Genomic DNA, 60,948 nt, shown 5'->3' on the forward strand with positions numbered 1-60,948 from the left:
CCCTCCGAGCAACCCGGAAGTCACTTCCGGTTTGCTCGGAGGGTCATTTTAAGCGTTCCGAAGGCTTCAGGGATGGTCCCTGAAGCCTCCGGGGTGGCGGGGGAGGCTCTTTTCGCCCTCCCCAGGCTCCTATAAAGCCTTTGGAGCCTGGGGAAGGCGAAAAATAGCTTTTAAAAAGGTGAACTCAGTTGGCGAGCGCGCGCATGTGCGCTGGCCAGCTGACAGGGCAGCGCCTCGCGTGCCCTGACAAATGGCTCCGCGTGCCACTTGTGGCACGCTTGCCATAGGTTCACCATCACGGGTATAGGGTTTCCTGCCTAGGCAGGGGCTTGGACTAGAAGACCTCCAAGGTCCCTTCCAACTCTGCTATTCAATGTCTATGTCTAAACCTGTATGCCATAAGGCATGAATCACTGAAATTATTTCTTTTATTTCTTTTTAGTCTTATTATAATCCTTTTATTTTATTTAAAACAAAGATGTATTTTTGAAGAAAAATCTATGAATAAACACCCTACAATTTATACAGATTATACAATTATAACTTTAGTAAAATATACCCGAGTATATGAAATTGTTTTATGTTATAAAAAGTATACATTTTTAACAGTGCTAAAATCCCCACTGCAGGTAGTCCTCGACTTACAACAGTTCACTTAGTAACCATTCAAAATTACAACACCACTGTATGACCATTTTCCACCCTTATTGCAGTTGCAGCAACCCCATGGTCATGTTATTTACATTCAGATGATTGACAACTGACTCACATTTACGATGATTGCAGTGTCCCAAGGTCAGGGGATCACCTTTTGCGACCTTCTGCCAAGCAAAGCCAATGGGAAAGCCAGATTCATTTAACAACCATGTTACTAATTTAACAACTGCTCTGAGTCACTTAACAACTGATGTAAAATGAGGCAAAACATCACTTAACAAATTTCTCACTTAGCAATATAAATGTGGGGCTCAATTGTGGTTGTATGTTGGGGTCTACCTGTATATTATTGTTTATAAATGTTAGACAAAAAACAAAAGAAAAAGAAAAAAGAAAAAGATGCCAAACACCTTAAAATTAATATAGATAAATATTTAATTCTGACTTCCCTCTTCTTTGTGCTCCAACTGATTCGCAGTACCTTTTGGCATAAGCTTTAGAAACCATATTTGTTTCTACCTTGCTATATAAATTATAATATATGTGGAAGACATTCTTGCTTAAATGTAATCAAACATTAATATTGTTAGTTCCACTATAGCAGCATATATTTCACGTACTATATCTTGTTGATACTTTTATCTTTGTAATCCAAAGTGTATTCTTATAGCTGTAAGCATGTATTTTAATAAATTATGATATTTTTTATTTGGCATGGTCTGGAATTGCATATGGAAATGCATTGTGGTTTTCTTTCAAACATGATAAATGATATGTCTTGTATTAAAATATTCTTGAGGAATGTACAAGAAAGACATACCATTAAGTCAGAGACTGATGTGCACAATGACTGTTCCTTCCAACTCCCTTGCTTTTTCCGCATAGGAAGCCCAGCTCCAAACTCTACTCCCTTGAGGCCACATCTTGTGACTCTCCTCCCGCTTAACAGGCTTGACCTGGTCAGCCCCATCATGGTCCCTGACAACAAAGCAGAGGTTCTACAAAGGTGACTAAGGCTTCACCCACCTTTTCTCTTATGCTCCATGCCCAAGATGGTGTCCTGTTGCGTTTGAGGAGAGCTTCAGGGAGATGATTGTCCTTCTTGGGGCTTGCAGGGGGTACCCTATCCCATCGTTGGTTCCAGGTCCAGCTATGAGAACTTCCTGGGACCTCGGGGATACCCTTAAGCTGCGATGTCCTGCCTTGTAGCCAGAACATCGTGAGTGAAATGGGGTGGTTGGCGGTGAAAGGAGAATGGAGAGCGTCAGCAGCTGCAGGCGTGGGTGTGGTCAGCGGCGTGGTGGGATGCCCGGCCTGGAGTCTCTGCAGCCGGTGTGGGAGTGGGCGGCAGCACTGGCAGCAGGATGCCCGGCCTGGGGTCTCTGCAGCTGCCTCTCCCGCTCCCCACGCCGTGGTATTATCCCGGTTACTCCTCCCTCCACCTTGCTTATGGACATGATAGATTGGATCAGCGGGGAGTGGCTGAGGCAGCTGGCATGGATATTGATGCCAGCAGAAGATGGCTTCGGTAGTTGGCATGGGCGTGGTTGGAGTGGGAGGGTCCTTCATTGTGGCCCCCTCCGGTATCACCGCCGTTGCCTGGGCCACCGTACTGTGCCATTTGGCCATTTGGCCTCTCCTCCTGTGATACTATGGACTGGGTCAACGGAGTGCAGCCCTGGCGATGGATATGAGCGCGGCTGGCGTGGACGGAGCTTGGCTGTTGGAGTCGTTGAAGTTGGAGCAGCCACCACTGCCACCACTGTCCTCAATGCTGCCATCACTGGCCGCTTCTCCATCTCGCAATCTATCATCTGCTGCGATTTTGACAGCTGGCCGTTACTCTTACATACTGTCCTTAACACCGACCATTTCTATGATGGACATAAGCTTCCTGCTACCCCCTTGAACACTGTTAGCTGCCCCCCCCATGGACATATCATCTCCTCATTCCATCTCCCCATGTTGTCATCCTGTTTGGTTGATGCCACATTCTCCTCTATGTTATACTGCGACAGAACTTTATTCCCTCTGGGAACTCCCCCTTTCCCGGGGATGGCCTTCTGACCTATCAAGACGCTTCCCTAATGACGGATCTTGGGATCCCGAGAGGTGGCATGCGAAGAAGAGATTTCTTAGGGGTTTTTTACAGGGGTTTTTAAATCAAATTTTAAGGGGGGCAGGGGGGATTGATTCGGATGGCTCAGACAGGCTTGGGGGAGAGTCTGCCAGGGCACAGGCCAGAGCTAACTAATGTGTGCAGGTCGGGAGTGCTGGGAAGGGTCGGGATTCCAGGGGAGACATTAAGCCATTCCATGGGGAGTTTACCATCTCTACTGTTTGTGGGAGAGGCAGATATGGTGGGGGCCGAGGGCCAAATTATGTTCGGGGGGTGCGGGTTCGCTGTTTAAGAGCGATCGCACGTTCCAACCCTCATCGCCCTTCTTGCACCCCCGGGTGCTCTGGATTACAGGACCCTGGTCTCCAGATGGTGTCGCTTAATGCCAGGTCCGTGGTGCATAAGGCTCCCCTCATTTATGACTTCATACAAGAGGGTACAGCGGACCTGGCATGTATTACGGAGACCTGGTTGGGCCATGAGAGGGGGTGTTCCCCTTAGTGAGCTATGCCCATCAGGCTTCTGGGCGTTTCACCAGCCGAGAGCCCAGGGCAGGGGCGGGGGGGGGGATGGCAGTGGTTATTAGGGAAAATCTCAAACCTCAGGAGGTCACTGTGCCTCAGATAGGCGGGTGTGAGTCCCTCTTTGTGAAGTGGGGCCTTGGAGTTCAGGTGGGCCTTTTTGTTACGTACCTGTGTCCCTGCTACGTTTCATCGGCCCTGCCAGAGCTGCTGGATGTATTAGCTGGATTGACGGTTGATTTCCCCAGGTTTATGATCCTGGGGAATTTCAACCTGCCTTCCATTGGCGAGACATCCAAGTCAGCTTGGGAGTTCATGGCTTCCATGACGGCTATGGACCTAACTCAGTTAATTCAAGACCCTACCCATAATAGGGGACACATGCTCGACCTGATTTTTGTCTCTGGGCAGTGGATGAATGATCTAGATTTAGGGGATATTTCTATTCAACCCTTGTCATGGTCTGATCATTTCCTCATCAGGCTTGACTTCCATACTGCTACCCCTCGCCGCAGGGAGGTGGAACTTACTAGATGGTTCCGCCCGAGGCGCCTGATGGACCCTGATAGGTTCCTGATGGAGCTTGGAACCTTTCCTGAATCCCTTGCTCACAGCTCGACTGAAGCCCTAGTGGAAGCCTGGGATAGGGCGGGCACTGGGGCCTTGGATCGCGTTGTGCCTTTGTGGCCTCTAACCAGGGGTCGATCCCGGGTGGCTCCCTGGTTTACCGAGGAGCTCCGGGAGATGAAATGCCGGAAAAGAAGCCTAGAGAGTGGTTGGAGGGCCAGCTGGTCCGAATCTGATCGAACACTAGTAAGAATTCATATTAAATCCTACTTAGTGGCGATAAAAGCAGCAAACCGGCAACATTTTTCCACTCTTATCGCGTCCGCAGATAACTGGCCAGCCACCCTGTTTAGGGTGACCCGTTCCTTACTTAACCAAGGAACTGGGAAAGACCCCTTGCAGGGTAGGGCTGAAGAATTTGTTCAGTATCTGCAGGATAAAATCGCTCAGATCCGGACAGGCTTGGACTCTGACTGGGTAGATTCATGCGAGTCGACGGGGATGAATCTTGTGGAGACAATCTGGGATGAATTTGACCCTGTGCCCCCCAAGGGCATGGACAGGATTATGGGGAGACTCAGTGCTACCACTTGTGTCCTGGAGCCGTGTCCCTCTTGGTGACGAGGCTGGATCCAGGCGATTATCAATGCTTCATTGAGAGAGGGGTTCTTTCCCACTGCCTTGAAGGAGGCGGTGGTGAGGCCCCTCCTCAAGAAGCCTTCCCTGGACCCAGCTTCTTTAGCCAACTATCGTCCGGTCTCCAACCTTCGCTTTGTAGCAAAGGTTGTCAAGAGTGTGGTAGCATATCAGCTTCCCCAGTACCTGGATGAAGCTGTCTACCTGGATCCGTTTCAGTCAGGTTTCAGGCCCGGGTACAGCACGGAGACAGCATTGGTCGCGTTGGTCGATGATCTCTGATGGGCCCGGGACAGGGGCTGCTCCTCTGTCCTGGTCCTATTAGACCTCTCGGCGGCTTTCGATACCATCGACCATGGTATCCTACTGCGATGACTCAGGGGGTTGGGAGTTGGGGGGCACCATTTTATGGTGGTTCTCCTCCTACCTGTCAGATCAGTCGCAGTTTGTGTTGACTGGAGGGCAGAGATCGACCCCCAGGCACGTAACTTGTGGGGTGCCCCAGGGGTCAGTTCTCTCACCTCTTCTGTTGAACATATACATGAAACCGCTGGGTGAGATCATCCGTGGTTTTGGGGTACGGTATCATCAATATGCTGATGATACCCAACTTTTCATCTCTACCCCAAACCACCCAAATGATGCCCTCGATGTGATGTCCTGATGCCTGAAGGCTGTGCGGATCTGGATGGGGAGGAACAGGCTCAAGCTCAATCCCTCCAAGACTGAGTGGCTGTGGTTTCCATCATCCCGATTTGTGCATCTTGTTCCATCTTTGATGATAGGGGGAGAAATTTTAGCCCCCTCAGAGAGGGCCCACAATCTGGGAGTCCTCCTGGACATGCGGCTTAGTTTCGAAGATCACCTGATGGCCGTGACCAGGGGGGCCTTTTACCAGGTTCGCCTGGTACGTCAGTTGCACCCCTTCCTGGATCGGGATGCTCTATGCACAGTCACTCATGCCCTCGTCCTTTCTCGCCTGGAGTACTGTGACGCTCTCTACATGGGGCTGCCCTTGAAGAGCACCCGGAGGCTTCAGCTGGTCCAGAATGCGGCCGCGCGGGTTATCATGGGGATACCTAGGTGCTCCCATGTTACACCCCTTTTAGGCGGCCTGCACTGGTTGCCAGTTGTTTTCCAGGTGCGATTCAAGGTACTAATTATGACCTTTAAAGCGCTCCATGGCTTAAGCCCAGGGTACCTGCGAGACCACCTACTGCCACCGGTAGCCTCCCACCGTCCAGTGGGATCCCACAGAGTTGGCCTCCTCAGGGTGCCGTCGGCCAAACAGTGTTGGCTAGTGACCCCCAGGGGGAGAGCCTTCTCTGTGGGAGCACCTTCCCTCTGGAATGAGCTACCCCCGGAGCTTCGCATAATCCCTGACCTCCGGTCCTTCCGACATGCCCTAAAAAGTTGGCTTTTCCAGCAAGCTGGCCTGGCCTGTTAATTTTATCTAATTTTTAAAATGTTAGTGCTATATTTATTGGGTTTGTTTTTTGGATTGTTTCTAATTTCCTTTTAACTTTTGTAATATGTGTTTTTTAATGCTGAATGCCGCCCTGAGTCCTTTGGGAAAAGGGCAGCATATAAATCCAATAAAACAACAAACAAACAAACCAGGGAGGAGAGAGCAGAAATGGTGTTATCCGTAAAGATTGATAGACTCCACGGATAAATAACCATATTAAAGAATCTTATCTGAGTTCCTCCTTCACTACTACCCACATGCCAGAGGTGGGTTCCTACCGGTTCGGTCCGGTTCTCCCGAACTGGTAGTGCTGCCTTCAAACAGAGAGCGAACCGGTTCTCTGCTTTTGTTAAAAGAGGGCACGCCCACCCCCCAACCCCCCGTAGGTCATTCTTACCTTTATTCAAGCTTCCAAAGTTCAGCTGATCCAGGGTGGCAGCTTGAATTGCTGTTCCTCAGCTGTTTTCCCTTTTTTCTGACCAATTTTCATTCAATTGCGCACGAACACGCTCAGCGAACCAATAGTAAACCGGTTAGGAACCCAACACTGCCCCACCCCCCATCAAGATGCTCTTAACAAGTATTTGTTATTGTCCAATTTTCTTCCAAGACATAGATTATCAACAGGATCCTTCAAATTGTTTTCATATGAGGAACAGGAACTGACAAAGATTTCACACAGTTATTTCATTACCTGCCAAGAGATGGAGATATTGTACTAGTTTGAGTGCAAGGAGATATGGAGTGAACAGAGCAGCATCAAATGCAATGCTGCCAGTCAAACTTGCACCGTATTTTGTAGAAAATTGTTTCCATGTCTATGGGACACCTTCTCCGTAATGTTCACAGGACTATTTATTATTGTTCTCTATGTCTGAGAATGGTAAAAAAGAAAAATGTTGGCATTACGAATTTCAACCGCTGGAGAAAATAACAAGCTCTAGGGTAAGACTGAGCAGCCACTCAGAAAGCATAGTTCAAATTTTGCTTCCATCTTAAATGTCTTAGTTGCCTTTAAGGAAGATATAATGATATTGAGAAGGATAAACATACTGATGTACTTTGCATATCTAAAATGTACTACATTATGATTCCAACAGAGGAAAGGCTTTTCCTTACTTTTCATGAAATGGTCTCTTTCCTTTGCAGGCAACAGTTATGGTTTTCCAGGCAATAGCTCAGTACCAGATGTCTGCATTAAACAGCAAGCACAATCTTGACATCTTAGATACTACAATTATGCTGCCAGCCCACAGTGATTTGGTCCCCTGATGGATCCATGAAAATGCTATGTTAACCCAAATGGAGCAGGTAATGACATCTGGGACTATGACAAGTCTGAAGATTCCCCTTTCCCATGATATCTATAGGGCATCATGATCCATTCTTTCCTTCAAGCTGCATAGCTCATAAAGACAGAGAAGAAGTAAAGAGAAGAACTAAAGGCAAATCTCTGCCAAGTAAACAATGCTATATTATCCAGAATCAGTGCAAGAACAGTAGAGCTCCAACAAGATGTTAACACTGGCGTTCTCTTGGCATCCTTCTGGCAACCACCCTCTACCTGCATGCCAGCAGTGCCTTGCCACAAGCTTTGTACAGGACAAGGTGGCAGCTGATATATTTAAATGATTTTCTAGTAGTATTATTGTGCATAGACTGAAATTGCTTGACTGTGATACTACAAGTGCTTAAACCTCATGGTTTAATACAAGACAGATACAGTGTAATACTGCAATGACAGGACTGAATAATATGATGGCTTAGTGGTGAAGACGCTTGCCTGCCACTCAGAAGCTTGATAGCTCAATCCTAGGTCATGGCAGATGTTTTTCTCCTAGGATGCAAAGAAAAAATATCTACTGCAAACTCAATGTAGGCGTCAGGAATGGCATCCAGCCAGTAAATGCTCAGCTCCATCCAGTCGTCCCCTCCCCTGACTCTACCCCAAATTAAGAGATTACAGAATCATAAAAAAGGAATGGAATGACAGGACCATTCCCTGCTCTTACTTGCCTCCTTTTAGAACCCAGAAGGATTTGAAAACTGGAATTTGTGGCTTAAATAAAGTAAAGAAAGGAAGGAAAGGCAGTTCCTAAATAAAATTCTGCTTGTGGCCAATTCCTTCTGATTCTAATCCAAAGTTTTAAAGTTGCTTCAGCTTGGCTATTAATGACAGAATGGGCAGCATCCAGGAAGGAGCCTAGAGATGATGGACAGAGTCCTGCAGTCAGATCCACCCTTTTCTGCTACAATGTCATAAATGGCTGGTGTCTTTCCTACCAGCTGGTGATGTGTTGAAGAGAGAGGGCAGCAAGGAGAAGGAGCACATCCCTCGCTTGTCTATCATGGGCTGCTCTTAAATAACCAGAACAACACAGTTCAACTTCTGCCATGGTGTTGAAATGCAGTGTGGCATTTGCAGCAAACTGTCTGGACAATTGAGTTATTCAAATATAAACTATGGGCTGCTAAGTGGGACCAAAAGTTACAGTCTTATGTTGCTGGTGCTTAAATGGTTTCTGTTTTATTTTGGAGGACAACTAAAAGTGCTACTGCCTTCCTTCAAAGCTCTGTCCAGCTTAGGAACAGGTATCTGCCTCTGTCATAGTCTGCCATGAAAGAAGATCTTGGACATCTGTCTTCAAAGCACCCCAACACCTGAAGCAAATTGAGTGCACATTCACAGCAGCAGCAGCAACCTACATGTGGATCATCACTTTTGGAAGTTTCCTGGGCCTAAACATCCTACTGTTTTCTTCTTCTTTTTAATATTCTCAGTTCTTTAGGAGTTTTGTCCTCTATCAAATGGATGTTATGCTGCTTTTCAGACACCGTATCTTTACAATGATGTATATTAGGCATGGAGTTTTATCATAGTATGGTAAAAATCACTCTGGGAAACAGCTTGTAAAAGATGGGTTATATTGTATGTGTAACACTAAATTGTTCTTAATTTTTCTCTGACCTGCTAGGGAATCATTGCACAAAATTTTATTATCCAAGCAAGGAGGATGGGCTCCTGAGTACACTGTGTCAGAAAAATACCTGTTGTTGCATGGAAGGTAAAGTGTTAACCTGACAAGCAGGTGTTTTCTCCTGGGATAGAAATTCCCCAGGTCAAGAGCTTGTTTGCAGTCTTTGCATCATCCTCATATTTACTTGGGAAGTTCTTACCTCCCTGCTTGGTTAGATAGTAATAAAAAAAACCTTCAGAGGAAGGGATTTCTTTCAGTAACCCCAATCTGTCCATTAGATTGTTCATCTACATGTCCTACACGAAGGACACGCTATCATGCCCAATAGACAGGAAGAGCAATGCTAGCTGTGTGTAAGGATTTGTAGGCATTCTAACAGCTTTTTATAATACAAGCCATGCTAGGGATTCACAAATATTGTCCAAAGCTGACTTACGAACACTAGATTCTTGGCAATGCCCTTGTGTCTTAATTGAAGCTGAAACAAAGATGACATCACCACCCCACCCCACCCCCAGCCCCAGCCCCGGTTGGTTTAAATGACAGGTCAGCAGTGAATGCCTGAAGTAAACAGGAGAGACACAAGAGCACGGTAGTCTCTTTCAGTCAGAAAACATGTTTGGCTGAGTTTACGCATTATGCTAAGGCAAAAGCTGCTAGTGAACCCAGTCTTTGGCACTAGTACACCATGAACCCAGTCCCAGAGGATATTTTTATAAGACTCTGCTGCTTTGTTTCCAGAAAAATGTAGCTCAATGAAAAAGATTGCAACTATGCCCAACAATGCAATGAAGATGGAAGCTGTCTGTAAATCTGAAGTAGATTATGGCATTGCACAGGGTTACCAGCAACATGGCTAAACCCTAAGACATCTTTGTTTCTGACTGTGAAATACACATTGCTTGTATTTCACAGAGTCTGCTGCTTTTCTGCCCTCAAAACACAAAGTGCCTATTTATCCAGAGAGTTTCTTGTGACACTTGAGGCCAAAGGGAAGCACCTCACCTGATGATTTATATTAGGAAGGAACCCAGGAGGCTAATACAGCTTCTCAGCTCAGTATTGTCCCCTCTAGAATCAGTGTCTAACAGAAATATGGGTTTAGTTACATGTATTAAGAGCTATATATACTAAATAGGCACAGTAAGTTGCAAACAAATCTTCACTTCCCAAGAAGTGCTCCTCCCGAGTCTGTCACCAAGGGAATGTAATTTAACACATACTTAGCTAAAACATTTAATACTTTGTTGGCACAGCCCCAAGGTCAGTATCTTCAGCAGTTTCAGACTCCCTGAAATTCTAAGCTCCTGTGTCACTCTCATGCAGCATGGCAATGCAAAACATCTGGAGGGCAACAGAATGGAGAAGGCTTCTAGTCAATGCCACATAACTGTGAAAGGGATCTTGGAGTCCTAGTGGACAACCATTTAAATATGAGCCAGCAGTGTGCAGCAGCTGCCAAAAAAGCCAACACAGTCCTAGGCTGCATCAACAGAGGGATAGAATCAAGATCACGTGAAGTGTTAATACCACTTTATAATGCCTTGGTAAGGCCACACTTGGAATACTGCATTCAGTTCTGGTCGCCACGATGTAAAAAAGATGTGGAGACTCTAGAAAGAGTGCAGAGAAGAGCAACAAAGATGATTAGGGGACTGGGGGCTAAAACATATGAAGAACGGTTGCAGGAACTGGGTATGTTTAGCTTAAGAGAAAGAAGGACTAGGGGAGACATGATAGCAGTGTTCCAATATCTCAGGGGTTGCAACAAAGAAGAGGGAGTCAAACTATTCTCCAAAGCACCTCAGAGTAGAACAAGAAGCAATGGGTGGAAACTAATCAAGGAGAGAAGCAACTTAGAACTGAGGAGAAATTTCCTGACAGTTAGAACAATTAATCAGTGGAACATCTTGCCTCCAGAAGTTGTGAATGCCCCAACACTGGAAGCCTTTAAGAAGATGTTGGATAGCTATTTGTCTGAAACAGTATAGGGTTTCCTGTCTAGGCAGGGGGTTGGACTAGAAGACCTCCAAGGTCCCTTCCAACTCTACTATTGTATTGTATTGTATTATAAAATGAACCAATAGCTTGACTCAATAGATAACAGTCAATTGTTAGGTTCCAGCCCCACCCAAAATACTCTATTCCAGTGGTCACCAACTGGTGATCCATGAGAAAATTGTGGTGGTCGGCAGAAAAATTATTTGCATTTTTTATATTGCACCAAATCAGGGGTCCTCAAACTACGGCCCCTGGGTCGGATACGTGCAATGAACATTTGTGTTCCTGCAGAGAGTCTCCCCCTTCGAGGTCTTTTTATGTGGGGCAGAGGGGGGGCAGAAATTCCAACTTGAGGTCTGCTTCAGTTCTTATCTTTTTCTTTGAACAAAGGGTATGTCATAATTTTACTGTACTGGATGCAAAATTCGGGACATGGCAAAATGCTATGGCCACTGCAAGAAATGGATTCTACTTATAGCCAGGGAGAAAGGCCCATTGCCACTAGAATTCTAGATAGGGAGTGGACTTCCAGAGGAAAAAATGGTGAGCTGAAGACAGCTCTGTGAAAAGCACAGCTGATGACCATAGCACAGAATGAAGAACAGATGAGTAGACTGGCTCTTCGGAACTCATCCAGCCAGGACAAGGAAATCACCCACATGTACTCCAAATAGCTTCTCCTCGTGTGGGTGATCTCCCATCCTGGCTGGAGAAGCCAGGATGGGAGAGGGTGCTACTCATCAGATGACTCTACTCATCTGTTCTTCATTCTGTGCCATGTCATCAGCTGTGCTTTTCACAGAGCTGTCTTTAGCCCACCATTTTTTCTTCTGGAAGTCCACTCCCTATCTAGAATTCCAGTGGTAATGGGCCTTTCTCCTTAGCTATAATTTTTTTAAATTGGATTTATGAAAGAGTCTCATTAAAGTCTTAAAGAACTTTGTGCAATGGAACAAAAAAGAAACAGAGAAATCCAATCCTATAACATTTGAATGAATTAAAGATTAAGTCTGTTAGGAATAACAGGGAGGAATAAGAAGTAAACAGGAGGAATACAAACAGAGGTGGGTTGCTCCCGGTTCAGCCCAAATTGGGCAAAATGGTAGTGGCAGCGGCGGGAGCCTCCACCCACCCAGATGCTTCTCTGTATGCGCAGAAGCATTGTGCATGCACGCGATCATGCGCGCAAGCAAGTTGTTTTATTTGATCAAGGTTAAGATACTGTATGTTGTTATTCCTGGTAATCCTTACTGGGTTTTCTGCTGACCTAGGACTAAAAAGATGATGCTTTATGGATTTGTCTATAGATAAGAGATAGGACGTTGGATGAGGGGATTATTGGTTTTAAACTATGAAGAGGTGTCTTGCTTAGCAAAGGAAATTTTGCCTTCCATTGTCATCATAACTCAAGGACTACCTGTGTACTTATTGCAATGAAGGTTGGAAGGCCCTTCTTTATAAATTTCCTCTTTCTTTAGTATATAGTTACTTTTCTTTTTTCTTTTTTACTTATTTTTCTTCTCCTTTTCACCCTTTTTATTCTTTTTTCTTTTAGTTTTTATTAGACTTTATCATTGTAATTAGAATTCCTAATAAAATTATATATTTTTTAAAAAAGGAATCCTAGAGAGGGAGGGGAGAGCAACACACATAAAGCACATCACAACTGAGAGACGACTTCCGGCAGCCAAAGGAGATGGACGCCCGCGTCTGCCTTCTCGCTGCTCCGGTGGGCTCCCCCCGAAGTCTAGGGGGAGCACAGGGTGCCTGGGAAAGGCGCCCTGCCATAGGGGCGGCTTGCTGGGACCGCCTGAAATGGCAGCGGCCGCGGGGGGGGTCTCCAGTTTTGCCCCAGGAGCCGGGGAGCATAGGGAGTGCGCGGAATGCCACCGCCCGCTTCTCCGAATGCAGCCTGAAGGAAATAATCAATTAGAACGAAGCAGCTGAAGAGCGGTGAGCCGAGGGGTCTCCCCAGGTCTTTTACTATTTTTATATTTTTGACGGTTTTGCAGTTTTCCTGCCTTGCTTGTTTCAACCTCTGGAGAAGTTTAGATTGGAGGGGGGGGAATTCCACCCCCCTCAGAAAAGCGGCGCTTGAAAAATCCCTCCCCTTCATGGGGGAGAGAGAAAGTTTGAAAACCACTTTCACTTCCCTTAAATAATGGGGAAAAAATCTTTTCTTTGGCTGCAATTGCGAGAGAAAGTATGGCTGAACTGATTCTTTTTTAAACTACTTATGGAAATTTTGACTTTGTTGTTTTCCTGATCACCTATACTGGCTGACCCAAGATGGCCAACTTCCTCCTTCTTCTTTGTCTTTATGAATGAGACTCCTCCCTTGGAAAACTTTATGGCTTTCAACTAACTTCCACCCCAGAGACCTCCAGGGGCCTCTTCAAACACGTTATTCCCCTGGACTTGGAATATTTTGACCCACCTATCTGCTTTAATTTCTCTGCTAGAGGACTTGTTCTCCTTTGGACCTGCTTGTTTGGTGATCCCTGCCGGCTGTGCTCTCCCACAGATGCCATTTCTTTGTGCAGAATAACAATTAACTCTGAGCCTCATGATGGGTCCTAAGAAATTGCTACCTGGTAAGGCCTCATCGGCCCCAACATCTTCAATGTCCAGCCCTGCACACCAGCCACAAATGGGATCTTTCCTACAACCTAAAGCCTCTGAAGAGAGTGCAAAAGACCTATCTACTCAGCAGATGCTTCAAAACATCTTAAAGGAACAGGACAAAATTAAAAAACAATTGCAGGACTTAAAGGAAGAGCTCAAAGAGATGAACCAGCAAACCACACGGAATGAACAGAGGATTGGTGTGCTGGAGGAGGGGGCGGTTGGGATTAGAGATGAGATGAAGACAATCCAGAGGGAGAATACAAAATTTGGGAATCAGATGTTAAAAATGGAATTTAAAAGGATGTCTTTCTTTCTTAGGTTCCAAAATTTGCCAAAAGCTGAGAATGAAGATCTCAAGGAGACTATGACCACAATACTAGCAGAGTATATTAATAGAGATAAGCAACAGCTCTGGTGGGACATTGACCTGATTTATAGGATTAATTCGGCCTATGCAAGAACACACAATGTTCCAAGGGAAGTTCATATCAAATTTCTTAGAAAAACTACAAGAGATGAGGTTCTAGGAGCTCAAAGGGGAGGACCACTAAAATATAAAGATAAAGAGATAACCATTCTTAAACAGATCCCCAAAAAAGTAAGAGATAATAGAAGGAAATATTCCTTCTTAGCAAAAAAAAATATATAATAATGGGGTCTGGTTTAGATGGCTATTTCCAGAAGGCATGCTGATTTTTGGGAGGGCAGCAGAAATAGAATTCACACACCAGTGGAAGCAGAGGCCTTCGCTAAAAAACACAGTGCTCTTTTAGGTGAAATGGGAGATGTTACACAAGAAACAAGGGAGGGAGGGGCTGAGGCTCAGCCGGTGGATGGGAGAGAGGATGCAACAGCTAGAAGACTCAGATCACAAAAGTGACTTGGAACACTATTGCAATTGTTGCTACAATGTATTTTTATGGAAGTGATACAAAACAAATGATTGAAACATACTGATGATTTTGTGTCAAATTTTAAACTGCTAATACTTAGGTAAATGCTGATATTTTTCTATCATTGTTTGTAAAAGTTGCAAGACCTGGGGGGGCTTCCCCCCCCCCGCACAATGTAGCTGTCAAAATGTTTTATAACTCTATAACCCTTTTTCCTTGAAAATTTTTAAAAACCAATAAAAATTTGAATATAATAAAATGAGAATACAAAACAAAAATAAATAAATAAATAAATAAAGCACATCACAACTGAATTGCACCCAAATTAAATGGAGCTCATCAATGATACCCCTCTTTTCCTTTCTGCAAGAACACAGGGTGAGGGGAGGAAATTAAGAGATGAAGAAAAGCTAGAGAAAAAGAATATTACACTTGGTCAAATAAGTTAAAAACATTACCCAGGGAACAAATATGTTATGGTAACTCCTCAGGTTCCATTAACCTGCTCAGCATCAGTCTGCCATAATCCCACTTTAACTTTAACTTTAACTTTTATTTGATTTCTAGACCGCCCCTCTCCCAGATGGGACTCGGGGCGGTGTACAGTCATATTAAAAACAGTAAATATACATAATATAAATATAAAATAAATATAGATGTGGCAGGAGGAGGTAGCAATAGTTTATTGTACAATAGTTAAAGTTAGATCTAAAATTTTAAGAAATTTAAAATACATTAAAAAACACCCTTAAAAACTATCCCAGGGTAAAATATTTGCCAGGAGGTATAAATGGGACTATAAATGGGCCAGGCCAGCTAATTGGAACAGGTGAGTCTTAAGTTTTTGTCGGAAGGAGCGGAGGTCGGTAGTAGTTCTGATATCGGGAGGGAGGTCATTCCAGAGGGTTGGGCCCATCACAGAGAAGGCTCTACTCCTAGGCGCCTCCCATTGGCATTGCTTGGTGGACGGCACCCGGAGGAGTCCCTCTCTGTGAGAGCGAATTGGTCGCAGGGATGTATGCGGTAGGATGCGATCCCGCAGGTAACTAGGTCCTGTGCCATGGAGCGCTTTGAAGATGGTAATCAACACCTTGAAACGCACCCGAAAAACCACAGGCAGCCAGTGCAGCTCGCGCAGAAGAGGTGTTATGTGGGAGAACCTAGTCCTCCCCATAATCACCCGCGCGGCCGCATTCTGGACCAGCTGCAGTCTCCGAGTGCATCTCAAGGGAAGCCCCATGTAGAGAGCATTGCAGTAGTCCAGACGAGACATCACCAGCGCATGAGTGACTGTGCGTAAGGCGTCCCGGTCCAATGGGGGCGCAATTGGCGCACCAGGCGAACCTGGTGGAACGCCCCCCTTACCACGGCTGCCACATGGTCATCCATCGACAGCCGGGCATCTAGGAGGATGCCCAAATTGTGCACCCGTTCCACAGGGGGCAGTTGCTCACCCCCTATGGCCAGCGATGGAGTCCACTGGTTGAACTGAGGCGCCGGTAACCACAGCCACTCTGTCTTGGAGGGGTTGAACCTGAGTCTGTTGTCCCCCATCCAGACCCGAACAGCTTTCAAACAACGGGACATCATTTCGACAGCCTCGTTGGGGTGGTCTGGGGTGGAAATGTACAGCTGAGTGTCATCAGCGTACAGATGGTAACCAACCCCAAAACCACGGATGATCTCACCCAGTGGCTTCACATATGTGTTGAACAGAAGGGGCGAGAGGACCGATCCCTGCGGCACCCCACAAGTGAGCAACCTTAGGGTCGACCTCTGCTCCCCTGCCAACACACATTGCGTCCGGTCGGAGAGGTAGGAGCCGAACCACCGTAAAACGGTGCCCCTTACTCCCATCCCCTCCAGCCGGTGCAATAGGATACCATGGTCGATGGTATCAAAAGCCGCTGATAGATCTAATAGGACCAGGATAGAGGAACAACCCCTATCTCTGGCCCTCCAGAGATCATCAACCAATGCGACCAAGGCCATCTCCCTGCTGTGACCGGGTCGGAAACCGGACTGGGGCGGGTCTAGATAATCGGTTTCCTCCAGGTGCCATGGGAATTGCTGTGCCACCACATTCTCTACAACCTTCGCTAAAAAGGGAAGGTTGGAGACAGGACGATAATTAGCTAGTTCCATCGGGTCCAGGGAAGGCTTCTTGAGTAAGGGCCTCACCACCGCCTCTTTCAAGGTGGCCGGTAAGGACCTCTCGCCCAATGAAGCGTTCACTAGACCCAGGAGCCAGCCTCGTGTCACCTCCCAGGATGCCAGTACCAGCCAGGAGGGGCACGGATCCAATAAACATGTAGTGGCTCGCAGCCACCCACATAACCTGTCCAAATCCTCGGGGGCAACAGAGTCAAACTCCTCCCAGTATGGTCCCTCAAGACTCGCTGCTGACGACTCCTCCGGTCCACTGAAGGGGGCCCATCCACTCCGGATCTGAGCGATTTTGTCCTGCAGATATTCCCCAAACTCCTCTGCTCTGCCCTGTAAAGGGGCTTCCCGCGGCCTCTGTGATAAGAGGGAGCGGGTCACCCGAAACAGGGCAGCAGGGCGGTTATCGGCGGACGCAATAAGAGCGGCACAATGTCTACATTTGGCTGCTCTCAATGCCACAAGGTAGGTCCGTGAATAGGCTCTTACCTGTGTTCGATCAGATTCGGAGCGCGAGGACCTCCATCTGTTCTCTAGGCGTCTCCTGTGGCATTTCATCACCCTTAGGTCCTCGGTAAACCAAGGAGCCAGGGTGGTTCGTTGCCGTAGGAGAGGCCGCAAAGGCGCAACCCGGTCCAAGGCTCCAGCAGCCGCCCTATTCCAGGCGGCCACTAGGTCCTCCGTCCGAGAGCGGGTCAGGGCTACAGGAAGTGGCCCAAGCTCCGTCTGGAACCTATCCGGTTCCATCAGGCGCCTGGGACGGAACCATCTTGGACAGTCTGGTTCCGCCTCCCCGCGGTGGGGGGTAGCGCCAGGGAAGTCGAGCTGAAGAGATGAGTGATCTGACCATGACAGGGGGGTAACAACCAAATCCCCTATTCCCAGATCACTCGTCCACTGCCCAGATACAAAAACAAGGTCCAGCGTGTGACCGCCCTCGTGTGTGGGGCCCTGAATTAATTGGGTCAGGTCCATGGCTGTCATGGAAGCCATGAACTCCCGAGCCACCTCGGACGCTTTCCCCGTCGACGGCAGGTTGAAGTCCCCCATAACCATGAGTTTGGGGGGTCTCAACTGCCGTTTCTGAGATCAGCTCGAGGAGCTCGGGCAGGACTGCTGATGCATAGCGAGGAGCCAAGTATACAATCAGCAAGCCCCACTGCCTCCCTGAGCCCCATTTCACACCAAGGGACTCACACCCGGTTATCTGTGGATAATCCCAGCACTGGGAATGGTTTTATTCCCATTGTTTTCTTTCCACATTCCACTGATTTTGTTGCAGGAACAGAACCAGCTGTTCAAGGGAAGATCCAGCAATTCATTAGTCCTTTACTGTGACAGGGCCCTGGGTAGGCAAGTGGGCAAGATTATTTGCTCAGGAGCCACCACAGGTACATATGTTACCTCAAAAAAGAGTGAGTACTCCATTGGAAGGTAGACTTTCTCATTATATTGCCTGCCATTCAAAACAGTTCCTTATTTTGAGTATCCTCTGAATTTTATAACCAAAGATCTGCAATCTGGCGTCTTGGAAAAGTGATGCATTCCATTGTAGCAAAATGCTTTTATATGTGCTTTTCCTCCCCTCCCATTGCCTACTGTTTCTGCTCTGTTCTTATTATGCTGATCATACAGTCATACTGTCTGTAACTCAAACATCCCTCCAAACATTCCTTAAAATTCTATCACTTTGCAGGTCTAGATAACTAAATTTATGTAATTAGCGTAAGGCATCTATAGAGGCATTGTAATCACCAATATACAAATATAAGTTTAAATAAAGTGTGTGTGTGTGTATTATGCAAACAATTCAATATACAAAAGGAAATATTAAATTACCATAAGATATAATCATAATAAAATCACTATAATATGGCTCTATAGAGTCGCAATGTGATAGATGTTATATAACTCAATGTCTAAGGAAGCTAGCCATCTAACTGCTTCTGGTGTGGTTGTAATGAGCCCATTCCAGTTATCTTGAAATTTCTTGAGGAGCCATTTTTGAATTATGTGTGTTATCATTTGTTCTGAAGCACCACAGTCACATTGCAGGCCATTCTCAGCCATTCCCCACTTACAAAGTTTTGTCCTAGTTCTGGCATGGCCCTTCCTGATCCTATTCAGATGGCTCCATTTGGGGGGGGGGGCAATTTCATTCCTGGATGTGGTTTTATTAGAGCTGCTGCATGATCTGTTTGATTATGATTATTACAAGTTGCCCATTTTAATCACCAGTTTTCATCTAAATCATAAGACTGTGATAGGTTATCCCAAATTGGTTTCCTAGACTTAAGGCTGGTGGCAGGTAGAGTCTAATATTTTATGTATCTGTAGAAACTAAATTACTCAAATAAATGAATTAAATAAATTAAATTACTTTATTTATTTATTTATTTTATTTCTTAGATTTTTAGACCGCCCCTCTCCCAAAAAGGGACTCGGGGCGGTGTACAGTCAATAATAAAAACATTCATAATAATTAAATACATTTAAACTACATTAAGATACATTTGGAGGGGGAAATAGGCTGTACTAAGAAAAATAAAATACTGGTGTTCTTTAGGAAATGCATTAATGCCCCAATTAGATGGACAATATTTTTAATAGCTATTGTTTTCCTGCACCATACTATATTGGAATTTTTTTGTGTTTGGTCATAAATAAATTTTGATTGATTGTATTTTTAATCAGGACTGTGTTTGTTTTGATTAATATTGACTTATAATACAAATTCAAATAGCATTAAATATACAATATAATTGAATTACATTATAATCAAATCTAAATTAAAATAATAAAATGAAAAATAATCTTTAGTGTTTTAAAACACAACTTCTCTCCAATGCTTACAGTAGCAGGAATTTGACACATATTTTTTTAGAAAGTCCATTTATGTGGAAATAGGACCTAACAGGTTTGTGAATAAATGTGTTAGATATTAACACAAGTTACTGTGGTTTCCATTCCAGTCCTCTGTTCAGGCGGGAACAGAGGTTTAATCTGATTGGTTGAGAGGTCTGACAGCTCCCTATAAAAGGAGAGCTGTCAGACCTAACTGTTGCTGGATTGTACATACTTGACTGTTGTAATAAAGAGCTGTTGTTGCGTTAAACCTGAGTCTGCCTTCTCATTGCCCTATCTAACAAAATGCACACTGAAACTGAAACAGATTGGAGAAGCTCTGAAGTGAAATGCACACTTCATACGATAACGTAAAATTGCTTTGTACTGTCCTAATTCACTTCACAAATCTACAGGTGGAGAGGACAAACAGAGCAATAAAGTCCCATGTTGTAGAGTGCCTTCACACAATAGGTGTGCAAAGACAGGTGGTGGCTCTAAGGTTCTTGTCCAAGATGCTGTGCCAACTTGTACAGCCAGATTGCCATTTGTGTTAAGGTTTGTTGAGTGCCCCAAGTGTATCACTAAAAGAGAGTTAGATATAAAACAGCAGGAATACAAGAAGGCTTTTGTGTCCCTCCCTAGATGTCCTTTTTTTTACTATTCTGTATACTTGCAGAGGGTTCATAACATAGTCAAGAGCTGCAGAATCAGTTTATTGTCCCTACTACTGCATCCCATCTCTATAGGCTCTGCCACATAACCACTGATTTTGAGTATGCAACACTTTGACAATCACACTATAAGCAGGTGTGAACGGAAGATGTCACTCTTCACTCCTCTCTTTTTCAGCACAGAGGAAGCCTACAATCATGCCTCCCTGCTCTGCTTCAAACGTGGCATCTCTCAAATTGCCCTGGCACAACCCTGACTGTGCAGTTTCTCTGCCAAGTTTTAATTTGATCTGGGCAATATCTGGGCTGCTATTGGTTACTGTACAGAGCTGCTTATACGCTCTCGCTCTCTCTTCCAGGCACTGTTTCCAGAGTCATTTTCAAGATGTCTGCATTTGTGGAGGGGAACACACCATGTGAAGGCTGAAACCTGCTGTGCTTTCTAAGGCAAATCTCAGGAATTAAAGTCCATGCATCTTAAAGCTTCCTGAAGTTGAGAAACACTGGATTAGAGCAAACAATGGTTGGTCAGAGACTTCTTATAAACCACTGCCCTTTTCTTTCTCACATCAGTTGACTCATAAATTACTTGAACTTTTTTTCTTTTTCTATCCCTCTTCCTCTTCTTTGAAACCTGTTCTTCTTTTAGCCCAAGCACTGGAAATAATCAACTATCAAAGTAGTGTTAAGGTGCAGGAAAAACTATTCCAAACTTTTGTGGGAAACTGAGGCTAATAGTTGGAACACATAAAAAGAGTAGCTTTTATATAAATGCGTTTGTGATAATTCAAGATAATTAACAAATTTCTTTTAAAAAAACCAACACAGTAGCAATTAAATCATATAGAGTGACTAGCAGGATGAAATCTCTTCACAGACATTCTGAGCTGCTAAGTGCTCCTCGGATATAGGGCTTTACACTATTGTTGAATGATTAAGCATTTCAGTACCCATGTGATTATTATCTGCTATTACAGATGGAGAAAAGCTGGTTCTTGATTTAATGTTGTGTATTTGTACTGTACTTGGATTTGAAAGCACTTTAGGAACAGTAAATATGACAGCTGTTATTTCATTTTCCTTCACTGACACCTTGCACAAGTTCTAGAGCAGAGGTGTGAAACTTGTAGCCCGCGGGCCAGATACGTCATGTGCTGGCTCCGCTATGACAAGGAGGGGGGGGGGAGTCCCAATATGTCACGTGATGATGCCATGACGATGCGAGTTTGGCACCCCTGTTCTAGACAAGATTCTCCTGTGTTAAATAGGATAATATTTTATTCTCTTGCTGACTGATTTCCTTTAGCATATACATGGAATCATATACAAATGATCATTTATTGAAGCATGTTCTTTATTTTTCTGTATTGTCTGAGGATACTTTTACCATACCTTTAAGCCTGATTGGAAATTTGGAAAACTAGCACTGCTGGATAGAATGATAAGAAATGCTTAGCTTATCCACTGACAAACATTAAGAATAAATGACAACTTGGGAAATTAATACCTCTGGCTTTACCTTTTGCTTGTGTTGGAAGAAAAATATGGTCCAGTTGGAAGCTGGGAGAAAGATGCTGGAAATAAAATGGAGGCAGGCTGCAAGGAAAGGTCTTTGTTTATTTGGTTTTCCAGAAACTTCAGTGACAGCAGCATGTTTCTGGGATGGCTGACAAAATGGGGTTGGGATAGGTGCGCTTTTATACATTATTTGTGGCTTCGGGAATGAGATGCCTGTTCCTGCTTAAGAATGTGTCCCTTAATATTTTAATGACTACCGCCAGATTACTACAGGAGTCATACAGAGGTCATGGCTGGCTCTTCAGGCAAAAGGGGAAATGCAAATCCTAGGTATTTGCCTGAGCTAATCTTGTCAGCTTGCCTAGTTGTGTTGCTTATTTGGAGTCTATTGCTTATGAATAAATTGGCTCAATCTTTCTGAATGGATACAAAAATCTCCATTCCAAAAGCCTAGACTCTTTAAGCTTCTGCTTGAGGTTGAAGGACATGTTTCTCCTCTTCTCCTTTAAGGGAATTATAATATTCTGCCTCTATTAATATCCCCCAAAATATTTCATTGGGGGGGGGGCATCTTCCCACACTAGCATTAAAAGCAAATTGTGTCTAGTTATAAAAAAATAACATAGGTCCGCAGTGAAATAAAATTAACTTGAACATATTAATCAGTTTCAACATCAGTTCCAGCAATTACTCAGAAATTGCTCCCCTCTTTGTCTCTGAATGGCATATCTGCTCACTGGCTCCTCCTGGACTGAGCTGTGGCCCACCAAAGTAAACATGTAGCATCTGTTGGATTGCTTATTGTCTAGTAGAAATAGTTTCCTTCAGGTCAAGTTCAACTTATACATGTAGCTTTTGTTCAGCAACAACAGAGAAATGGTTGTCTTGCCAGCTTTTTGTTTTTCTTGGTGATCCAAACCAAATATTAACCAAGTTAATTAACCAATTCCACTTAGCCTTTGGAAATTGGCACGGTTTAAGTGGATTCTGTTGTTTTACCCTCATTGCAATCCACTTCATACTAAGCTGCTTGCACAATCATTCAGTTTTCTCTAGATTTGTCTTCTGTTCACTTTATATTTATAAAAATAATAAAGTGTAGCTTCCAAATTTCTCTTCCAGCATTTTGTTTCACCTTCCAATTTTCTTGACATCTTGGTTAATGTAGATTTTCCTAATTTTTCATAGACCTCCAGTATCTTTATTTGCAATATACGCTACAAACTTTGTACAGTGAAGAAAACTCTATAGTAAATTGAGCTATGCATTAATTCAACTCAGCCAAACCAGCGATGTTAACCTAGATTGAAGTACATGAAAGGGAGGCAGTTAACACCGCATTAGGATTGGGGGGGACGGGATTATATTTAGTATTAAAATTAGAAACCCTGCCAATAAGATTTGCAGTGCTTTGCGTACAGCAACACCACGTTGGAAACTCTGATCCGTCTGTATATTTGGAATCCGAAATCATTCAGGGTCGGGAAAAATCAACAGCTAATAGTTTTGTTCCAAGTTGCGAAGCAATAGCTTTCCTGTGCGATTTTCTCCTTCAGCAAATGGGGACCAGAGACAAAGTGCCCACGGACACAGGGCTCCTTTTAGCTTCTTGTGTTACACACTCACTAAATCTTCCTAGGCACTCTCCTCGTTCAGCCACCACCCCAACCTTCAGCAGCTGCATGTCCCGCCTTCCCCTTCTTAACGCTGGGAAGGCGGGACCAAGGGAAGGCAACCCGGGAGCCGTGAGGACTACAACGACCGGCGTCCTTCAGGTTGAAGGCGGGTTTGCCCGTCCTTTGCCCAGCTTATAGCGTGTTCGGCATGGAGAGGAAGGCCGATTCCAGGGCAGATAGCGGATAAACGAGAGGCGCAGAAATATTTGGAGGGAGGTGGGAAGGTCTTGGATCCCCTTTTCCTCACTTGCTAACAGGATTTCGGGACTGGGCACAATTTCTCGAGGTAGGTGGTTCTGATATTGGAAAAGTGGTCACTACCGGAAAGCTCCTAGCCAGAGTGGCGCCATCCTAGCTTTCTCCCCGCAAGAAACGGGCAGGGCTGCGTGAGAACGCGCGCTATTAGCAAGGAGTTGTTGTCCGGGGTAAGGTTTCCCTCCCAGGGTAGAAATCACGCGCTTCCATTTCCTTGCTTCAACTTTTCCGCGAGGGCATCCAATAATCCCTGCATGACGTGGTCCACAATAGCCCTCTGTCAGATTGGCGCTCCGGGGTAATTGATTGCGTGGCGGGAGACTAAGCTCCTAAATGTTAGCGGCTCTCCTGCGAAGAATCCCTCCACCACGCCTTGCATATCATTAAAGAGAACTGTTGGTCTTAAGGTCCGGGAAGTAGTCTTAACGGAACCAAGTTCCCATTTTATTATCCTAATCTGATGTATTCCGGTAAAATTGGACTTTAGTTCCTATAATCCCCCCAACCAGCACGATCGAGAATCGTGTAAAATACTTTGCATTTGGAGGACATTGGATTTGGTACTGTTCCACTCAAAGGACACAAGAGAACTTGAATAAAGAACACAACTCTATGCTCTTTTAGCTCCAAATCATTTTTGGATTAGTCTGTCCCCTTAAACACGGCTCCCCATCCTGTCAGTGTAAATGTGTAAAGAAATTAGACGCTTAAGGCCACTTTAAAAATAAGTTTTTTGTTTACATCCCAAACAAACTTAATCCATCAAATGAAACAACTGTGAAGTGTTTTCTGCAGTAGGCATAAGTTATTTAAAGCAGTTTGGTTACATCTCATTGACTTGAATTACATTCCTGTTGCTTGCAGATCCAGATCATTCCACTAATCTCTTTATTTGATGAATTATATCCTGCCTTTCCTAACAAACACAAGGCAGCATATATAGCATTCCTCCAATTCTTCTCATTGCATCCTTTTAAGGTAGGCTTAGAGAGAATGACTGGCCCAAAGTCCCGTAGTGCGCTTCTGTGTTTTCCTCAAGGTGGATTTATTCACTGTTGTCTTCTATTTCTACACCTTTGCGCCCCGTTCTGTCTCTGTCCTCCTTGAAATGCTCCAGCAATTTTTGAACCCAAACTTTTGGTGCTTTCAAGTGTAGTGCACATTTGGTGTTGTGTTGAATGTGCTGGATTTGGAACAGGAAGACTTTGATTCTAGTCCTTTCTTAGGCATGGAGTCCAGTTGAGTGATCATCGGTCAGCCACTCCCTCTCAGCCGAATACTGAGAAGTCAAAAACCATCCTGGAAGAAGGTAATGGCAATCCACATCTATAATCTTGCCAGGGAAATTACAAGAAAGTTGTCAGGAATCATGTCTGACTTAAAGGCACCAAAAGAGCAATAATAGTTTACTTTTAGAAAATAAAGCACAGGGTTGATTGTAATCCCTGGCCTAATCTTAATCTTCCAAATTCTATTTGTGATACATGAGACCCAACATTGTTATTTTTGCACAAATTATTCTGCATTGTAATACAGATAGTCTTCAACCTACAAGCCCAATTTCCACTGCTAAGCAAGACAGTTGTTAAGTGAGTTTTGTCTCTCTATTATCACTCTTGCCACAATTGTTAAGTGAATCACTGCAGTTGTTAAGTTAGTAACACACTTGTTAAGTGAACCTGGCTTCTGCATAGACTGCTTTTTAGAAGGCTGCAAAAAATGATCACACCTAACCCTAACCCATCATAAATAGATGCCAGTTGCCAAATGCCCAATTTTTGACCATGTGGATACTGCAATGGTTGTAAGTGTGAAAAATGGTCATGTCACTTTTTCAGTGCCATTGTAACTTCAAGGGGTCACTAAACAAATGGTTGTAAGTCAAGGACTTCCTGCAGCTGTATTTTTGTTTCTTTTCCAATAGATGTCAGCCTCTGTTTTGCTTACTACGCTTGCTTGCTATCGGCTGCCATAGGAATGGGGGGGGGGGGGCTGCATAGTATGGGGGAAGGGAATAATATTGTACTGGAGGAGTTTTGTTCTCACCATCTTCTGCGCATGCTGGTGGCTGATGTTTGGACTTGGTCAAGGCCAACCGTCTCAACTACCAACTTGATGAAACTTTTTGAAGATGCACGCCAAATGACACCTTAGGGAGTTGCAGATTGGACACTGGGTTGGGGAATTGGGGGGGACGGTGCTGGGTAAACGTTTGATATGTATATGTTCCCTCCTTTCTGGCTCAGATCTTGCTTTCCTTTTGCTGCTTTCACTTCATATCTAGTAAAAGTACTTTATCTCTATTAAAATGGAATTGAGGTTTTCCTTTCTTGGATATTGAAGGAGGCATGCTTGACATTAAGCAAGATCTGACTTCGCACCCATCCTGGAGTTAAAAGCTTCCGTGAGGGGAGCACCCAAATGTCAAACCCCTGCAACCAGCAGGAGAAGACAATGGCAGGGGTTACAACCAGTCGAAAATCAGAGGATGACTGGCAGGTAGCTGAAAGAGAGGATCTCATGATGACCCATGCTTTACACCTTCTTCAGGAGGTTTGGGAATGACGGCACGTCTGTGTAAGTCACTGAAAGGGAGAGTGAATTAGCAGAGCAGGCGGAGGGGGGAGCAGAAGACCTGGTTAACCCTGAAACATCCCTGGGAACAGCTCCCGGAGCTGAGCAAGAGGGCGGGCCCCCAGCCACAGCAGCAGCAGTATGAGCTCCCCAAAGGCACCAAATGCCTCAGATTCCTCCACTTGGAGTGAACTATGGAGGAGATCCCAAAGAACTGGGGTGGGGGTGGGGTTAATGCAAGTTTGGGATTACATGCAACAGTATGGGGAAGTTTTCTCATCAGAAGTTTCCAAAGTGAGAAGTGTCACTATGGCTTTGGGAGGCAAAGCAGCTGCCTGGATGATAGCCTTGCGTAAAGATGATTCCCCCCTGCTGAAGGATTACAAGGGGTTTATGACTGCCCTAAGGAAACGTTTTGATGATCCCCTCCTAAATCAAAATGCGAAAAGCAGGATGATACCTTTAACCCAGGAGGGAAGTCCTGACGTTGGGTACACACAGGAGTTCCTGAGCTGTTTGTGCATATGCAGGGGAGGTCCGAGGAGGCACCAAAAGCAGAAAAGGAGGGGCATTGGGAGCCCAGCTGCTACGCTAGGCACAGCCCACAAGCATTAAGGCGTGGGAGGTGCTGATGTCCTTCTTCCAGGCTAGGAGGAGAAGGAACCCTCCTCTTCCATAGGAGAAAGTAAACATGATGAAAGTGAACAACCACTCAGGGAGTCCCCAATCGGGCCCCATGACCATCCCAGTAGAATTAAAAGTGTCATCAACTGGAGCCCAAGGGAAGATGCTGGCCCTTTTAGACTCTGGGTGCACCCGATGTGTAATCAAATTTAGAAGGGTTGAAAACCCCGCGTAAACTGTCACCTAAACAAGTGTGTTGGGCACAGCACTTCAACCATTTCAACTTTACCCTGAAATACATCCCGGGGGGGGGGGGGGGAAGAACTTTATGGCTGATGCCTTGTCCAGGCTTCCCCAGTACAACAGCTCCAAACTGAGTATGGTTCATCCAGTCAACCCAGCTAAGAATCTGGCTGCCCCAATGGTTACTAGAAGCCAGAAGCCAGCTGACTTGGATGTGAATACGGACCAAATGAACAAACTCAAGGAAGGTCTTGAATCCGATGACTGGTTCAAGAAACATTCTGATGAATGCACCATGAAGGATGGACTGGCTTGGGGGGGGGGGCTAAACTATACGTTCCTGCTATCCTGAAACCTGTCGTTCTTCAACGGGCCCACGATTCAAAAATGGTGGGCCATTTTGGATTTGTAAAGACTTTGCATTTGATTAAGAGGCAGTTTTGGTGGCCTTCATTGAAAAAAGACATTGAGTCCTACATAGCCAGTTGTCCCGTCTGTGCGGCTGCGAAAAGACCACCAGGAAAACCCCAGGGTCTCCTCCAAAGTGTCACCCATCCTGGAGCCCCATGGAAGGAGATATCAATGGACTTTATTATTGAATTACCGGAAAGTTTGGGATATACCATTATTTGGGTTATCACCGATTTGTTTTCCAAACAAGTTCATTTTGTGCCTTGCTCCAAGATCCCGTCAGTGAAGTCTTTGGCTAAATAGTTTATTTCACATGTATATAGGTTACATGGTGTACCTGAACGCATAATTTCAGACGGTGGTTCAATTCACCTCCCTCTTTTGGAAAGAGTTCCTGAAATTAATTGGCTCCACCCAGGGGCTAAGCTCCGCCCACCATCCTCAGACTAATGGAGCTTGTGAACGGACTAACTCTGTTTTGGAGCAGCACCTCCAATGTTTCATCAGTTATCAACAGGATAATTGGACGGAACTATTACCACATACAGAGGTGTCGTACAATAATTCTGTTCACAGCAGTACTGGCATGACCCCTTTTAAAGTAGTGTTTGGTCAGGACTTTATACCAATTCCTGAATTGCCTCAAGAGAAACCGCAAATTTTATCCTTTATCTGAGTGGAGTGATCAACTTTGGCACTTTTGGCCCATGACCCACAAAGCATTAGATGTGGCTCACAAAGCTCACGAAAAAAACAAGCGGGTAAGAAAAGGACAAAGTCAAAAGATTACAGAGTTGAGGATGGGTGTTTTTGTCCAAGTTCCTGCAAACCACCCAAAAATCGAAGTTTGAAGTTAAAGAAATCTTGGCGTCCAGAAAAATAGGGGTCGCATTCAGTATTTGGTCTCCTGGAAACATTTTCCCCCCTCCCAGGCTGAATGGGTTGACAAATCTCATGTTAGAGCTCCCAGACTTTTGCGGAAGTTCTACACCAGTTATCCTGATAAGCCTTGATTTTATGATAGATGTATATGCTATATTGTTATTTTGTATTGTTTTCCCTCTCTCTTTTCGTGCAGGGGTGATATCTCTTTCTGAAGGAGGGCCCTGTTTTGCTTGCTACGCTTGCTTGCTTGCTATCGGCTGCCATAGGAACAGCATAGTATGGGGGAGACTGCATAGTATGGGGGAAGGGAATTATATTGTACTAGAGGAGTCTTGTTCTCACCATCTTCTGCGCATGCTGGTGGCTGATGTTTGGACTTGGTCAAGGCCAACCGTCTCACATATCAACTTGATGAGGCTGTTTGAAGATGCACCCCACATGACACCTTAGGGAGTTGCAGATTGGACAATGGGTTGTGGAATTGGGGGGAGGGTGCTGGGTAAAGGTTTGATATGTACATGTTCCCACCTTTCTGGCTCAGATCTTGCTTTCCTTTTGCTGTTTTCACTTCATATCTAGTAAAAGAACTTTATCTCTATTTAAATGGAGTTGAAGTTTTCCTTTCTTGGATATTGAAGGAGGCATGCCTGACATTAGGTAATATCCATTCTGAAATTATAGAACATTATGAGATGGTCAAGGAACGTGGTGGCTTAGTGGCTAAGATGCTGAGCTTGTTGATCAGAAACGTCGGCAGTTCAAATCCCCAGTGCTGCGTGATGGGGTGGGCTCCCGTTACTTGTCCCAGTTTCTGCCAACCTAGCAGTTTGAAAGCATGTAAAAATGCAAGTAGAAAAATAGGAACTACTTTTGCTGGGAAGGTAACAGCGTTCCATGTGCCTTTAGCACTTAGTCATGCCAGCCACATGACCAGGGAGACTCTTCTGACAACGCTGGCTCTTTGGCTATGAAACAGAGATGAGCACTGCCCCCTAGAGTCGGGAACGATGCGCACATATGTGCAAGTGGAACATTAACCTTTACCTTATGAAATGGTACAAGCAATTCTCTAGTAAGACATACCTTCTCCAGTTTGGATTTCCACTCAATAGAACCAACTCCACAGGAAGGGGAATTGCTACACTGCAAGATTATCTTTCTGTGTGCCTCCATTTTTGTTAAACCAAAGGGCAACAGACTGCTTTGCCATGCTGGATTTCTCAAAGTAAGCCATCTATTTTGGTTACAGTGCAATTTCTCTTGGTGTATAGAAGGCATAGAAATTATCATAATATTGTATTTATCTGAGGCAAATAGATGGCTGGATGAAGACATATAAATGGCTGACATCTGAGTTCTCTTAATGAATAAGATAAATAATTTCATTCCCTGATTACATACTGAAGTCAGCTTAAAATGATTTCCTGGGAATGAGGATGGTCATAATTCTGCAGCATTTGAAATGATATTTCATTTATGAAATAGCTATTCCCTTCTCAGTAAGAGACCGGAACATAGGTTCTCTAGAAACAAGAAAACAGCAAATGTGAATTGAACTTACATACCGGTAGGTTTTTTTCAGATTTCTTTTGTTCTGTTCAATAATATATATTTCCTATTTGGATAAAAAGTGCCCTGAAAAGATAAAATGCTGTATGTTCTGTATTCTATATTACAAGAATACAGAATAACCAACTGTTCAATCAGTTCTTTGTTAAATAATTTTGCTAAAGCATGTGGCAACATCCAGGTGATCTTATCAGTTTAGTCCACAGGAGTCTGATCTGGGGTTTTTGTCTTATTGGGAGCATATAAGCATTTATTATCAATATGGCACCATAGTTAAATTTGATTAATACTGGTGTATGTTTTGAGTATAGGGAGGGGCTTTGTATTTTAAGCAGGATAAGGCCTGCTTAATACTTAGATGCGAGATCATGAAGGAATTCCAGCCCTGTGAACTAGACTGGAAAAATTTAAAAAATCCCTAATGAAGCAACCTCTTTTATGCTGTTGTCAAGAATATTGCATGGATCTGTTTGTGAGATCCCCTGGAGTTGAGTTCAACTCCAAAAAATGCTTTGTTCAAGGTTATCAAAGTAAAATTTTTGGTTTTTTAAAACTTTCCTGGAACAAGTTGCCCTTTAAAAAAAAAGTGCATATTTTAAAAGGTACATTTTGTATATAAATACTTTAATATTTTTTGTTTTTACTTTGTTTGGGTTCCTGCTGTTTATGATACAACATTTTTGGCTTCTCATTGACATGACTTTTGAGATGGATGAATACATTGACATTAATTGCTTTGTTTCTTAAAAAAACGTTAAGTATTAAGACTTGCTTAAAATATTAAAATCCTCAGTAATGAGTCCCCTATTCTTCAACTGTTTTTTAATAAGTAGGATGAAAGAGATGGAAATAATGTTACTTAAAATGTTACACTTTTGCAGGTGATACAAAATTGGACAGAAATAAAATTTATTAATAATCTTGGTTGAGTTGGGGAATGGGGAGGTTAGTAGAATTCATCCCTTTCTGGGCTACTATCGAGAGAATCAGCTCAAAGTAGCTGGCAGGACAGAGTCTTGAGAAGTGAAGGCTTTCAAGATGGGCCAGATCAGAAACAGACAAGACAAATGTCAATATAATTACCGTACTTTTCTCCAGCCAAATAAGTCAATTGCCATCTTAGCAAGATCTGGCAATTTCACCAACCATTTTTCCAAGCAGGTCATGCCAGGTTTTTCAATCTTTGTGTGCACAATAATCTTGATGGAATAACAATATACTAGCACAGTGATGGCGAGCCTATGGCACACATGCCACAGGTGGCATGCGGAGCCATTTGTCAGGGCATGCGAAGCGCTGCCCTGTCAGCTGTCCAGCGCGCACGCTCGCGCTGGCCAGCTGGTTTCACCTTTTTAAAAGCCATTTTTCGCCCTCCCCAGGCTCCAGAGGCTTTATAGGAGCCTGGGGAGGGCGAAAAGAGCCTCCCCTGCCCTCCCAGAGGGCCTCCGGAGGCTTCAGGGACCGTCCGGAGGCTTCCCTGATGCCTTCGGAGCGCTTAAAACCACCCTCCGAGCAAACCGGAAGTGATTTCCGGTTTGCTCGGAGGATCCTTTTGAGCGCTCCGAAGGCTTCAGGGAAGCCTCCGGACGGTCCCTGAAGCCTCCGGGGGGGCGGTTGAGGCTCTTTTCGCCCTCCCCAGGCTCCTATAAAGCCTCTGGAGCCTGGGGAGGGCGAAAAAAGCATGTAAAAATGGGGGGTTGTGCGTGCATGCGCACTGGGGTCATGCATTGTATTATGGGTGCAGCATGCCCGCACACGACCCCCCCTGTGCTCCCCCCACTTGTGGCACGCGAGCCAAAAAAGGTTCGCCATCGCTGTACTAGCACAATCTTCAATGACTTTTCTGTGTATCCATTGGTCCTACAAGGAAATGTTGTGGCTTCAATATTAATCTTTAAAATATTTTGTATCAATGCGTATATTTGAATCTAAATGTCAGGCCTGCAGTTATATTCCTTTTAGAATTTTTGGCCTGCCACACTCTCTATTATTTTCCTATACTGTTTCATTAGTGTAGTAATTGGGAGGGGGGATAGAAAGGAGTAGAATTGTGGAATGTGTTGTTGTCATTCTTTTCTAGAAGCCCAAGGTCATCTTTTGTCTCCGCACCTCTGCACCTGACTGGAACCAGCTGGGTGGAGATGCCAGCATGGCCGAAGAAGATTGGACCATGTGATGGATTTATGGGTGTGGGGATAAGATCATGAACTTTCAACTGGGTGGAATCTCAGGAAGCTTTTAGATTTGGGATTCGACAGATGTGCCAACACGTCTGTCTTATTAAAAGGGAACTTTAAGGATAGCTCTGCCTTGGACTCTGATTTAATTCTGCATGATATTTGGAACGCTGACACTAAAATATTTTAGTTTTACATTTTCACCAAGTATGTCCCTTCGTATTGTTTACATTTCCAACATTCATTTGGGCTTCCTGTATGCATTCTGTATAATTTCTCTGGCATTATGTACCAACAATGCAGCAATTTATTAAAAAATGCCTTTAAGATTGTAAACTAACGTAAATTTCAACCTTTGACCACATATTTTCCCATTGGTCCATCTGTATATTATAACCAAAATTCGTAGACTATTTTATAATGCATTCTTTAACCTGTTCTTCCATTTGAAATTTCAACAATAGTTTATACATTTTAGCAATTACATGTTCATCATCAGTATACAATTGCACTTCATATTCTCTTACTTTGTTCCATACCGTAAGTCTTGTTATCTGTTTTAAATCCTTTTTATATAACTAAATGGGTAAATCATTGACAACTATATCCTGCCTTTAGTTGTTCTCTAGATTTAATATTATATACCTCTTGGTGATTTTCCAATAATTCCTGCTACATTAACTTTCTGTCTTTGCCTGCTGTTTCTCTTCTTGTGCCGAGATCCATAGAGGTGTTTTCAGGCATAGCCTGAGTTTATATCTATTCCTTATTCTCAGTGTGGCACATCTAATAAAATGTTATTTATTATCCACATTTAACTTTATCATCCATGCCATCCAAATCTCAGATTGTGCCTCCAACACTCTAACTCTTACGGGTTTTTTTGTGTGAAAAAAAATGATTTTGTGATTTACAATGAGAAAGAATAGGTTATAGAAAGAAGGGAATTATGATACAATCTTGGAGAGAGAGATATTAAAATTGTCTGTATAACTACTGAGAGGAAGATTGGAAGATTTCCTCAATTCTTTTTTTTGTTGTTCTTTTATTTTCTTTTTTCTATCTCCCTTTTTCTTTCTCCGTTTCCTTTTTCTTTTTCACATTCATTGTGTTTTTTTTTTATTTGAATGTATTTGTTATTACAATATAGATTCATATGGCTGGAAGGGACATCAGAGGTCTTCTAGTCTTTAATAAATCTGTTTTTAAAAGGGAAAAAAGGAAACACATCAAATGAAATGCTAGAACTTTATTGATCTAAGTTATAACTTCAGAATCTTGGAAATCTGGCAATTTCCCTGCCTTTTTTTTTAAACTAAACAGAGTCAAGGTGGGGCAATCTTCTCATACTTTCCAGCTTTCCTGGGCTAAGTTTTACTAAAGATTATTGCATTGTTTCTTTAAATTCATCTCTGTGCTCCTCTATAACGCTCCCCACTCCACAGATCTGATAGGCTCCCACACTCTTAGTCTTCTGGAAGATCTTGAAGAGCTGGCTAAAGTAAAGCTGGAGGCCAGAGGACTTGAATGTAGATATTCAGGAGAGTACAGTTTGTGTGTGTCTGTGTTCTAGGATGACTCAACACCACTAGCTCAACATGGACCAACCTGGGGCGGCCTTCTCGCCACCGCCAAGTCCCCTCTCCCAACTCGTTGCCTCCATCTTTTTGCAGTATATCTCAACACTGGAAATCTGCTGCAGGAAACTGCAGGCACAGGATGGAGAGTCAGGCAGGCTAGCAAGCAGACTGTCAGAGGTGGGCAGCAATGGATGGAGAGTGGAATTAGAGACAACAGTGCAGAAGCAGTGGGGTGGAATGTCAAAATGGAAAGCCCCTGCCACCCTGCAACTTTTTTTTATAGCCACATTGCTTAATGTTTGAGCACATGACCAGAAACACTTTTTATTTTTATATTATTTTTTCCTCTTTAAACATTTGATTAAAATAAAGAATAAAATACAAAAGCAAATAGGAAGACACGGTGAGGGGGATGGGGGGGGGGAGAGATCAGAAACACGATTGCAGCAATGTTCCCACAGAGTGAAGTGGATGATTTAATTGTATTTCTGGTTATGTGCAGAATGCTTTCCTGGTGTTCTTGGTCAGGTACAGAGAGATTTCCATCCAAAGCCATGTGGGCAATTTCATGGTATTTCAGGTCATGTGCAGAGTGCGTTTGGAGAGTCGCAGCAATGTTCTCCCCAAAGCCAACACCAATGTTATGAAAACAGTAATGCTGAGAAGAAGTGGGTTTTTTTCCAGTTTGGACTCCAAAATTTCCCATCCACACAACCCCATTCCTTAGTGCATCAGATCCCACAGTTACATGTGGCTGCAAACTTTGCAATCTGCTTGACGGGCAAAGATTTGAATGCAAATCAAAACAATACTTTTTTGTTGTGTGTTTTTTTTTTTAAAAAAAGCTGATATCCCACTCCATTGCTTCTCAAAGCTGCTATTATTTTCAGCAAAACACTCTCAAATATTAAGCAATGTGGCTTAAAAAATGTTGCAGGGTGGCGGTGGGTTCCCATTTTGACACACCACCCAACACCATGTCTCTGTGCACTATTGCCCCCAGCTCCACTCTCATCCATTGCTGCCCCTCTCTAGACAGCTGGCTCGCTCGCCTGTTTAGCTCTCCAACCAGTACCCTCAGCGAGTTATCCCTGAAGTAAATTTCTGGTGTTGAGATGTCCTGCAAAGAGATGGCAGCAGTGAGTTGGTAGAGGGGACTTGGCGGTGGTAAGAAGGTTGCCCCCGGCTGGCCTTGTCAAGTCATCCCATTCTGGCAGTGGGAGGAATGTTGCCTTTGAGATTTTGAGAGTTGTTACAGTTTTTATTGTTGTTTTGTGAGCTAGCCAAAGTTATGGTATCCATGACGGGCAGCCATGTAAGTCATGAATAACACTTCCCTTCTTATAGGTAACCTCTTGTGCCTGGTCATGGAGGGAAGGACTTTTGAATGTTTGGATCTGCAGCACAACAGCTGTGGACAGTGTGGCATTTTATGCTGAAGTTTCTTTTATGTTCCATAGTCCTAAATTTGATGTATTGATAGTCATGTTACTCCTTAGTGCCAGTGAGACTGTGAAGAGAAATAAATAGCTGGGGCAACGAACAACCCTCTAATTTTTTTTCCAAATTTCAACCCAGCAACTGCTCTTTTCTCCCCTCCCCAATCAGGGCTAAGCCCCAAAATGGTTTCACTTTAGCTGACAAAATGATTCAGTTTTAGAAATCCTGTAGTTGATTTAAAAAAAAAACCTACTTTGTACTCATTGTGAACATTAAAAATCCAAATGCTCAAAGAACTTTAGATTAACTCAGTCACTTTTTCATTAGTTTTGTAAAGTAGATCATTATTATTATGGCCATTTTTAAATGGAAAGAAGGCTGAAAGGCCTTGAAATTCTTTGCAAAGGTGATGTTTGAAGTTGGGACTTAGGGGATCACAGGATTTCCACACTTTGTCAGTACAAAGGACTTCCACTCAGTTCTATTCCTGACGCTTTTCTCCTATTCTTTTGCTTTCCTCCCACAGGCAACGATGGCTGTGCGAAATGTGCTGGTGACTGGCTGCTCCTCTGGCATTGGGCTGGCCCTGGCCGTGCGCTTGGCAAGAGATGAGCTGAAGCGATTTCGAGGTAAGCCCAGAAAGGGTGCTAAGAAGCACATCAACTTCGAAGAAGGAAAGGAAGCCCCTCCCTAACTTGGCCAGAGTGATGCCTTATAATTCCTGGTCTACATTCTTTTTCCTTAGTTTTTGCCACCATGAGAAATTTGGAGAAAAGTGAAGCACTGAAGGAGCAAGCGGGGCCTGCCCTGGATAAGATGCTTGAAATCAAAGAACTGGATGTGACGAGTGAGGACTCTATCAGGCGCTGCGTGAACAGCATCCCCCAACGCAAGGTGGATGTGCTGGGTAGGAAAGCAAGCCCTTTCTCCCAATAAAGCCCCTCTTACACAGGATGAAGAGGATTTGTTTGGACTGTGACTGCACTAGTCTATACAGCCCAATGTTTCTTTTGCATCAACTGGCCTGGTCACTGCCACGGCCAGCAAACTGGAACATAATGTCTGAATTAGACTTTGATCCATCGAGAGCTTTTTACCCCAATTTGATATCCCCTAGGTATCTTTGGACTGTGGTTTCCAGGATTTCCAGCCCCCATAGATGCTGGCTGTGGGAGGGCAACAAATTGGGGAAGTTACATCTAAGATGCTAAACTCCAGTTTAAGCTGTTTGGAGGTATCCGTGAACATTTTGTGACAAAGAAGTTCTAGACATAAGACATATTTGGGCAAGGAGCCTAGGCTATCCTTTTCTTTGCAGAATGGCATTTATATGGGAACTTCATCATAAATCCAGAACTGAAAGTTCCACACTCCACCTTCAAAAATGTAGGTTCAGTTCATTTGGTAAACATCCTCAGTTTCTCTATCAGATTTTTCTGTTTTGTATTCCATATTCTCCAATCTCTTTTCAATTCTCTCTCTCACAACTAATAGCTTTTGAATTTCAAACATAATCATTTGCAATGTTACAGTTTCTTTTTCCTGCTGAGCCATTCTTTCAATTTTGCAGACACTGCCACTACAGGGTTCAAGGCTATTTTAATAAACTTCAAACAGGTTCATTTATTATCTTTCAAGTCAAAATGTTGTCTTCCCTCCAATAGCTAGTGATAAAAATTCCAAAAGGCACCTATATAAACAACTTGTGCTCTTCCTACTATCACTGTCAGTAAACAAACTGAAAGAGCCTTGAATCACAAGTGATCAAAGAGAAAGAAGAAAAAAAATGTATCCAGCCTCCAGCCTCTGTGGCTGTGTAACTGCTTTTCCTCCTGTTGTTACAACCCTCTTTATAATCCTTCTTATTATCTTCTATATATTCCAAGCTTAAGAAAGAAAGAAAAAACCTTAAATGGAGATCAAAAACAATCCAATCAATCAAATCAAGCATTATTTTAAAAAGGAGCATTTTAATCCATAGGTATAAGCAAAAGTGAAAAAAGAAGAAGAAAGAATTAATCCATTCAATTTAAAACAGGGAGTCCCTGCAAAAGTTCCATTGGTGAGAAAAAAAAATTAGAACTTGGATAACAAACTAAGTTCAATGCAGATCAATCTTGCCACCTATAGTCTTCTGTCTTCAATCTTAACTTACATTTTTTTCTGTCCCAACTTCAGCAGCTTCATTTGCTGCATTTCTGTCGCTGGAAAAAAAGGGCTATTCCTGGATCTTTCAGGGACTTTGCGGTGTCCCTGAGATCAGCAGGAGGTGCCCTTCTCAATTACCATCTCTGTGGGACAGTGTAGGTCCAAATGAACAGTCCAGCAGCAGAAATTCAACTGTGATCTCGGAGCACCAAGATCACATGTTGTGCCGTCATGACATCAGCTCTCCTCCATTCATTGTTTACCAAATGAAGAAAGTGGAGGACAGAGTTCAAAAGATGGAGGAAAAAAATGAGCAAAGTGATAAGAAAACTGTGGATACTGACAACAACAAAAATGCAGGTTCAGTGAGGATGTGACAAGTTGTGATTTGTAGTAGTGGAGTAGCATATGAATCACTTGATAGCAGCGAGTGTTGTATCTTGCTGAGGAATAGAGGAAGTTCTGTGAGCTGCCATTTGGAAATAACCTTGTTCACGTGTTTCTCAAAGTACAGAGAAAGCCCAACAGATCCTCAAGGTAGTCCAGTGTCATCTTTGCTAACAATTGCTAGGATTTCAAGACAACAAGTTAGATTGTAACACCGTCTCCTCCTCCTCTCCACTGCTGATTTCGCAAATTCATAAGGATTTGAAATATTGCTTTCTCTTCTCTTGCTAACTTACCACTCCCTTCCTATACAGTGAACAATGCAGGATTTGGCCTAATTGGTCCAGTGGAAAGCCAGAGTATGGCCTCAATCCAACACCTCTTCGATACCAACTTCTTTGGCTTGGTGCGCCTTATCCAGGAAATCTTCCCTGACATGAAGCGGCGAAAGAGAGGGCATATTGTTGTGATGAGCAGCGTCCTAGGTTTGCAAGGTGAAGCTCCTTTCAGAGGACAAAGGAGAATGTGGTAGAATCCTCTGGACAACCAACCTTGATTATCCCAGAGGACGAGGGTGGGACGGGTTCCGGAGAATGGAAGCACCCTTAGCAATGGATTTCTATGGCAACTACATCACTTGCTAAATACAGGCTATTTGTCTGGAACATGTGAAGCTGGCCTATACCAAGTCATATTGTTGGTCCATCTTGTCTTCTCTGACAGGTAGCAGCTCTGCAAGGTTGCAGGCAGTGAGAGTATTTCCAGTCTTGTCAAGATCCTTTTAACATTAAGCTCCGTCCTTTCTTTGCTACAGAACAAAGAACTGGAGGCAAGTCATACAAAGGAACCTAGCAATACCTTGCAGGGAAAGGGGCTTGCAAAGAAAGGGAAGAGCAACCAAAGCACTTCCCTCTCTGGGCAAAATCATTTATGAACCTGAGGAGGATTTAAAAAGCATTCATGCCAACCTGTTGTGTATTTATTTGTCAACATCCCTCAGGGACCTTTACAAGCTTAACTTGGCTGCTCTTCTGGGTACACATAGATAAACTAAATGAGAAGCTGAATTAATGGGCTGTGTTTGCACAACACATTAAACAATAAGAAAAGTTAAAACCAACAAAACTGTACAAAGTGTACAAATTGTAGCTACTCGGTCTTTAATTGACCTAGTTAAGTAGACCCTGCAGGCCAGTGGTGGGTTTCAATTTTTTTTTTGAATCTCTTCTGTAGGTGTGGCCTGCTTTGTGGGAATGGCTTGCCGGCCATGTGACTGGGTGGCAGCAGCTTGGCAGCCATGTGACTGAGTGGGAGTGGCTTGGCAGTCATGTGACTGGGTGGGCGTGGCTGACTTGTAAAATGTGAAACTCACTTAACAATGCTCTTGCTTAGCAACCAAAATGTTGGCTCAGAAACTGGCATTTGAAGCACACAAGTCTTAAAGCTGTCAAGTTACAAGACCCTTGCACCCCTAACTCTTTAGAAAAACAACCCCAGGGGTGTTCAAACCTGACAGCTTCAAGACTTGTGGACTTCAACTTCCAGAATTCCTCCTCCAGTCATGTTGGCTCAGGAACTCTGGCATTGAAGTGTGCAAGTCTTAAAGCTGTCAGGTTACAAGACCCTTGCACCCCTAACCCTATAGAGAAAAAAAACCCAGAGATGTTCAAACTTGACAGCTTTAAGAGTTTAAGGTTTAGATAGGACTCTTAGAGGCGGGCGAGGCGATTGGTGAGCCAGCCAATCAGTGAGTGGCGGGCAGGGCAAGCATGGTGCGGACGGGCGGGGGGAGGGAGCTGGAACCAGTTCTAAACGGCACGGAACCTCTTGTGGAAGGTTGTGGAACCTCTTCTGTAGAAAAGGTTAGAACTGGCAGGAACCCACCCTTGAAGTAGACAAAACCAGAGTGCAAGATTCTACACTATAAACTAAAATGAACTCTCTGGACTTCAGTTTTCTAATCAAAACTTGTTAGTAGTCAGGTCTGTGTTCACATGACACCATTAAGGACATTTAATTCAAATCAGATATTCCAGGCTCTCATGAGACATAAACCACAAACTGATGGCATATGCTGGGTTCACACAATATATTAGACTAACAGGTGATTTGTTGCATTATGGTTCAATGCCAAATCAAATACAGCCAGAATGGTTCTTGTTTGTGCAAGCAAGAGCCAATGCCACTCCCGAATGTGTGTGAGACTCTACCTTCTTTCTTCATTCCTACAAAGTAGGTTGACATACTAAACAATAAACCCATGGTGTTTTACCATACCTTCTTTCTGGCTCTAGAAAAGCTTCATCTGCTTTAGTATCTATATGTTGGGTTAAAAAGGAGAACATACAATTAAAAGCACAGCAGCAGGGCAGGTCCAAGAAGTTTGCTACTCAGTGCAAAGCACCTTCAGTTTTCTTTCGGGAAATCTTGTTAGCAGTAGTAAAAGAGAACAAACCACTCATGTCTATGAGTCATCTTTTTTTCTTGCAATATTTAATTCCCTGCAGGTCTCCTCTTCAATGATATCTACTCTGCCTCCAAATTTGCTGTGGAGGGTTTCTGCGAGAGCTTAGCCCTGCAGGCCCTAAAATTTGGGATCAGGTAAATACAGTGGGATTGGAATTAAGAAAGAACACGACTGAGGTTCCCCTGAGAAGGAATTGCATTTCTTTGGGCATTATTAAACTAATACCACTCAGGATAGGGTCAGTAAAAACTAAATGAGGAAGCACGCAGCTCAAGATTACATGCAAATCTTGAGATTTATTTTTCCAGAGTTGCTCAAGTTTAGCGCAATTAGATCTGGGCTGAAAGAATCCATAAAAAAACTGATGGCAGACAAATATTCACACTTCTTTTACCTCTTTGTTGTCATCTAGTGGTCCTATGGATTTTTACCAGTCAGATTTCATAGTCCAGCCAAAGCAGCTTTCAGCTCCCAATCACTGAACACCACACATATACACACTCCAGTCCAGGTAGGGTAGCTGCCTACCTTACTAACTTGGATTATAGCTCTAGGCTAGGATGGAGAAAGCACTTATTCAGATTGCTATTCAGCTCATTTCGCTGGTTGCCCTTACACCTAGACACTAACTTTCTCAAATGTTAACCTCTGAGAATTATGGTAAAGAAGCAATTCTAAAAATTTCCCAATGTGTGCATCCCTTCCATCAAGATGTGGGAATACTGGCGAGAGAGAGAGAGAGATCTACCCAAGTTTTGTTTAACTGGAGAATGTTGAAAAATTAGACTGCTTTTAGAAAAAATACCGTAGTAGTAATATATGCTTTTAAATATTGTGTTTTTATTTTTTAGCTGTTTTGCTTTTTTTTTTTTTTAGAAATTAATTATGATAGATGGTTGTTCGAAAATAAAGAGTTCAGAAAAGGGCAGGCGGTTGTTTAATATCTGAGTGATATTTTTTTCTTCCTTGTTTAATAAATGTTTAAACTACCCCTTGACCTTACAGATGACGCGTATAAAATGATATAAATGAAAAATGTATTATTAAAAAAAAGCTTGGAAATGAAATATTCCTTTGGATCTATGTCTCCTCATCTGTGAAGTTTGGATCCTAAACAAAGAGAATGCGAAGAATATCTGGAGATGGTTCTTAAGCAAACGTTTTATCTCTCTAAAATTTATTGAAAATAACATTGATTAGTGGAACACAAACAGGGTCAGGGAATTGTCATTTTTGTACATTAAAAGGGTACAAATCTCTAATGCAGTGTTATGGGAGTTGAAGTCCACACATCTTAACATTGCTATCTTTGGGAAAACCTGCTACACGCACATACCACATTTAAATTTCTACAAAAGATAAAATATAAAAAATAAAAGAAATTAGGGGGAAAAGTAGAGGAAAATGCAAGGAATAAAGAAAAAAAGAATGTCAATATTAGCTGTAGAGCAGGGGTGTCAAACTCATGTCACGTGATGTTTTCCCACTTTGCTAAACCGGGTGTGAGCGTGGCCAGTGTGTGACACATACAGCCCACACACCGCCAGTTCGACACCCCTGCTTTAGAGAGTCATTCAACAGGGAGATTGGTGACATATACATTTAATAAAAAATAAAAATAGTACTCATAGTAAGTCATTTTAATCACTGAAATTTTACCAACAATGACAATTGATATTTTCCCCACTTTAATACATCCTTTTTGATATGTCATACCTTAACATAATTATACATACAGTTCATATTATTAAATGTAACCTCCTTATATATAATATTTTCAATTTTAAAACCGATCTTCATCAAACACTCTCAATCTTGAAAGTTTTCAAAATAAGATTAGACAACCATTTGTCCTGGATGGTACAAGGATTCTGCCTTGGACAGGGAGGTTGAACTAGAAAACCTCCAATGTCCCTTCCAATCCTGTCATTCACTGATAATGATTCTATGCCATATTTTTAGCTAACATTTTTATTGTTTATTTACTTAAAAGCCAGCTAATGCACCAAAGTCCTTCAATTTTTTCATTAAATATTTAATACCATTTGGAGGCCTTTGTAAAATAAAATCTAAATTTTATTTTAGTAAAGAAGACACTCAGTAAGTAAATTTTCAATCCCATTATTTCTCATTCTGTCTAATGCCTCTGTTGAGCACTTAAAAAACAAAGGGGACAAAGGAGGGAAATCCTGCTTTAATTATCACTCTGTTGGGGATAGTAAACTTTTTTCCAAGCACCTGGGCTGGAATCTTTGGGAGTAGATAGACTGGAGGTCCATTAGCTGAAAAAGAAATGGTCTTTAAACATGTTCAATTAGTGCCTAATCCTACAACCTCTGTCTGAAATATGGACCACAAGGAGTGCTTTTTGCTGCATTTGTTGACCAGTGGTAGAGAAAATGTGATGACAGTTCTTTGAATGTTACTGATATTTTACCACTTCATAGTTTTGATTGTAATTTATTATGCTAGTCACAAATAATAATACAAATTGTCTGACTGCCTCTTTAATTTAAGGTTTTATTTGCTTTGAACATCAGACCCAGGCAGACCTTCTCTGCAAGACTATGGGGCTGAAAGCATGAGATATGCATTATAATTAAATTCTTCTGAATCAAAATAGAGATTTGTAAAATGGTTTCAATGTTTTTCTTCATAGTACAGTTTCTTGAACCGAAGTGGGCTAAGAACTCTTGCTTAGTAAAGCTCAGGCCTTGGGTTCTAAGTCATATAACTATGTAGAACAAATAGGAACCATGTTAAGGTGTCTGCTGGGATGCCTTGCACACTGCTGGTTCTTGACAATGTTCGAAGACGAGGAAACCTGCTTCTTTGTCAAACAGATTGTTAGGTTGCTCAACAGTGGAAGGGTGAGGGGGATCCTGATTATTCACAGTTTCTTTCCTCCTACAGAATCAGTTTAATTGAGCCAGGACCAGTGTTAACAGAGTTTGAGAGGAAGCTTTATGAAGGGGCAGCAAGCATGGATCTCTCGGGTGTGGATAAAGAGACACTAGATATATTCCACAACTTCTATCTAGCCTACTCCAAGGAGGTCTTCACTGCATTGGGGCAGTCTCCAGAAGAGGTGGTTGAGGTAAGATGATGCTTCTCCCTACCTATTTTGGAATAAATGCCTAGTCTCTGCTGCTTACTGAGGCCTTTGCTGTGGTCTTAATACTCCAGAAGATTAATCAAACCAGGGCTCCCTCTCTCCCCCCCCCAAAAAAAGAAATAAATAATACGTTGACACATTTTGAGGAACCATAAAGTCAGTATACGTTTAACTTGTTTTAAAACCCATCTCCCAACTCTGTCAGTAAAGGATTAGCTTACTTGACTATGTTCACACAACGTATCTAATAGGTGTATAACCATTGGGTTGATTTTGGCTTGAGAGAACTTTGCTACTTCTGAAGCACCATTGGTTGTTGGTTGGCTTCTGGGCGCAATTGAAGGCCAGCTGTCAATTTTAAAGCTGTATATAGCGCCAGACTGCATTATCTGAAGCCCCCCACCCCTTCTGAATTCATCTGCCTTCTGATCAAGTTAAATAGAGCCAACTCCTTTCCTGCGCCATCTAGATGAGAATGCTATCTGACAGAGTGTTGGAAATGGGGCATTTTTAAATTACCTTTCCATACTCTAGAATTTTCTCCACACAAAATCCAATTTGGGCTTCAGAAAACCAGTTAAGAACTGGTATAGGACAGGAGAAGGGCATGCTGTGATTGAAGATTTGAATTTGGCACTAACAAATTGGCCATTCAACTTTCCTATAGTATGCTAAAAGGCTTATAGTTGGAATTATTGTCAGCTTTACTCTTCTTATATCCAGGGTCTATTACAGATTTTTTTCCAGTCATGATGGATTCTACTGTTTGTATTTTTTGTGATAACAATGGCTTCTAATAATGAAGCCCATCAGTATTATGTTACTTTGGAATGTAATCCCTCATTGATTTGCATGGCTAAAATAGCTTATAAACATCCTTTTTTTATTAAAGAGTTTTAATAAATTTTACAAATATATCCCCTTCCCCTCCACCCCGATCCCCCCACCCCTCCAACCTCCCAGAGCAAAATACAGAGTATAAACATTAACAATCATACGCTAACATAAGCTAACTAACTTTAACATCTTCCTCCTCTTGTACTTTAGCTCTTCTTTTGTTAAACTAACTTTAGATAAGTTATACCAATCCTTGTTCTTTCACTCATAAACTAATTGGAATTTCTTAGTCCGATATTTATTTTGAATATATTCAATCCATCTTCTCCATTCCATCTTGTATTTCTCATCTGAATGGTCCTTGACATATGCTGAGATTTTGGCCATCTCTGCTAAGTTTACTACTTTTAACATCCATTCTTGAATAGTAGGCAACTCTTCCTTCTTCCAGTACTGTGCCACCAGCAATCTTGCTGCCGTTGTTAAATTCAGAATCAAATTAGTCTCTATAACTGTACAGTCTGTAATTATCCCTAACAAGAACAGCTGGGGAGTGAATTTAATCCTCTTTTTAAGAATATTTTGAATAATCCACCATATTTTTATCCAAAATGCTTTAACTTTTTTGCAAGTCCACCCTATATGGTAATACGTAGCGTCAGCACAGTCACATCTCCAACATTTAGATTGTAAATTCGGATACATACAAGCTAACTTTTTAGGATCTAAATGCAATCTATAAAACGTAGAAATTCTCTCTCAAGTTTTGAGCTTGCGTAAATTTTACATTTCTTACCCAAATCTTTCCCCATGTTTCCATCATTATTGGTTCTTCAAAGTTTTGTGCCCATTTTATCATACAATCTTTAATTAACTCTGTTTCAGAATCTATTTCTATCAGTATATTATACAATCTTTTTATATGCATTTGACCCTGGTCCCTAATTTGTTTTACCAAATTATCCTCATTTTGCATGATACCAATTTTCTGATCTTTTTTCCATCTAGCCTGTAACTGTCCATACTGAAACCAGGTTTGAATTACCCTTTCTTCTCTTAGTACATTCAAAGGCTTTAGCTGTAGTACACCTCTTTCTATGTTAAGAAGCTCTCTATATGTAATTACATCCTGTTTTTGTTCTATACTTATATTCTCTATTGCGTGTCTGGGCACTACCCACTTAGGTATCTTATCATTTAACTTATATTGATATTTTTTCCAGACACGCAGTAGAGCATTCCTTAAAATATGGCTTTTAAAAATCTTGTCCACCTTCTTATCATATATTAAGTAAGCATGCCAACCGTATACCAAATCATATCCCTCAATATTCAGTATTCTATCCTCTGTTAAATTAGTCCAATCGCTAATTGTTGATAAAACTACTGCTTCATAGTATAATTTTAAGTTGGGCATTTTCAAACCTCCCCTTTCACATATATCTTGCATTATTTTAAGTTTTATTCTCAGTTTCTTCCCTGCCCAAACAAAATTATTAATACCTTTCTGCCATTCTTCCAAATTTGCATCTTTTTTGAGTATTGGTAGCATTTGAAAAAGAAAGAAACTTGGGCAAAATGTTCATTTTTACTGCTGCTATCCTTCCCAACAAAGACAATTGTAGTTTATTCCATTTAGTCATCTCTGTCTGTATTTTATGCCATAATGGTTCATAATTATATTTATATATTTTCCCATTTGAGGTTGTAATATCCTAAATATTTAATCTTTTGTACTATCTCACATCCTGTTACTCTTTCTAATTCTTCTTTTTGATTTATGGTCATATTTTTAACTATCATCTTTGATCATCTTTGTTTTCCCTAGATTTATTTTAAACCCAGATACTTGACCATATTGATTAATTATATTCATTAAACTTATAGCTGGTTTCCCCCGTTGGGTTAAAGTTACAACCAAGTCGTCCGCAAATGCTCGTACTCTATATTCATAATGCCTAATCTTAATTCCTTGTAGATCATCTGACCCACGTATTCTGTTCAACAATAACTCCAAGGTTAAGATAAACAATAATGTTTATTTTAAAGGATTCTGTTAAGCTACCATTAACTATAATTTGTGCTGTCTGTTTCTGGTATATTGCCTTGATAGATTGTGTGAAATACTCTCCAAGCTGCATCTTTTCTATTATTTTCATTAGAAATTGCCAATTCACTCGATCAAATGCTTTCTCCGCGTCTAAGAATATAAGCACTGCGGGGACTTGGTTATTCTTCCCCAAATATTCCAATATATTAACAATTTGTGTTATATTACTTTTCATTTGTCTCCCCTGTATAAAACGAGATTGATCATTGTGAATCGTTTGTTGTATAACTGACATCAGCCTATTTACTAATATTTTAGCAAAATTTTTATAATCTGTATTAAGTAATGATATAGGCCTGTAGTTTTTTGGCTGAGTGTGATCCTGATCTTCTTTCAGAGTCAGGGAAATAAAGGCTGTTCTCCAAGATGGTGGTACCCTTCCTTCCAATTGAATTTTATTAAATAATTCCTTAAGAGGTTCTACTATTTCTAATTGTAACTTTTTGTAATAAACCGCTGTCAATCTGTACCAGGGGCCTTGCCAATTTTTAACTGTTTAATAGCCAGGAGAGTTTCCTCCGTGGTTACCGGTTGATTCAGTCTTTCCCTTTGCTCATCTGTAACTATAGGGATTTTCCCTTTCTCCAAATATCTATCTATATCTAAACCTTGTATTTTATCACCAGCATACAGTCTAGTATAGAATTCTAAAAAAGCCTTTTTAATCATGTCCTGTTAATAGACTTCTTTACCTTTGTATTCTATTTTCTCTATAGTATGAAACTTTTGTTTCTTCCTTAACATGTATGCTAAACACCTGCCTGGTTTATTTGCATTATAAAAAGTATTATGTTTAGCATATAGCAGATTAGTGGCTACTTGATCTGACATGAACATGTTAAACTGTCCTCGCAGTAAAGTGATTGCTTCTTTTGTCTTCTTATCATCTGGGTTAGATATTAGCACCTGCTCTTTCCTTTTTATCTCTTCTTTCAATTCCCTTCGTTTTTCTCCCTGTCTACGTCTATATAGGTTATTTAAGTTTATTAAAACACCTCTCATATATGCTTTACTTGCGTCCCAAACCATTTCCATAGATGTCCCCTTATGCGTGTTAAAAGCAAAATATTATTTCAATAATTTTTTGCATTCTGTAACATTTCTCTTGTATCTAAATAGATTTTCATTTAACCTCCAAGACCTCCTAGATCCCTCTCCATATTCCAATTCCATCCAAACCGGATTATGATCTGTTAGAGTTCTCGGGCATATCTTCATCTTCTTCACCCTGGAAAGGAAATCATTTGTAATTAGTATAAAATCAATTCTAGAGAAGGGTTGATGCCTATCAGAAAAAAAATGTAAAGTCCCGTTCTTTAAGATTCCGTTCTCTCCAGATATCTCTCAATTCCATATCATCTATAATGTCAAAAAAAGATTTAGGCAATCTTGCTCGTGTTTGAGTATTTTGCAAAAGTCTCTTGTCCTTCATGGTGTCCAATACTCCGTTCCAATCACCCAGTAATATACATGATCTACAATCCCATTGTATTAATTTGATATGAAGCAACTTGTAAAAATTTTCTTGTTGATTGGAGGCATATACTGTTAAAAGTATTTTCTTTCCTTCTATTAATAGTTCAATTGCAATATATCTTCCTTGAGGATCTGCTTCAATTAATTCAGCCTTTAAATTTTTCTTAAGTATATAACTATACCAGTTTTCTTCTCCGGAGCAGATGTAGTCCCAATCTTGCATTCATCAGATATTTCTGGTCCTGTGTTCTAATATATGTTTCTTGCAGACAAATCACATCATTTTTAAATTGTTTTAGATAGTGGAATATTTTTTTTTCCTTTTTTGTGGTGAGTTTTTAAGCCATTAACATTCCAGGTTAGAAATTTAATTGTCATCTTCAGCCCCCTGAAGCTTTTTAAGAGCCACCTGGAAATCCTGCTGGAATTTCTTCTTCGGTCTGGCTCCCCCCACAGCTTCTGTATTTATGCTTATAGTTTCTTGGATTGTTGTCTGGGCTTGTTGCATCTTTAATTCTTGCTCTTTATTTTTGGTAACTGCTCGGGTTTGTCTTTGTTCCATGATTTCTTCTGTCTCAAGTAAGTCCAGGGTCTGAGCAGCACCCGCTTGTGCCTGGATATCTTCCTGTTTATCTTCCCCTGCTTCTTTTCTTCCTCTAGATCCTGGAGATGGAGGGTGTCCAGCCTTTAATACATTGCTGTAAAAATCTCTTGCTTTCCAGACTGAGCTAAGAGATATCTTTCTCCTAAGTAGTTCACCACCAATCCTTTTGGAACCTCCCATCTGTACTGTATCTGGCGAGATCTGAGTTCATCCACTAGGAATGCATAATCCTTTCTAGATCTCAACATTTTAGGGGGAATTTCCTTTAATACTGTCACCTCTTGACCTGCGACCTGCAATTTGTTTTTATACGTAGCTTGTAATATCCCATTCCTTATTTTCCTGGTAACAAAATAGATTACAATATCTCTTGGTAGTTGTCTCCGTCTGGCAATCCATGAATTTACGTGGTAAATTTTGTCCATCTGCCAGTCATATTCGGTCTTGGATTCACCAGTTAATTGGACAAAAGCTTCCGCAAAAATCTCTATCAAATTTTCTTGGTTACTTTCTTTCAGGCCTCTTATTCTCAAAGCAAACTCCATAGCTCTATATTGTGTTATTGTGACTTCTGCCTCTGACTTATCAATCTTGCTTTGAATGTCTACAACTTTGTTCTCCAGATTCACATTGGACTGATTGATTTCTTCCACTCTATCCTCCAGTGATGTTACGTAACCAAGCAAACCCTTAAATGCATCCACTATATCTTCCCTTATTTGCTGGTTGCGAGTTTGGATTAAGTCCTTAATTTCAGAAAATTTGTTAGACACATCTTTAAGGGCTTTAGTAATTTTGCCTTCCAGAGCAAAAGCTTGTTCCTTTAAGGCATTTTGAAGGTTACTTTGGAGGACTTCAAGTGTTAATGCTTCTGCTGGGGGTAATAAAGATTGCAATTTTTGTGTCTGGGCTGGAGAGCTTCCAGCGCTCTTAGAGGCAGTTAATTTAGTTTGCTTTGAAGCCATTTCCAAATACTCAAATCAAACTTTTCAGTGGCCAAATTGCTTATCCAAAAAGTCCACCTAACCCCCCAGACTTAATTTTTTTAGCTTGTTACCGAACCAACACTGTTTTGTTTAATCTCGAGCTCTTGATTCTTTTTACAACTTTAGCAAGCACTTAACAGATACTTTGCTTCTTAACTTTAACTTTCACCATGCCCTTTGATGTTCAGGCGCCATCTTCCTTTTTATCCCCCTTAATCTTCACAGAAGGAAGTTATAGTAATTCTGAACTAAGTTTTGTACTTGCGATTATAATCACTCCTGTCTTCGCTCCGCCTGCTTCTTATTCAAATGTAGATTAATACATTGATAGCAGGAGTGGTCGTGGTGCTTTGTTCTGCCAATGCAGAGACCCCCGGGAGCGGAGCACTATCGGGCTGCAGGGGGGCTCTCGCCTTTCAACCCCCAGAATTACTCCTGTGGGTCTAAGGGAGCTCTACCCTTACCCGGTTGCTCACCTCCCCCTCTTTTCCCAAGGGGAGAATTTTCAAACTGCCAGACAGCTGATTTACACTGTTCTAGCAGCCTAACACGATCTCGGGGCTGGCGTTCCAAAAGGAACGTCCATCATCACCTACGTTGCCACCGGAAGTCTCAGCTTATAAACATCCTTGATCATCATAGATTCCAAAGAACAAGACCATCAAGTACTTGATATTATCGACTGTATTGTAGATTCCATACAACTGATCACAGAAAATAGATTTAATATAGCTGTCCAAACAGTAAGTGAGATATAGCAGTTCAGGATCTGAGATAGTTTCAGAAAGCCCCAGAAAAAAAGGGTGCCAAAAAAGTAACGAAGTACTTATAAGAAATCCCCATATCTTTCTTTAGATATCAAACTGCTTGGATTTTTTTTAATTTATAGGGGGATATAATTGGGTAATATATTTCTCTTAATTTCCTCTTAACAGTGTTCAGCATCAAATCCATTTTCAGGATGTCTTTGTCCCCATTTCATGAGCTAAAAGATTTCATTTCCAACCACACCAAGTGTTGTTTACATTAGGCAGGTCTTCAGACATGTTTTTCACCATGGCCAACTCGCCATAGGACAATTCATGGGGGGAGAAGAGTTACACTAATATCAAAGAAATGGTGGAATAGAATCATTAACAAAAGGATGAAAAAGGAGGTACAGAATGAAATGTGAATGACAATTTTTTTAAAAAAAATATTTATTTTGGATAATTACATTGAATTGTTAATTGTCTTGCAGCAAGTTGGCCATGGTGAATTGGCCGTGGTGAGTTAACTATAGTGAGTTGGCTCTGGCAAGTTGTCCCATTCCACTTCAAGGTGTTGCCCCTCAGTTATCATTGCTCTTAACTTGATACCATATATTGAAATTATTTATTTACTCATTAAATTTTTATATCGTGCAAATTATACCTTGATGTTATGGTATTGAAGGAAACTTCTGAGAGTAGCTTGGATTGCAAGAACAAATCATTCAATACTGGATCAAATAAAACCAGACAGCTCACTGGGAGCATTAATAGGGAAGCTAAAGGTTAAATATTTTGGACACATAACAAGGAGGCAAAAGTCACTGGAGGCCAACAGAAAACAAAGAGGCTAGATCAGTGATGGCGAACCTATGGCACACGTGCCACAGGTGGCACACGGAGCCATTTGTCAGGGCACACAAGGCGCTGCCCTGTCAGCTGGCCAGCGCACATGCGCATGCTGGCCAGCTGAGTTCACCCTTTTTTAAAGCCATTTTTCGCCCTATAAAGGCTCTGGAGCCTGGGGAGGGCGAAAAGAGCTTCCCCCCCCCCCCGGAGGCCCTCCAGAGGCTTCATGAGCTTCCCTGAAGCCTCCGGAGCGCAAAAAATCGGCCCTACGGGCAAACCGGAAGTTTAGGAACAGACTTCCTGTTTGCTCGGAGGGTTGTTTTGAGTGCTCCGGAGGCTTCAGAGAAGCCTCTTGAAGGTCCCTGAAGCCTTCGGGGCGCTTAAAATGACCCTCCGGGCAAACCGGAAGTGACTTCCGGTTTGCTCGGATGGTCATTTTGACTGCTTCGGAGGCTTCAGGGAAGCCTTCTGAAGGTCCCTGAAGCCTCCGTAGGGCTTCCGGGGGGCTGTTTTCGCACTCCCCATGCTCCTATAAACCTCTGGAGCCTGGGGAGGGCAAAAAAAGCATGCAAAAATGGGGGGGTGGCGCCAGTAGTGCACGCATGCGCACTGGGGCGATCGTGCATTGCCTTATGGGTGCGGCACACCTGCACAAGACCCCCCTGCGCTTCCCCCACTTATGGCACGCGAGCCAAAAAAGGTTCGCCATCGCTGGGCTAGATACTATCATTTAAGGTCAGATTTCAGTTCCATATGCAAAATTCTAGTTCTTTTTTTAATCTTCTCAAGAGTGGGAGAGATTCTTACCATTCATAATGTTGATCAGCTTATTTACAGACTGCATACTCTGAAATCAGTATTTATCATATTTATATATACTTGCTTATCTCATAGACCATAAGGTCTTCAGCAAATGTATTTTACCCTATCCTTGTCCCTATGAACAATTGATTATTCTATTTCTTCCCATTTATTATTTGGATTTTTTTTTTTCACGGGCAGGTTGGTCTTTGAATCATACTGGGCAACTTCTGATCAGGTCTATTTAACCAACCATTTTTGCTTCCTAATATATTCTACTGTTCTATTCTAGTGTGGAAATGGAGTGAATGAGGCAAGTAGAGTTGGCTTATTGGTGAGATGAGTGGTATATAAATTTAATAAGTAAAATAACTAAATAATTTATTATGTGTCAGGTTTATTAGCAAAAAAAGAGCCAGTTTGGTCTAGTCTAGTTGATAGGGTACCAGGCTAGAAAGCAGGAGACTATCAATTCTTGTCTTGCCTTAGCCATGAAAGCCAACTTTGTACCCTCTGGGGCTTTTGGAAAACTATCTCAGATCCTGAAGTACTATATCTGTACTGTTTGGACAACTATATTAAATCCATTTTCTTGGATCAGTCACTCTCTCTTAGCCCAACTCACCTCAGGGTTGTTTCTGTGGGAAAATAGGGTTGTTTCTGTGGGGAAAATAGGAAGAAGGTATGTCCCATAGATTCACTGCCTTGAGTTAAAATAATAAAGGTGGGATATTTTTTTTTAAAAAAAAATCCTGAATAGGCTTAACAAAACAAATTACATGGGGGCTCTATGAGACGTACGAGGAAGAAAAATGAAATGCAATGGCATTTTACGAAAAGTGGCTTACATTTGGACAGAGTCTTTGTCTTTAACTTGACTGTGGGGAAACCAGCCTCAGTCCAAAGTGACAATGGCAAGGAGCATGAATGGGCAGATAATTGACTGATGAGTCTAAGTGTTATGCTAGGTATTGTCCAGGTAACAAGGAATCAGTTGTATAGATGAAAGTAATTTCCATCTCTCTACATGTATGCAATGAAGACATAATATACATGATCCATTAAATTATTTGGAGAATTATTATATTGAGACGCAGCTTCAACAATACAGTACATAGGAGAGATAGGCAACTAAAAGTAAGGCTCTTAAAGATTTTTGTATTCGGTCCCTACAATCATAACTCTTCTGTTCTTCAACCAGAGACAGCAGATAAATGTGTTCTACTGTCCTCTGTATGTAGAATGGAAGAGAATCATTTGTTTGGTGTTTTATATTTAAATATTAAATTATGTTTAATAAAACATGCTTCTTATCACATCAGTGGTCCTTAAAAACTGCCTGGTATTTATTATGGTTTTTTTTCATCTAAGTAGCATATACCATTGGTGCAGAGAAAAATATTCCATAAAACGTAATTGTATGTGAACTCTTGGAAATGGGCTTTGCCAGCATTTTATTATTATAGGCCAGTGGCCCCCAGCCTTTTGGGCACCAGGGACCAGTTCTGTGGAGAGAGATTTTTCCTTGGACCAGATAGGATGTGGTTGTTGCCTGCATCCTGCAGATGGGGCTATACTTGTTTGCGGGGTCCGGTTTCTGATAAGCTGCGGACCCGGGCCACTCCATGGACTGGAGGTTGGGGACCCTTGTTATAGGCAAAAAAAGAGTAAAGGAGATAATCTACAAAAGAGTACTATACTTTTTTTTTTTACTAAAAATGTAAGTCAGGGCTACACTGACTTTGAGAATGATTCAAAGGGCTTCAGACTTGGGTGAATAGTTGCATTGACTTTAGTGAGTGGATTTCTTAAAAGAACTTTTTTTTTTGCACGAAAACACAAGAGATGAATTTGCCTGCATAAAGTCAGAATCCTACTTTTTCTAGATCTGTTCCCTGTTTCTTCAGTTCTTAAAAAATGCACTCATCATGACTGTAATTTAATTTATTCAATGATGGCTTTCCTCCAATAATTTCATAATATTAACTTCGACTAAGACTCCTGTCAGCTTCCAAATATGTAATACAGTCTTGAATGACTATTATGAGAAGCATAATAATAAGTCCATAAGAACATGTATATATGCTAGATGTGAAACTCTTTTGGTTAAAAAACAGATGGCCAACTTCTACAGTTGATTGGTTTTACTATCAAATAACCTTATTATTGACCAAGTTAAGTCTTCTTCAAACTGTAATGTAAAGCTTAAAAAATACCCTGATTGTTTGAAGCTTCATCTTGACTCTTAAAATCAGACCTTTAAATATGTTTGCTACTTTTCCCCATCCTAATTAACTTATACCACCACCACCCCCTTCATCCAAACATACACTTTTCTGTAAAACACAGGGAGAAGTCTGCATTTCTAATTCCATGTCTTGCTCTTTTTTCTGGCAGCATGTGTTGAAAGTGATCAACTCGGAGAACCCTCCATTGCGATATCAAACCAACAGTTTCTACACACCCATCACCACTCTCAAACATGCGGACCCCAGTGGGAACCTGCCTCTCAATACCTTTCATCAGATGATCTTCCAACATGATCGGCTCTTCAAAGCCAGTCTAAGCCTCCTTAAAATGCTCCAGTGGAGGAAGAGGCGAGATATGGACTAGATCGCACACAAGTATAGAAGATGCTAGCTGCCTCAGAGCCCTTTATTCCCTAATAGGTTCTGAAAAGAGTCTGTTCATTGGCTACAAGATCATACTTATAGCTTACATGCAGATTTTTTTTCTTGTAGTACAGAATGAGGTGACCTTGGCCTGATTCAGTGTGGGGGTTTTTTTGGGTGGGGGGGAACTAACGTTGCTTCAAAGCAATAAGGAGTTAGAATCAGATAATATTTTTGATCCGGGGTTGCAAGGTGTGTCATATTTTTGGTGTTCCTTATATAACATCTTTGAATAATATATTTTTAATACGCTATGATACCAGAATCAAAAATGTCAACCTGCATTTGCAGTCCAAAGTGGTGTGATCCAAAATAGATCCTGTCACTCTTGTACAGTGCAGCATTTTCCAATCTTAGCAACTTCTGGATGAGTAGGCTTTGAAGTTCTCAGAATTCTCATCAAAGGATAGCCTGGCTGAGGAATTGTGAAAGTTGAACATAGATACTTTGGAAAATAATAGAGCCGGTGTCCCATTCGGTTATATATAATGCCTAACCTTTAAAAATGCACCGGGAGTCTGGGCTTGTACCTAAATGTATTCCCTACTGAACATGTTTTCCAATTCTTGACTATATTAGGACTTCCCTGGAGTTAGTTCTGAGAATGAAAGATTAAAACAATTCTTAGGACTAAGGAAAGAGAGCGAGTGCATATTTTAAACTTTTTTGTTCCTGAAAAAAATCGACTAGAGGAACCAATTACTGTAAAACAAGAAAGAATAATATAAAAGGACACCAAAAAAAAAGATGAGGTAATATGGAAACAAAAATGTCATTAATGTAGACTACTTCCTTTCAGATTTTTATAGGGAAAAAGTCAACTTACAATAGTTTTTTCTTTCTTTTTCAAATACAACTTGCCAGTTCCCAAATGCTTTTTAATTGGGGCAGAAGATTTGTAATCATAGTAGGATCAGTTGCTAATTTGCATTATTGTCCAAAAGTATGTACATGATACAGAAGACATTCTTTTTTATAGCAGAACCAAAAGTATTTGCATTACATGGGCATTGACAGATTTGAGGCCTGTCCTATGCATCTTTATTCAGAAGTAAGTCTTACTCAGTTTAGTGGACTTTCTTCCTAGTAAGTGTTCACTGGATTGCTTCCTCAGCTTTGCTCTTTTCACATTCAATAATCTGTGAAATAAAAATTTACATATAGGAAATGGCAGCTTTAATATCGATCTTGAATCTAGACGCATTGTAATCCATTGAACTTCTAATGCTACATTTTCCACAAGTGACTTTTCAGCTCAAAACAATTCACTGTCTAAAATAAACTGATAGACCAAAATCCATCAAAAGTAATACAATTAGAATACTCTATTATGAGCATTGAATGTTAAATAGTTGTTTATGTAAAGGACACTATAAGTTTACTATGCAGCAGAGAATGTTCTAGTGTATTAATTTCATACCCATATTATGTAATTCATACTGAAACATACAATAGTTGGCCCAAATCAAGCGTGCAGGAAAAGGGAAAAAGTACAGCTCACCTAGGAAAATTATCCTTAACAATGACATGCAACAAAACTAGACAAAATATGTGATATTCCTATACTTCAAATAAAGCTAAAAGAAGTCCAATGACTTATCATGTAAGGCTATTTTATCCTGGACATGCTAATGCTGACATAAATAAAACCCCAAATGCTGAACACCAGTAACAGGAAGGAACCTGGGCAGCTATGGGCCAGCACTTCCCCTATTAATTCGCTTCACAAGAGCCTTGTAGTAGCCTTATGTCAAAGGCCTTCTGGTCTTTGAATTCTAAGCTCTATATTTGCTATGTGTCTTGTAACCAAAAAAGTATTCCTCATCAAAGTCTCTTATGAGCCTGAAACAGATGTACTTCAACAACACAACAACTCCTTTCTAGATTTTCTCTGAGTTACCGGTAAATGAGATTGGTTACGTCATTGCACTTGTACAGAGCTAAGCTAGTGGTTCTGAAGCAAAACAATATTTGTGTTATTGTTTTGGGATGAGATAAGATGTGCTTTAGAAGGCAACACTTCCTGAGGCACATTTCTTAGACTCTGGTTTTTATGACAACTTTTGATAAATATCAATGCTGTTGCTACATTATTATTATATGTACTCCCTGGGTGGTGGTAAATGGATGGCAATGACCAGATGCAGCCTTACTTTCCTCTTGGGCCTCACAGTCACAACAAACAGAAGTGCATAAATCAACTATCTTACATTATTCCTTAGTTTTTCAAAACTAGTTAGTCAGATTTTTGCTTGGTAGGCACATTATCAAATATGCCACCCTATTGATGGCTTTCATTGGAGTTTGCCAATCTGATTTCCATTCTGTGTTGAACCCTCTTTTATAAAGATTGTTGCTCCTTTGTGCAGCTGCCTAGAAAATGCTTGACAAACTGACTGCATTCATGTCTAATGGTAAATTATTTTTTGGTTAACCATAGTTTACAAAGCACAGTGGGTAGTTTTTGTACTTTATTGCTTAACATAAACCTAGCTCAGAAGTTAGCTTGCTGCACTGGAGGAAAAGCTGATCCTGAGACATCCAAGATCAATGTCCTGTTTAAGATTCTCTCTAAATTTTACTGAATGGTTATTAGAATTAAATCAGTGGTGGGTTGCAGGCGGTACACCCCTGTATGGGCGTACCGGAGCCTGCCCGGAGCACTGGATACCATTCCAGTATGGTGCTTCAGAGAGCCCGCCCGCCCGCCCGCCCATCCGAGCTCCTTACCAGTCTTTTAAGTATTTGGGGCTTCTGCGCATGTGCATGGCGCATATAGCACCTGTGCGATGCTTTGCTGAGTAACTGGAGCATCGCAGAGACATTAAGATGCATGCACGCATGCATGCGTCCATGTGGACGCCGCTGGGCCCGTTCCAACCGTACCGGTTGGAATGGGATTCGGAACCCACCACTGAATTAAATTATTTTGTCTTGAGTATAAATGTGCAGACAGTCCTCAACATGCAACTGTAATTGAGCCCAGAATGATGGTTGTACATTGTGCCAGTCAAGTGAGTAACCATGACCAACTCAATTCTATGACTTTTTTTGCAGTGGTTGTTAAGTGAATCATGGTCATTAAGCAAATCTGCAATCATTAAGCAAATGCTACAGTCATTAGGTGAACCTGTTGTCTACAATGGGCAATCTTTTTTGGGGTCCATTAGAACAGTCAGTAAGAGACCTGTCATAAGTTGAGGACTACCTGTAGTAAATCATACTGCAAATGTGCAACAGTCCTTGAAGTTCTTGTTTAGCTCATAACTATAATCCAACCCAGCCTTTCCAACTTCAGAAATTTTAAGCCTACAACTGATATCTGGTTGGAAACTCTGGAACTTGTTATCCGAACCATCTGGAATATTACAACTCAAGGATCTATAGGTGGCAGTATAATCTAATACATTGGTGAGAGGGTGGATAATGTACATGAATCTAATAGTCACACAACATTTAGCAGGATTGACAGACTGCTGGGAGTTGTTTTAAAACAGCCTGGTGATTTCAGGTAGCAGGAAAACACAAGGGAAGGCCTAGGACTACATATTAACTTTAGCAATTGTTAATCAATAAACACAGAAAAAGTGACAGAAAATACAACTGGATCCCGTTGCAACTGGTATGGTGCACTGGGCTGGGCGTCCACCACATGCACGCGTGCAGCACACACGCAGCGTGCGCATGTGTACTTACCACCAGCGACGCTCCAGCTGCTCAGTGGAGCATCACGCAGGCACCGTACGCTCCGTGCGCGGAAGCCTCGATCGGCTCAAATGCAGGTCAGGAGGACGGCTGGGTGGGTGGGCCCTCTGAAGCACTGTACCAGAACGGTACCTGGTGCTCCCAGCAGGCACCGGTACTGGAGCGTACCAGTCGTAGCATCCCTATGGTCACATGATCAAAATTCAGATCCTTGCAACTGATTCATATTTACGACAGTTCAAGTGTCTTGGGGTCGTGTGATCACTTTTTGTGACCTGATAAGCAAAGTCAATGGAAAAGCTAGATTCACTTAATAAGTGTGTTATTAACTTAACAACTGTAGGGATTCACTTAACAGCTGCAGAAAAGATGTAAAATAAGGCAAAACTTACTGTCTTAATTAGCAACACAAATGTTGGGATCAATTGTGGCCGTAAGTTGTGGACTATGTACTTTGTAGGCATTACAGCTTGGAAAATAGCATTTCCTTCTGATATTAGTTGGTTCTGAAGTTCACATACAAAAGGAAACAAAAATTTCTGAAACTAGGAGCACGGAAAACTGGTGTGAAGTTTCCTGTTGTGGAAGTTCAAGATTTATTTTGCTGAGCAAGTTTGTTATGCTGACTATAAAAAAAAACTTGAGAAACTTTATATTTTTATTAAGTTTGGTGAAATCCTATATCCATTCCTGGGCATAAGTTTACACATGTCATGTAAACAAGAAATCCAAAATCATAACCTGCCAGCTTTCCTGGAATTTTGCAGAAATGAGTAACAAACAGCAGGGAGTTTGGGGAGTTCTATTTCAGTAACATCTGGAATGCCACATGTTCCCCTGAATGTTATTCTCATTGGCCAGCTTCATGCATCTTATTAAGCCGCTGAATTGTTTGCTTTTTGCCTTTGAAGATTGTATCAGTGTGATAAAGTGACTAGCTGGCTTCTGATAATCAAAGTCAGTTGGGGAAAGCTGGATTTGCATAATGACCACTCATTCAACTGCAGTAATGCACTCACTCAAGAAGGACATAACATTGGGTGTGACTCACTTAACAACCACCTTGCTTAGAAACAGAAATTCTGTTCCCAACTGTGGTAGTAAGTGAAGTGCTACATGTATATGAAGCCCACAAAATTTTCTCACTTTTCCATCAATATAGATAGCACTCCTGATGTCAACCACTTGAAGTCCACTGTGCTCTGTGAAAGCTTAAGCAATAATAAATGTGTGAGTCTTTAAAGTTTCATTAGGCATTCCATTTTTACTCCTGCAGTTCTTCCTTTTCCTCCTTTGGAATCCATTGCATGGGCTGGTAACCAACAGATCTGAATAAATACTAAACAAACATTCCCCATTTATCTGTAGGATTAGCTTCTGACTAAATTTTAAACTTAGTTTTATTTTTATGTTCCAATGTGAAGCAATGACTTGCTTGCAGAAAGTATTACTGTAGTTCTCTGCTTCCAGGAAAAAATTGGGAACCATTTTTGTTGATTTTTACATGTTTTTACATGGATATTCTACATTAGAACATAGAATCACAAGGCTGGAAGGGACCAGTCATCTTACAGAGGAGACAGGTGGCATACAAATTTAATACATAAGTATAAATAAAGGGAGCTTGGAGATCTTATACTTCAACCCCTTGCTCAAGGCAGGATACCTTCTACATCCTGGACAAATGATTGTCCAGTCTATTTTTGAAAACTATAGTGATGAAACATCCACACCTCCAGGAGGCAAGCTATTCCATTGATTGTTCTGTCAGGAAATTTATCCTGAGTTCTAGGTTGGATCTCTCTTTCACCAGCTTCTACACATTGCTTCTTGCCCTGTCCTCAGGTGCTTTGGAGAATAAGCCAATCCCATATTTTGTGTGACTGATGCTCGAGTTCCAAAAACAGCTATGATGCTCCTCGTAATCTATTTGATAAGCTAGACATATCTAGCTTTCTCACCATAAGTAGTGCTTGTTAAAGAAGAATACTCAGCTACTGCAGCTGAATACATTTATTAGTCTTTCAAATGAAATGGAACTCTTTGTTTTACTACACGCTAGGCACACCCCAAAAAAGTATGTATTGGGTGTAGGCAACAGAGGGAGGCCAGTTTCCTCCTAACCACAGAGCACTTTTTTGGTTTGATCCGACTCTGGTTGGAAAGGAATAAGAATGAAGTGGGAGTGGCCAGAGAGATAACTACTATGAAGTCCTGTTCACCTTCTTGACATAGGGCAATCCAAACAATCAATCAATGCGGCGTTCCGCTATTGTTGCTTGCATCTTCAATAGACATCCACATGCTTTATTTGCAGCACCAGTAACACCGCTGATTTCCTTATATGTTGTTTAACAAGACTCATCAACACGTGTGGGTGCTCGTTATTAGCTGCGGAGCACTCTTTTTTCAGCAAAAAAGGAGGAGGGGTGATTTTTTAAAAAAAAAATCAGGCAGAAACGGGACTACATCTTAACCAAATATCCGGCTTGTGGGATGCAATTGTTGGCAAGTGTACACAGCCGGAGGGGTGCAGCCACGAGGAATGCGGGAACTCCAAAACCAGGCTTTCTAGGTAAGTCAGTTAGGGCGGGGGAACATGGACATCTGGAAAAATTGGCCGGGGCGTAAGTATCGGCCTCGGCTCAGGACTTCTCTTCCCCGGAAAGCGACCAGAAACAAAATCCCAGCTCCTGCTGCTGTAAAACACCTTTTATACCCGCTTCGACAGCTTGGCGGCGATTAAAAAAAAACGATCGAGGAGATCCGCTACCATTGCCTGGGGAATGGGCGGCTTGTTTTTCTAAACAACGTCTCTTCCCTCAACCCCACCCCCACCCCCCTGAATTCCGGTTATTTCTAAGTCGTGTTTGGGACCGGCTTGAATTACCTTTGTCGAATTTTTCCTGGGAAGTATTTCTCGGAATCAACCCAAACGCCA

At 41.9% G+C, this 60,948-nt stretch overlaps 1 protein-coding gene across 2 annotated transcripts; it reads left to right on the forward strand.

Moving 5' to 3' along the window:
• The first annotated feature begins 23,379 nt into the window (after positions 1 to 23,379).
• Positions 23,380 to 55,636, forward strand: LOC309389213 (retinol dehydrogenase 8-like). 2 transcript variants are annotated; one of them, XM_081947309.1, is made up of 8 exons: positions 23,380 to 23,629; positions 24,825 to 24,907; positions 35,628 to 35,730; positions 35,847 to 36,008; positions 37,951 to 38,130; positions 40,144 to 40,237; positions 43,017 to 43,200; positions 54,028 to 55,636. In XM_081947309.1, exons 3-8 carry the CDS (start codon positions 35,634 to 35,636, stop codon positions 54,241 to 54,243), a joined length of 933 nt encoding a protein of 310 aa, XP_081803435.1. In that variant the 5' UTR covers positions 23,380 to 23,629; positions 24,825 to 24,907; positions 35,628 to 35,633; the 3' UTR covers positions 54,244 to 55,636. The 2 variants fall into 2 exon arrangements, with proteins under 2 accessions (XP_081803435.1, XP_081803434.1); XM_081947308.1 differs by lacking the exon at positions 24,825 to 24,907.
• The last annotated feature ends 5,312 nt before the right edge of the window (positions 55,637 to 60,948 follow it).

This window comes from Natrix helvetica, assembly GCF_964273705.1.
Source record: "Natrix helvetica genome assembly, chromosome: 1".
NCBI classification, from domain to species: domain Eukaryota; kingdom Metazoa; phylum Chordata; class Lepidosauria; order Squamata; family Natricidae; genus Natrix; species Natrix helvetica.

Coding starts and splice junctions, on each gene's coding strand:
- LOC309389213 (XM_081947309.1), top strand. CDS start 35,634: ATGGCTGTGCGAAATGTGCTGGTGACTGGCTGCTCCTCTGGCATTGGG. Junction 38,131..40,143: donor CAGCGTCCTAGGTTTGCAAG/GTGAAGCTCCTT, acceptor AATTCCCTGCAG/GTCTCCTCTTCAATGATATC. Junction 43,201..54,027: donor CTCCAGAAGAGGTGGTTGAG/GTAAGATGATGC, acceptor TTTTTCTGGCAG/CATGTGTTGAAAGTGATCAA.